The 72,089-nt window shown below is 37.7% G+C and overlaps 1 pseudogene; it reads left to right on the top strand.

Annotated features, from left to right (window-relative positions):
- Positions 1 to 20,598: 20,598 nt before the first annotated feature.
- Positions 20,599 to 51,403, top strand: LOC133290656 (uncharacterized; annotated as a pseudogene).
- Positions 51,404 to 72,089: the final 20,686 nt, after the last annotated feature.

The raw sequence follows: 72,089 nt of genomic DNA, 5'->3' as shown, positions 1-72,089 counted from the left end.
GCACTTGATATGGTCTCTTGGTAACCTAAGGATGCCTAATAAAATGAGACAGAAAATTTAGAAAAATAAATTGTAAAATAAGCCTACTAGGGCCGAACCTACATGGTGTAGGGGAGGTTTTTGACGTTTTTCGTATTTTGATAGAATTGTCGTGTATTGATGGTTTATACGTGGTTGTTGTAGGTTGTCGTATGTTGAATTGAACCCCGAACCGTGAGTCGGTGGATTGCCCTTGGTCCTGGACCAAGTGGGATTGAAGTAAGTGATTGGAACAATGCTTGTATAATTGGTAACTTGCATGTGTTCGTATGAGTTTTAAGTAATTGAGAATGTCCTCTGTGTAGGCATTTCTGTTGAGTAACGAGCTCGGAGAATATACTGCTTTGGAGATAAGTGGAGAGGCTTGTTAAGGTAACCTCTTGGTACTGGGGCTTGATCCCCTTGTGTGTTCCACCATGCCCGTTGAGGGTGATGGTAGGAAATGTATGTAAGTAATGTAGAATAACATGATCATGCATTTAGTATGTATGTTGGTACATAGGTACCGAGTCTTTGGCCAGTAGACAGTTTTCCTTCGGGCGTTTCAGACTTCAACTTGATAGGTCTCCGAGAGGGAGTTCCAGTTGACCTAGGGTCGTGGTGTGTGATCCGGATAGGAGCACACTAGGAAGTCTCGGGTGTATATGGATGGGAGGGGTACCTTGGTTGGGTGTTTTTGGAACACGCCTTGCATGAGACCCGTAGGCTTATATGCCGAGAGCCATTAGGCTGGGCGTTGCATGGTATTGGTAGCTACCATTCCAGCTTCGTCTTATTTTATATTCCTATTTCCCCAGTTTCTCTAAATCCGTTGTTATATCCCGTTTTTCAAGATGTTTTTTTATATTATTTATATACATCGAAGTGAGCTATTGGGCGGTGTTTTCTCCGGAACCTCTGGGTTACTGAGATATGTTCGTATATCTCACCCCGTCTTGGGGGCATTATTTCAAGAGGTAGCAGTGGTGCAGAAGCGGGGGGCAAGAAGCCCGTAGGATGATTAGCCGGAGTATCATTAGTATTTTGCATTTTGATGGCCATTGGGCCTGGGCTAGACTTATGGCATGAACACGTATATGTTGATAAGATGAGAGTTATAGTCATATGTGTTCATGTTATTTTTGCCTAAGTTTAGTTGTATTTGTATTGTGTCATTTGGAAGTTTTTTATTCATGTATTATTTGGAGATTTAAGTTGTAAGTGTAATATGTCATGTGAAGCCTTGTAAATTATGCATGAGTTGATGTAATTATGAAGTACTTGTAATATGATGGAAGGAGGGCCTTAGACCTATTTTAGGATTATGATCATGTGCATGATTAGCAAATGCATGCAATTGGACTTTGATGATTGAAACGTATTAAGTATTAATAAAGAAAGCAACGTGGTACGTATTATATAAGTAAGATAAACTGTGATGGGTTGTAAGTGCCCCAAGGCATTGTTGGTCCTTGTATGTGTCACCCAATGATTATTAGGTACATTTGAGGTCCTAGATTACATTAGCAAACTTGGGAAATTTAGCTAAAAACAAAGGAAACTCTGGCGAAATTTCTAGAAATTGACATAATTTAGGCAAACTTCGGGAGAGCATATCTCCCTCCACAGAGGTCCGATAGGGACGTGCCTTATGCCATTTTGAAGCTTACGATATTCTCTATCTTGTGGTAAAATTGGTAAAATTTTGGACTGAACAGCGGCCTGTAGAAGGCAGAGAGTGCAGACTGCCCATTTGCTCACTGCACATGTGGTAGTTCTGGACCGGTTTTGGGATATTTATTCTCGCTTCTTTTCTTGGTAAAATTAGGTATATGATATATCAAATTGAATATTGAGGTGTCTAGTTTGTTGTATAAAAATTTGAGGGCAATTGGTTGAGTAGATTTTTTGCAGTAATTCATGGAGTGAGGGATGTTTTGAGCTATTTTGGGGTTGGTTGGCAGTTTTGCTTGTCCAACTTCAAACGGCGATATCCGGAGCAAAAGAGCTCTAAATAACTCGTGTGATATCTTCCTAAAAAGGTAATTGAGTTTAGAATAACATACCAAAATATGGGAGGTTTGTAGAATGTATTTCATGCGCAGAAAATTAAAGACCGAACCATGTTCGGATAGGTAGAAAACGTAAAATTGAGAAATTAGCTAAGTGGGTTTATGGGAACCCCTTATTGACTTGTAGTAAGTAAAATAAGTTATAAAAGTAGCTTGAACAAGTATTCCGCGTGAGTTTACAGTTACGGTCACAGCTTTTAATTATTGCACTTTTCATTGTTTTAAATACTCGCGTAATAACGGAAAAAGTTTACTCGCATTTTTATAAATGAATTGCTGTGATTGTAACTGCGCTTAATATCATAATTAATGTTAACAATACCGGTGTACAACAGCCTGTTTCATTTTATGGTATCAGAGCAGTTTTGTTAGGGAAGTCTGATAATGTGTAACCGTGTTATGTGCTGCATAGTTGGATGTAGATTCTTATCGATTACTGCATATGCGATTCCTTAGTGTGGGTCTGATCAACCCATTCCTTTGTGTTACATGTGTGGTCATCGTAAGAAGCCTGCGTGGCAATCCTGGAGCACCGAATGTAAGTCCTTAGCCTGATGTTGTGGTTGCAGAGTTGACTGCTCCATGGACAAGAGATGGTGGTAATTAAAATATGAATATTAGAGAACTTAAGGGAAACATACTTAAATGTTTTGTCTGACCTTTATGGCGAAAGTTATAAAGCGGTATCATAAGTAAAAATTGTAAACAAGCCTATGGTGTGTACAGTATTAGCATAGGAGAAATTTGTAGTATTGAGGATAATAAATGTATAATTGAGATGGGTTTATAATATGAAGATAGTATTGGCAAAGTTCCTATGTTTAGCTGTAGAGTAGTAAAACAATTATGTATAGGTGGACTTGGTGAATGGACTCCATTAAGGTGAGTGACTTAGAACCTGATGGATTATTGAAAAATGTGAACAAGTATGCTTAGATATGAGTTTGAATATTTTATTTTTGATTAGAAGTTATAAGTCCCTGATAGAGGGTGTACGCTTGAATGGATTGGGATGGTTAAGGTAGAGGAACAAATGGAAGGTTTGATGTCTAATCCTAAGGGATTGGACCACTTGAAATCATTATGCCAGTGAAGTGGTAATTTGAGAGATATTGAATTATGGGAGTTAAATCCATAAGGAGGTAGTGTTGATTAAACAAAGGTGAGATGAATTAATTATGTATTATTATATAGGGAAGAAGTTGAGAGAATCACCATGGATGTCATAAGATAAATGTACAATGAAGGCACTATTGTGGTTAATGAACTTCGATTCAAATTGAAAGACTTGTCAATGATAAAATGGATAGGATGGTTGAATTGCATAATCATATGTAAGATAGTAATGAGAATTGTAAAGAAATTATGATCTAGTGATCTGTATATATATATATACTACTAATAGTAGTGCGCTTGTGAAATCATTCAGTATTTGATGTGGATTGATAGACGGAGTAGAGGTATTTTCAATGTATGAATATTCTACAACCACCAAAGGTGGAAGTGAGCAAGAAAATTGATGGGTTGCTCTACAATATTGAGTATAGGTTTATGTGAACCGTAGCAGATAATGGATTAGAACAGTGACAGGGTTTTGTGAGTTATTGTTGTACAACAATAGGGTGAGATGGTATGATTAGTGAATGAGCTAATGAACAACTTAAGGTGAAATTATGTTACTAATGTATTGAACTAAGGTGCATAGAGCGTGGAATTATTTAGTTAGCGAAAGAACTAATATGTAAAAATGAAAATAATAAGATTAGCTAATGAGCTGAGGTAATTGTCAGTGCAAGAACTGATGTATATTTATCAGTGTAAGGGCTGATGAACAATTATTAGTACAAGGACAGTTGGGTTTAGAAAACCCCTGTGTGATGGGAATTATATGTGGAAATATGATACATCTAAGAGATGTGAGAGGTGTACAAAACCTTGAGAAAAATTTTGAATTCATGGAATAGAGATTATGATATGAACCATATCAGGTGACTAGTCAAAATAAAAGAGTAAACGGTCTGTGAAAAGAATGATCAAGGAAGAATTAAGGGACTATACGTATATGTGATATGAGTATAATATTACTACTACTATGATTATGGGGGGCAACCCCATGTGGAGATACAAAAGACTTTTGCCGTTATATACGGGTATGATACATACACCAAATGGACTGGGTCCATATGTGATCTGGTGTGTACTGGGTACACGTTGGCTGTTAGATACAAATATGATATAAATATAAATTCCTCTGTACACTGGGTGCATGTTCTACGACTTGATAGTATGGATATCTCTGTGTGGCCTATGTGCCCGGAGTGTATAGCTATCTCCGTGCGGAATATGTTCCCGAAGACTATTATTATTTTATATGAGTAATATGAGACGAGGAAGTATCCCGCATTGATGAGACTGCTAGTATAGTAGAGGTGTTTTATATAAATGCACAAATAAGAAACATTTGGGGATGCTCCTAGCATAGGGGCAGCTGGTGGTAGGTTAACTATCACTGCGTGAGTCATAAGGGTAGATTCTCTTATCGGTGGGTCATTAACATCTGGGGCCCTTAGGACAGCAAGAGCTCAAGGGGTTTAACCTGGAGATATTTTACCCACTGTATTGGAAGGATTGTGTCGTGTAAAGAACGCAAGATATGATATCAGGTAAATTTAAGTGAACAGTAATATATCAAATGAGATATAAGATGTGAGGCGTCATGAGAAGGTATTTTGAGGTATGGTTATGAGCACTAGGGGATCTGTATATATGTGTACCAAGTGTGGTGATATGGATGTTGGATTTCACGGAAATTGTGAAGTGATCGAGGGGTCCGTACCCTATGAGAAAGGATAGCAATTTGTTAATGGGAAATACTACTATCATTTTACATGAGGTAGTTATCTCATTTTCTCTGACTTCGAAGATCTTTCTTTTTCTTTTTTGCTTTTAAATAGCGGGCCCTACTTGGATTCTCTCTGTAACATGAGAGAACTATTCTCATGTTACATGAGAGTAATATTACCCTTTGTTAATACTGATAATTGAGTAAATGTTTTGCTAGGAGGACTAGCGAGGAAAAAACGTGCAGTTAAGATGGTGGCCTGATGGCCTTTCATAAGAAGTTAGTTGTGATGAATTAAGTGAAGATGTCTAATAAGGATCAGTAACTTAAATTGTGGTGATTAAAGAAAGATTGATAACTCGATGGAGTGCTTTGGAGTACGGTAGTGATACATGCTAAGTGTGAGAGATAGGTCTTTTGAGATACAAATTATTGATAAAGTTTTGGAAAATTGTTAAGAATGAAAGTAACTCCATGTGATGGAACAAATATGTTTGGATATTGCCAATGTGATGAGACTTTTAAAGGAGGATTATGTTTTGAGTTGGACATCCATGATTAAATGTCAATGACTATGAGATTGAGGTACAAATAAGGGGAACATATGTTTGAATTACAACATTGACATCGAATGAAAAGATAAAAATGGTTAGTTAGTGAAACTATTAGGAATGAGGCCTTTAATACGGAAGCCATTGACAGAGGTTGTGTCTAGGCTCTAAGAGGGCTAAATTAATAGAGTTTAGAAGGTTAAGTGACGAATAGATTAACAGGGAGTGTAAATTATAAATATGATGTTGTAGATGGAAAGATTCATAAATGGAATTGTGGGTGACCTTGAAATGACTGACAGGGAGTATGAGTTGTTGTGAGGATTGTTAGCTTCGTATTCCAAAGGGAAAAATATAGTTGTGATTATCTAAGAGAGGTGGAGACATGTGACAAAGTAAAGTATGCAAATGTGAAATTTAATGTGAGATGGGATTATTGGGTACTGTAGAGTGCCATTGAGACTAGAAGGTATGTGCTCGTGTGAAAGCTAAGGCAACAGCAAAATGGTAAGATTGTAACATTATTGGAAAGGACCGGTATATTGGGGGTGGTGTTGAAACAGTAGGGACAACAAAAAGAGTAAGTACTATAGAAAGCGTGAGTTGGAAATATTCTAGGAATAATCAATAAATATACATGAGAACGATTAGAGTCTATTATGAATACGGTTAGAGGCTTTTGGGAACAACATTGGGTCAGAAAGATAGATAAAGATGAAAATGAAGTGAAATTAGACAGATAAGTTTGTAATATGGGTATATTATGACCTACAAATTAACGAAAATGCAACCGTAGTATATGGAAACAGTGAAAATATAGTGAATTAAGAGGTCAGATCCCCGAAATTGTCAAGACTTGTGAAGGATTGGGTAACGATGGATACCACAAAAACAAGGTTATGCCTGTGAAGAAAGTAAAATGGTAAAGATGCACCCCTGAGTAGGCTACTTGGGAACGGGAGGATGAGATTCTCCGGCTGTATCCTGAGTGCGGACAAGTATGATTTAATTTTGCGGACAAAATTCTAAAAGGAAGGATTAGTGAAAATCCTGAAAATTAGGCCAAAATACAAAGGAAGGGTAAAACGGTAACTAGCCAACACGCAACCCTAGGAAGATAAAAAATTGAGTAGAAGGTCTCAGATGATAAAAATAACCCTGGAAATATGTTCAGAACGAAAAATTGAGTGGTTAGACAAGTTTCAGAAAATTCAGTGAATAGTATTTTTACCGGGTAAAAATATTGCGGTACAGTTGCACCGTAAAGCGTGCCAATTGAGTTTTGAGCTCTAAGTTTTAAATATGAGTTATAAATGGTTTATAGAACTAGGGAATATGATTTCTGATAAAATTTGATGGAAATAAGTAAGTTTGGGGAAGCGTGCTAACGGCGCGCGCAATAGCTTAAAACAATATTTTTTCCTAACGACCGGAAAACTCAGGATTCATCTGATCAAGGATAATTAAAGGACAATGGTTAATGTTAAAAATTATTAGAGTTTCTAAATAGGTTGTGAATTCATGGACGTTTAGTGGAATCGGAGGGAAATTCGAATTAGTTTGAAATCGCGCGAGGTGGCGGTTGGGCCACCTCACTTAAGTGAACTTAGCCACATGGATCAACGCTATTCATCATCATCTAAAACCTCTTTTCTCTCTCCAAATTTCGTGCTCCCTTCATTTGAGTTTCAAATTTCTTTCCTTGCTAACTTCATCGATTCTTAACCGAATTGGACGATTCTTGTCTTGAAATTCAATGGAAATCATCACCCGAACCCGTTCCACCAATTAGTTTTCCTTGAAACCCTCTCTATTGTGAGAAAAAGGGCATATACAGCCACGAATTTTCTTGGAGTTTTGTGATTTTGGGGTTGATTTCTTAAGCCATTGCTTGTGGAGTTCTAGGAGGAGCCTTGTGACGTAATTCTGGGTAAGTTTCGACATCTCTCATGGATTAATTTGATGATTTATTTTTATGAACCCTAAAGAGGCTTTTGTTGATTGGTGTGTTTAGAGAGCTCAAATGGAAAATGTTTGTAGATGAATGTGTCTTCGAATGATGTGCAGTAGCCATAAATGCAATAAAAATTATTGATGAAAAATGTGAATTTTTAACTTAGAAAATTTTGAGGTTGTCATGACTTTGTGTTTTTGGATTGTTGTTAGAAGTGTGTTGGGAGTTGTTGTGTAGTTGTATGATGTTATAATAGGATTGTATGAGATGTGGAATAATGAAATTGGATTGAAATCCTCTTGGGAATTGCCTTGGTGCAATTCGACCATTTAAGGAAAAGTGAGGGATTTATGTTGAAAAATTATTTGGATGATGTGTTATGTAATTAAATGGTAATTAGATGGGTTGTGTGGTGGTTGGAAGGTTGGAGAACCAATGGAAAAATAGTTGAGGGTGTTGAGTGGTTCATTGGACCTAGAGCGAAATATTAGGCAAAATGACGTTTAAAAGACGTAAAATGAAAAGTGGCACTTGATATGGCCTCTTGGTAACCTAAGGATGCGTAATAAAATGAGAAAGAAAATTTAGAAAAATAAATTATAAAATAAGCCTACTAGGGCCGAACCTACATGGTGTAGGGGAGGTTTTTGATGTTTTTCGTATTTTGATAGAATTGCTGTGTATTGATGGTTCATACATGGTTTTTGTAGGTTGTCGTACGTTGATTTGAACCCCGAACCGTGAGCCGGTGGATTACCCTTGGTCCTGGACCAAGTGAGATTGAGGTAAGTGATTGGAACAATCTTGTATAATTGGTAACTTGCATGTGTTCGTATGAGTTTTAAGTAATTAGGAATATCCTCTGTGTAGGAATTTCTGTTGAGTAACGAGCTCGGAGAATATACTGCTTCGGAGCTAAGTGGAAAGGCTTATTAAGGTAACCTCTTGGTACTGGGGCTTGATCCCCTTGTGTATTCCACCATGCCCGTTGAGGGTGAAGGTAGGAAATGTATGTAAGTAATGTAGAAACATGATCATGCATTTAGTATGTATGTTGGTACATAGGTACTGAGTCTTTGGCCAGTAGACAGTTTTCCTTCGGGCGTTTCAGACTTCAACTTGATAGGTCTCCGAGAGGGAGTTCCAGTTGACCTAGGGTCGTGGTGTGTGATCCGGATAGGAGCACACTAGGAAGTCTCGGGTGTATATGGATGGGAGGGGTACCTTGGTTGGGTGTTTTTGGAACACGCCTTGCATGAGACCCGTAGGCTTATATGCCGAGAGCCATTAGGCTGGGCGTTGCATGGTATTGGTAGCTACCATTCCAGCTTCGTCTTATTTTATATTCCTATTTCCCCAGTTTCTCTAAATCCGTTGTTATATCCCGTTTTTCAAGATGTTTTTTTATATTATTTATATACATCGAAGTGAGCTATTGGGCGGTGTTTTCTCCGGAACCTCTGGGTTGCTGAGATATGTTCGTATATCTCACCCCGTCTTGGGGGCATTATTTCAGGAGGTAGCAGTGGTGCAGAAGCGGGGGGCAAGAAGCCCGTAGGATGATTAGCCGGAGTATCATTAGTATTTTGCATTTTGATGGCCATTGGGCCTGGGCTAGACTTATGGCATGAACACGTATATGTTGATAAGATGAGAGTTATAGTCATATGTGTTCATGTTATTTTTGCCTAAGTTTAGTTGTATTTGTATTGTGTCATTTGGAAGTTTTTTATTCATGTATTATTTGGAGATTTAAGTTGTAAGTGTAATATGTCATGTGAAGCCTTGTAAATTATGCATGAGTTGATGTAATTATGAAGTACTTGTAATATGATGGAAGGAGGGCCTTAGACCTATTTTAGGATTATGATCATGTGCATGATTAGAAAATGCATGCAATTGGACTTTGATGATTGAAACGTATTAAGTATTAATAAAGAAAGCAACGTGGTACGTATTATATAAGTAAGATAAACTGTGATGGGTTGTAAGTGCCCCAAGGCATTGTTGGTCCTTGTATGTGTCACCCAATGATTATTAGGTACATTTGAGGTCTTAGATCACATTGGCAAAATTGGGGATTTTTGTAAAAACAAAAGAAACTCTGGCGAAATTTCTAGAAATTTGCATAATTTAGGCGAACTTTTGGAGAGCATATCTACCTCCACATAGGTCCGATAGGGACGTGCCATACGCCTTTTTGAAGCTTGTGATGTCCTCTATGTTGGGGTAAAATTTGCTAAAAATCTTGGCTGGACGTCGGCCTGTAGAAGGCAGGGAACACAGACTGCCTATTTGCTTACTGCATATGTGGCAGTTCTGGACCGGGTTGGGAAATTTATTCCCGCTTCGTTTCTTGGTAAATTTAGGTGTATGATATATCAAATTGAATCTTGAGGTGTCTAGTTTTTTTTATAAAAATTTGAGAGCAATTGGTTGAGTGTATTTTCTGCAGTAATTCGTAGAGTGAGGGATGTTGAGAGCTATTTTGGGGTTGGTTGACAGTTTTGCTTGTCCAACTTCAAATGGCGATATCCGGAGCAAACGAGCTCTAAATAACTCGTGTGATAGCTTCCTAGAAATTTAATTGAGTGTAGAATAACATATCAAAATATGGGAGATTTGTAGAATGCAATTCATCCGCAGAAAAATGAAGACCGAACCATGTTCGGATAGGTAGAAAACGTAAAATTGAGAAATTAGCTAAGTGGGTTTATGGGAACCCCTTAGTGACTTGTAGTAAGTAAAATAAGTTATAAAAGTAGCTTAAACAAGTATTCCGCATGAGTTTACAGTTACAGTCACAACTTTTAATTATTACACTTTTCATTTTGTTTTAAATACTCACGTAATAACGGAAAAAGTTTACTCGCATTTTTATAAATGAATTGTTGTGATTGTAACTGTGCTTAATATCATAATTAATGTTAACAATACCAGTGTACAACGGGATGCGAAGAGTGCTTTTTGACTTTGAAATAGAAGTTGGCTACTGCTCCTGTGTTGACTCTTCCCGATCCCGGAAAGTGAGTTTGAATTATACTGTTATGCTTTCAAGAAAGGTCTGGGGAGTGTTCTAATTCAAGAAAGGAGAGTGGTTGCTTATGCATCTAAGCAGTTAAAGCCTCATGAGGAGAATTATCCGACTCACGACTTAGAGCTTGCTGCTATTGTTTTTGCATTGAAAATCTGGAGGCATTTTCTTCTATATGGGATGGAATTTGTTGTGTTTCAGTGATCATAAAAGCTTGAAATATTTGTTTTATTAGAAAGAGTTGAACCTGAGACAACGGAGATGGGTGGAATTCTTGAACGATTATGACTTTGAACTGAAATACCATTCGGGTAAAGCTAATGTGGTGACAGATGCTTTGAGCAAGAACTCTGTCAGTTTGTCTCATATAATGATGATGTGGGATAATGAAGTGATTGAACAGTTCAAGGATTTAAAGATAATGGATTTCTTTGCAGGTAGAAATTTTGATATTGAATTGACAAGGATTGAAAATGAATTACTTGAAAGGATTAAAGAGACTCAAATACAGAATGATACTGCTAAGTATTTGAAAGGTTAGAGAGACGTATCTTGGAATGAACAGGGATTATATTTATATCAGGGCAGGATTGTTGTGCCCAAGGTTTTGGCAAAGGAGGTTATGACAGAGGCCCATAAGGGTTAGTATGCTATTCACCCAGGTGCGACAAAAATATATTAAGATCTGAAAGTGAAATTCTGGTGGTCTAGAATGAAAAAGGATGTTGTGGAGTATATATATCAAAGTGTTTAGTTTGTCAGAAAGTTAAAATAAAACATCAGAAACCTGCTGGTTTACTTCAACCACTTGATATACCAAAGTGGAAATGGGAGAGCATCTCTATGAATTTTGTTGTTAGTCTGCCTCGGACTAAGGCTAGATACAATTTTATTTGGGTTATTGTGGATAGACTTACGAAGTCTGCACATTTTCTACCGGTGCGAGTGGATTTCTCTACGAAGAGATTGGCAAAGCTCTATGTGAATGAGATAGTACGGCTTCACGGGATTCCGGTTAGTATTATGAGTGATCGAGACCCTATATTTACTTCACACTTTTGGGAGCTTTCCAGTAGGATTTTGACACCCAGCTCAGACTGAGCACTGCGTATCACTCGCAGACTGATGGTTAGACTGAGAGGACCATACAGACACTTAAGGACATGTTGAGAGCTTTCACATTAGAGCAGGATACTGCTTGGGACAGATACTTGTCGTTGGTTGAATTCTCGTATAATAACAGCTTTCATTCCAGTCTGGGCATGGCACCGTATGAGGTATTGTATGGACAGAGATGTCAGACTTCTACTTGCTGGACTGAGGTAGGTGATAAAGAAAGATTTGGTCCGGATTTTGTGCAAGAAACTACTGTGCAGATTTAGTGGGAAGGATGCACCCCTGAGGAGGCTACTTGGGAACGGGAGGATGAGATTCTTCGGCTATATCCTGATTTAGCGGACAGGTACGGTTTAATTTTGCGGACAAAATTTCAAAAAAGAGGGGTGAATATAATACCTTGTAGTTTTAAAACCTATAATTATAGTTAAAATATGGATTAAAGGGTAGGATTAGTGAAAATCCCGAGTTCTGGGTCGAAATACGTAAAAAGGCTAAAACGATAATTTGACAAACACGTAACCCTAAGCAGTGAAATATTAGCAGAAGGTTTAAAATGAGAAAACTAATCCTGAAAATGGATTCATAATGAAAATTGAGTGGTTAGGCTAGTTTATGAAAAATTGATGAATAATGTTTTACCGGGTAAAAATACAACGATATAGTTGCACCGAAGAGCGTGCCGAATGAAATTTGAGCTCTAGGTTTAGAAATAAGTTGGAAAAGGTGCATAGTACTAAGATTTATAATTAGTGATGAAATCTGATTAGAATTAGGGTTTTGGAGAAACGTGCCCACAGTACACATAACAGCTAAAACTGTGATTTCACCGAATGACTGAAAAACTCCGTATTCATTTGCTCAAGGGAAATCGAAAGACTTTGGAGAATGTTGAAATTTGGAGTTTATAAATAGTCTAGGAATTTTTTTGAGATTGGTGGTTTAAGTGGGAGATTTGAATTAATTTGAATTGAGCGAGGTAGCTAGCGGGACCCACCCACTTAAGTGGACAAAGCGACTTGTGCCATGTCACTATTCATTCTCTCCTTCCCTCCTCCTTCTTTCTCCACACCAGCGGCCTACACCCCTTGGAAGGAAAAATTTCACTCTTTGATTTCTTAACCAAATCTCCATCAAAACACAACTTCCACTACATCAAACTTTAAGTAAACCATCATCCAAATATAACCATACCATCCTCAACCCTTGAACCCTCTATTTTTGGAGAAAATCCACACCCATTCCCATGAAAATTTGGAGAAAATTGGTGTTCTTGGAGTTGTTGCTCAAGTTATTGCTTAGGTATTACTTGGAGGAGTCCTAGGCCTTGATTGTGGGTAAGTTTCACCACTTATTATTGCATGAATTTTGTGATTTGATTTTGGTGACCTAGAGCATGTGTGGGAGAATTGATGTGGTTGGGGACCTCAAATTGAAATTGTGTATTAGATAAATGTGTCTTAGAATAATATTTTATGATGATTGAGCTCATAAAAATTATTGAGGAAAAGTTTTGTAACTTAGGCAAATTTATGATTGATGAGCATGACTTTGTAAATTTGGAATGTTGTGTGATTGGAAAATTGAGTTGTGGAGTAGTTGTATTGGTTAATTATATGTTGAATGAGGTGTTTAATGTGTGTAGTTGAATTGAAAATCTCTTGGTGTGTGCCTATGTAGATTTTGGCCATTTAGGTGTAAATGGGGCAAGTTGATGCAAAGTTGGTATAATTGATGTTGTGATTGTTTGAGCCAAGTTTAAATAGGTTTTGTAATTATGTAATGCATGGGATTTGGAAGCAAAATCATTGGATGATCCTAGGTGTTGATTTCGGCCTAAAAGGGAAAATTAAGGAAAATGAGGTTAAGTTAGGATTTAATTTGTGGACTTGAAATGGGGTTGTGATAGGCTAAGGAAGCCATTGGGATGATAGGATAAAATTAACAATATGGTTAGGTAATTAGGGCCTTAATGGCCGAACCCCATGTGTGGGTGTGAGGAAGTGATTATTTTGCATTTCAACTTGATGTACAAGCGAATTGATGATCCTATGTGTGATCGTTGTAGGTTGCCTCCCGCGGACGTGATCCTTGAGGATTGAGCTTGGTGGATTATCTTTGGTCCTTGACCAAAAGGATTTGGGCATTTCTGGTTGGACTAAGTTATGGTGTAACTTGCATTGAAGCTACCTAGCTTGGGCGCTTCAAGAAGATAATCTCTTGATACTGGGGTTAATCTTCGTGTGTGCTCCACAATGCCCATTGGGGTAGTGGTTGAAAGTTGTATGTTCAATAATGTGATTATAACATGTTCATGCATATATATGTCTATTGGGTACATAGAATATACTGTAACTCTGGCCAGTAGATAGATTATCGTATGGCGTTGGGGACTTCCACTGGATAGGTGTTCGTAGGGAGTTCCAATTGGCCTGGGACCGTTGAGATGTTATCCGTTGAGGAGCGCACTCTAGGAATGTCTCGGGTGTATTGGATGGGGGCGCCTTGAATGATGTTCCGGGAATACATTCTTGGATGAGAGCCTGTAGGCTATATGCCGAGGCCAATAGGCCGGATGTTGCATGGTTTTGGTTATGACCATTCCAGCTTCATCATATATCTTTCTCTTATGAGTCCCTATCTCTCTAAATCCTTTTCTATATCCCTATCTCTTTGTACATCCCTACTTCTCTAAATCTCTTGTTATATCCCTATATTGTTATGATTAATTGTTGTACATTTACATCTGAGTGAGCCATTGGGCGGAGTGATCCTCTCGAACCTTTGGATTACCGAGATATATTCATATATCTCACCCAGCGTTATGGGGCATTGTTTCATGTGATTGTAGCGGGACTGGAGCTATGGGCAAGAGGCCCACATGTTGAGCTTATGGAGTTGGTGATTGTTTTGCATTTTAGGCCACACTTGGCATAGCCTAGACTTAGAGCATGAACATTGTATATTGCATTAGTGAGATGTATCATACCTTAAGTATTAATGCTATATTTTGGCTATGATATGAAAAAGGAGACAACACCTAGTGATTCATTACAATTGCCAAATGGGTCAATCACAATATCAAGGGTCAAGAAGTTTAAAGAAGCTCTTAGTGGGTTGATCCAGCAAATGTGGGCTAAATCATGAAGGCATCAAGTCCAAATTTATTCATAATCAGAATGTAGTTAATGCCAACAATGCAAGGGAGGTTAAGTGGAATAATTAGCAATTTTCAATGTCATTAATGTTTTAGTGGGGCTGATAGCATTTTCAATGTTATTAATGCTTAGTGGGGTTGATTCACATTTCCAATGCCATTAATGTTTAGTGGGCTGATTAGAGTCTTTTCCTTTTTTCAAGTTGTCAATTTTAAATTAGTGTCTTTTCATTTGTTAGTTTTTTCCTATTCTTGGAGGGATGTTCCAAGTATAAAATAAAGGAGGATACAACTCTTGTAATCAAATCTTGAAGTTGTAATATTATAGAGAGGTTTCTTCTCTTTGGTTCTTATCTAGAACTCTGCACTTATCAAGAAGCTTATGCTTATGGCGTTCAAAATAGACTTATCACTCCCCTTCTTCTTTCTTGAGTGTGGCGTCTTTATCCTTCTTATACCTTTGGTTCTTATCTTCCATAGATAACGAGTAAAGGTTCTTTATTTCTTGTTTTAAATTTCTGACTGTAGAAACATTCCTAACTAAATTGGTCTTGGGTCTCATTATTCTTGGTGAGGTTCATATCATTTGGTATCAGAGCTAGTCTTCTAAATCATGTTTGATCTATTCTTACTTTATTGTTAACCTTTTTTTATTTCTATTTCATTCTCCTTCTAGTGTCAACTACTCCTATTGGTACTGTTAAAAAAAAGAATCTTAGTATCTTCTGAAGCAAAAAATAAAAAGATAAAAGATAAAAAAACATAATCTAGTATCTCCAGAAGCAAAAAAAAAAATCTGATCCAAATTCCTTGAGGTAAAACTTGTCTCTTTGAATTCTTTTCAGTTTTGTTCTCTTCTATTCCAGTATGTATTTCTCTTCTTACCTAATTACAATTATTAGTACTTACTTAATTTTATTGTCATCCCAACCTTTCTTTACTCCTAATTCTTGACTTAAAAAAATATTCTCTTGTTCTTCTTATCTCTTTGTATTACATCTTGTGATCTGTTTGGATTTCTTCAAGAAAACTTCAATTGAGTTCAGCTAAGAACTAAAAGAGGGAATTCAAAAGAGGGAAAAAAGGCAAGAGTGTGTGAGTTTATAAGAGGTTAAAAGCCAATTTTGAAACACGAGTGTAAGAGCTATTAATTGGGAGAGAAACACATGAGGGTGTGTTTGTGAGGATATTTTAACTTTTTTTGCAGATTAAAAAAAATGTCTCAAGAGATGCTCAAATTTCTAAAGATTTGAAATAATACTTTGAAGCCATGGCATAGAGATTTGAATGATTAAACTTCAGGTTCGATGAAATGCAAGATAGAATAGAAAGAGTTGAACAAAGGGAGCAACAACACAGAACTTCAGAACATCAAAATGAAGCTGAAACCAATTCTACGGTTGATATGAGGCAGAATGAGCGTCAAAATGAAGGAAGAAGAGTGGGTAATGAAGAAAGATGGAGTTGGTGTTTGATTATCATAAATACTCGAAATTAAAAAAGGTAAAATTGGCTGGCATAGAATATTCTGATTATGCTATTGTTTAGTGGGATCGATTTGTGTCAAACAGGAGGAGACATGGTGAAAGACCCATTGAAACATGGGAGAAAATGAAAGCTATCATGAGAAGGCGACTTATTCCAAGTCACTACCACAGGGACTTATTTCAGAAATTACAAAGTCTCACACAAGGTTCTAAAAGTGTTGAAGACTATTTCAAGGAGATCGAGACAGCCATGATTCGAGCTAATGTAGATGAAGATCATGAAGCTACTATGGCGAGATTTTTGCTTGGCTTAAATCGGGACATTGCAAATGTGGTAGAATTATAACATTATGTGGAGTTAGATGACATGGTGCGCATGGCCAAAAAGATAGAGAGAAAATTATAAGGGAAGGCTACCATATGTATGGGGCAGAATTCAACTTGATCTTCAAGACCAACATGGAATAAAAATGAAGAGAAGTCTCATTTCAAATCTTCAGTTGGTTCTTCTAAAACCAACCATGTTGTAAATACTTCCAACCAAGGTTAAACTGAATCTCAATCCTCTAGAAATAGAGACATAAAATGTTTTAAGTGTTTGGGAAGGGGTCATATTGCTTCTCAATATCCAAACAACAAATTCATGATTTTGAAAGATAATGGTTATATTGAAAGTGAAGGTGAATCTGATAATGAACCCATGCCTTCTTTAGAAGATGCAAGTGGTATTGAATTACTAGTTGAAAGAGCGTTTTTAGCGGCTAGAAGAGCTCTTAATGTTCAAGGTAAAGAAGATAAGGAGTTGCAACAAGAAAATATTTTTCATACTAGATGCAATGTAAAGAACAAGGTGTGTTCTATGATTATTGATGGAGGAAGTTAAATTTAGCAACTCTGGAGCATCGTAGACCATATAAACTATAATGGTTGAATGATTGTGGAGAAATTAAGGTGAACAAGCAAGTGGTAGTTCCATTTTCAATTGGAAAGTATAAGGATGAAGTGTTATGTGATGTTGTGCCAATGCAAGCTGGGCATATTCTCTTGGGGCGTCTATGGCAGTTTGATAGACGTGTAATGCATGATGGGTACACCAGTGGATACTCATTGGTTATGAATAAAAAAACCATTACTCTTGCTCCTTTAAGTCCAATGCAGTGTATGATGATCAAGTAAGGTCGGAAAAAGAAAGAGAGAATCATAGAGAAAAAAGGAGAATTTCTTTGTGAAAGTTGGTGAGATTAACAAAGCATTGATCCTAAAACAGCCTATGATTGAACTCTTGTATAAGGAGGCTTGCTTTAACACAAATGAAGTTGATTCTTCTTTGCCTAGTGCAATTGTTTCTGTTTTGCAAGATTTTAAGGATGTGTTCCCTGAAGAAATACCCGATGGTTTGCCACCAATAAAGGGTATAATTTACCAAATTGATTTCATACCAGGGACAACAATTCCAAATAGGCCAGCATATAGAACCAACCTCTAAGAAACAAAGGAGCTTCAAAGGCAAGTTAACGAGCTTATGCAAAAGGGGCATGTGCGTGAGAGCATGAGCCCATGAGATGTTCCAGTATTGCTTGTGTCTAAGAAAGATGGTTTCTTGGAGGACATTCGTTTACTGTCGTGCCATAAATAATATCACTGTAAAGTATAGACATCCCATTCCTATAATTGATGATTTTCTAGATGAGTTGCATAGTGCATTTGATTTTACTAAAATTGATCTTAGGAGTGGGATATCGTCAAATCAAAATATGGGTTGTATGAATGGTTGGTTATGCCATTTGGTTTAATTAATGCACCCAACACCTTTATGAGGTTGATGAATCATGTTTTGCGTGCATTCCTTGGAAATTTTGTGGTTGTATATTTTGATGACATTATGATTTATAGCAAAAACTTGAATGAGCATGTTGAGCATTTAAAACTTGTTTTGAATGTTTTGAGGAAGGAGAAGTGTTTTGCTAATATAAAAAAAAATGTTCTTTTTGTACTAACCAGCTTGTGTTCCTTAGTTTTGCTATTAGTTCTAAAGGGACAGAGATGGTTAATAGGACCTTATCTGCATTTTTAAGTTCTTTGATTCAAAAGAATTTCAAATCATGGGAAGAATGTTTGCCACATGCTGAATATGCATATAATAGGACAGACCATTCAACATCTAAGTTTTCACCATTTGAAATTCTGTATGAGTTTAATCCACTATCTCCTTGGATTTAACTCCTTTAGTAGTAAGTGAACATGTTAACTTAGATGGAAAGAAGAAGGATGAACTTGTTAAGCAGATTCATGAAAAAGCTCGGCAACACATCAAGAGGAAAACTGAACAATATGGTAATCAAGCCAATAAAGGGGGAAAGAAAGTAGTTTTTAAACTAGGAGATTGGGTTTGTTACATATGAGAAAGGAGAGATTTCCAGCCCAAAGACGTTCCAAATTGCTTCTAAGGGGTGATGGACCATTTCAAGTTATTGAGAGGATAAATGACAATGCCTACAAGCTTGACCTTCCAGGTGTGTACAATGTTAGTGCAACCTTTAATGTTTCTGATTTATCTCCTTTTGATGTAGGTGCAGAATTGAGGACAAATCCTTTTGAAGAGGGAGGAAATGATATGAAAAAAAAGACAACACCTAGTAATTCATTACAATTGCCAAATGGGCCAATCACAATATCAAGGGTCAAGAAGTTTAAAGAAGCCTTTAGTGGGTTGATCTAGCAAATGTGGGCTAAATCATGAAGGCATCAAGTCCAAATTTATTCATAATCAGAATGTAGTTAATGCCATCAATGCAAGGGAGGTTGAGTGGAATAATTAGCAATTTTCAATGTCATTAAAGTTTAGTGGGGCTAATAGCATTTTCAATGTTATTAATGCTTATTGGGGTTGATTCACATTCCCAATGTCATTAATGTTTAGTGGGCTGATTAGAGTCTTTTCCTTTTTTCAAGTTGTCAATTTTAATTTAGTGTCTTTTCATTTGTTAGTCTTTTCCTATTCTTGGAGGAATGTTCCAAGTATAAATAAGGAAGGATACAACTCTTGTAATCAGATTTTGAAGTTATAATATAATAGAGAGATTTTTTCTCTTTGGTTCTTACCTAGAACTCTGCACTTATCAAGAAGCTTATGCTTGTGGCGTTCAAAATAGACTTATCACTTCCCTTCTTCTTTCTTGAGTGTGGCGTCTTTATCCTTCTTATACCTTTGGTTCTTATCTTCCATAGATAACTAGTCAAGGTTCTTTATTTCTTGTTTAAAATTCCTGACTGTAGAAAAGGTCCTAACTAAATTGGTCTTCGGTCTCATTATTCTTGGTGAGGTTCAAATCATTTGGTATCAGAGCTAGTCTTCCAAATTGTATTTGATCTATTCTTACTTTATTGTTAACCTTTTTTTATGTCTATTTCATTCTCCTTCTTGTGTCAACTACTCCTATTGGTACTGTTAAAAAAAAAAGAATCTTAGTATCTTCTGAAGCAAAAATTAAAAAGAAAAAAAAGATAAAAGATAAAAAAACATAATCTTGTATCTCCAGAAGCAAAAAAAAAAAAAAAATCTGATCCAAATTCCTTGAGGTAAAACTTGTCTCTTTGAATTCTTTTCAGTTTTGTTCTCTTCTATTCCAGTATGTATTTCTCTTCTTACCCAATTATAATTATTAGTACTTAATTTTATTGTCATCCCAACCTTTATTTACTCCTAATTCTTGACTTAAAAAAATATTCTCTTGTTCTTCTTATTATCTCTTTGTATTACATCTTGCGATCTGTTTGGATTTCTTCAAGAAAACTTCAATTGAGTTCAGCTAAGAACTAAAAGAGGGGAAAAAAAAAGGCAAGAGTGTGTGAGCTTATAATAGGGTAAAAGCCAATTTTGAAACACGAGTGTAAGAGTTAATTGGGAGAGAAACACATGAGGGTGTGTTTGTGAGGATATTTTAACTTTTTTTTGCAGATTAAAAAAAAATGTCTCAAGAAGGTGATGCTCAAATTTCTAAAGATTTGAAATAATACTTTGAAGCCATGGCACAGAGATTTGAATGATTGAACTTCAGGTTCGATGAAATGCAAGATAGAATAGAAAGAGTTGAACAAAGGGAGCAACAACCCAGAACTTCAGAACATCAAAATGAAGCTGAAACCAATTCTACGGTTGATATGAGGCAGAATGAGCGTCAAAATGATGGAAGAAGAGTGCGTAATGAAGAAAGATGGAGTTGGTGTTTGATTGTCATAAATACTCGGAATTAAAAAAGGTAAAATTGGCTGCCATAGAATATTCTGATTACGCTATTGTTTAGTGGGATCGATTTGTGTCAAACAGGAGGAGACATGGTGAAAGACCCATTGAAACATGGGAGAAAATGAAAGCTATCATGAGAAGGCGACTTATTCCAAGTCACTACCACAGGGACTTATTTCAGAAATTACAAAGTCTCACACAAGGTTCTAAAAGTGTTGAAGACTATTTCAAGGAGATCGAGAGAGCCATGATTCGAGCCAATGTAGATGAAGATCATGAAGCTACTATGGCGAGATTTTTGCTTGGCTTAAATCGGGACATTGGAAATGTGGTAGAATTACAACATTTTGTGGAGTTAGATGACATGGTGCACACGGCCAAAAAGATAGAGAGACAATTATAAGGGAAGGCTACCATATGTATGGGGCAGAATTCAACTTGATCTTCAAGACCAACATGGAATAAAAATGAAAAGAAGTCTCATTTCAAATCTTCAGTTGGTTCTACTAAAACCAACCAAGTTGTAAATACTTCCAGCCAAGGTAAAACTGAATCTCAGTCCTCTAGAAATAGAGACATAAAATGTTTTAAGTGTTTGGGAAGGGGTCATATTGCTTCTCAATTCCCAAACAACAAATTCATGATTTTCAAAGATAATGGTTATATTTAAAGTGAAGGTGAATCTGATAATGAACTAATGGCTTCTTTAGAAGATGTAAGTGGTATTGAATTACTAGTTGAAAGAGAGCTTTTAGCGGCAAGAAGAGCTCTTAATGTTCAAGGTGAAGAAGATAAGGAGTTGCAACAAGAAAATATTTTGCATACTAGATGCAATGTAAAGAACAAGGTGTGTTCTATGATTATTGATGGAGGAAGTTGTACAAATGTTGCTAGTACTGGTTTGATGGAGAAGTTAAATTTAGCAACTCTGGAGCATCCTAGACCATATAAACTATAATGGTTGAATGATTGTGGAGAAATTAAGGTGAACAAGCAAGTGGTAGTTCCATTTTCAATTGGAAAGTATAAGGATGAGGTGTTATGTGATGTTGTGCCAATGCAAGCTGGGCATATTCTCTTAGGGCGTCTATGGCAGTTTGATAGACGTGTAATGCATGATGGGTACACCAGTGGATACTCATTGGTTATGAATAAAAAAACCATTACTCTTGCTCCTTTAAGTCCAATGCAGTGTATGAAGTAAGGTCAAAAAAAGAAAGAGAAAATCAGAGAGAAAAAAGGAGAATTTCTTTGTGAAAGTTGGTGAGATTAACAAAGCATTGATCTTAAAACAGCCTATGATTGAACTCTTGTATAAGGAGGCTTGCTTTAACACTAATGAAGTTGATTCTTCTTTGCCTAGTGCAATTGTTTCTGTTTTACAGGATTTTAAGGATGTGTTCCCTGAAGAAATACCCGATGGTTTGCCACCAATAAATGGTATAATTTACCAAATTGATTTCATACCAGGGACAACAATTCCAAATAGGCCAGCATATAGAACCAACCTCTAAGAAACAAAGGAGCTTCAAAGGCAAGTTAACGAGCTTATGCAAAAGGGGCATGTGCGTGAGAGCATGAGCCCATGTGCTGTTCCAGTATTGCTTGTGTCTAAGAAAGATGGTTCTTGGAGGACATGTGTTGACTGCTGTGCCATAAATAATATCACTATAAAGTATAGACATCCCATTCCTAGAATTGATGATTTGCTAGACGAGTTGCATAGTGCATTTGATTTTACTAAAATTGATCTTAGGATTGGGATATCGTCAAATCAAAATATGGGTTGTATGAATGGTTGGTTATGCCATTTGGTTTAACTAATGCACCCAACACCTTTATGAGGTTGATGAATCATGTTTTGCGTGCATTCCTTGGAAATTTTGTGGTTGTATATTTTGATGACATTATGATTTATAGCAAGAGTTATATCCTCCCTTGGAAATTGTGTGAAGACCTGTAGACGTATTTGAGTGGGGACTATCCAGAATGCCCTGCACATGGGGGCTGTCGGGCAACAGTTTTAGGAAAAAATTTCTCCCTCAGTTCTTGTCAAATTAGGCCCATGATATGTCAAATTGAAGCTTAAGGTGTCTAGTTTACTGAATAAAAATTTGAGAGTAATTGGTGGAGTAGTTTGTTAAGAATCGCAGATATAGTGAGTTATGTTTGGTGTCCTATTTGGGGTTAGCTGGCAGCTTTGCTTGTCCAACGTCAAACAGTGATAAACGGAGCAAATGAGAACTTTCTAGGCGTGTGATACCTTGTTGGAAAGGTAATTGAGTCCAAAATAATATACTAAAATATGAGAGGCTTGTAACCACTAAATCACGTTCAGTTATGTAAAAACCGTAAAAGTGATCATTATGCTAAGTGGGTTTATAGAAACCCCTTAGTGACTTGAGATAAGCATGGTATGATAGTTAAGAAATTGTTTTAATTATTCTGCGTTTAGATTTCAGTTATGATCACATCTTTTATCATTACGTCTTATTATTGTTTTTAAATATTTGCGTAATTGTTTTAAATAAACTGCTGTGATTGTAATTGCGCTTAATATCACAATCAATGTTAACAACACTGGTACATAACGGGCTATTACATTTTATTCTATCAGAGCAGTTTACTAGGGAACTCAGACTATGTCTGACTATATTTTGTGTTGCATAACTATATGTGAACTCTTTATGATTGATGTATATGTGATTCCTCAGTGTGGGTCTGATCAGCTCATTCCTTTGTGTTACATGTACAGTTATCATGAGGAGGATTTGTGGCGGCCGTGGGACACGAGGTTCAGATCCTCCACCGCCTGATCCGGTTACTACAGTTCTGAATGCTCTGCAGGCGGAGACGACAACTAATAGAAATATGACTGAGAAACTGATGAAAACAAATCAGGATATGATGCAGGCATTCTTGACAGAGATGAGGGCTCAGCATAGGAGGGGTGATTCTCCTCCTTACACGGCTACGATGACTCCTACACCTACGCCATCTTTTACACCCCAAGATATGAACCTCACCAAGAATAGTGAGACCCAAGACCAATTTAGTTAGGATCATTTCTACAATCAGGAATTTAAAACAAGAAATAAAGAACCTTGACCCGTTATGGAAGATAAGAAACAAAGGTATAAGAAGGATAAAGACGCTACACTCAAGAAAGAAGAAGGTGAGTGATAAGTCTGGTTTGAATGCCACAAGAACAAACTTCTAGATAAGAACCAAAGAGAAGAAACCTCCCTATTATATTATAACTTCAAAATCTGATTACAAGAGTTATATCCTCCCTTATTTATACTTGGAACATCCCTCTAAGAATAGAAAAAAACTTAGCAAATGAAAAGACACTAATTTAAAGTTGACAACTTGGAAAAGGAAAAGACTCTAATCAGCCCACTAAACATTAATAACATTGGAAATGTGAATCAACCCCACTAAGCATTACTAACATTGAAGAAAATGCTTTCAGCACCACTAAGCATTAATTGACATTGAAAATTGCTACTCATTCCACTCAATCTCCCTTGCATTGATGACATTGACTAAATTCTGATTATGAATAAATTTGGGTTTGATATCTTCATGATTAGCCCACATTTAGCAATTGATCTTGTGATCGGCCCATTTAGCAATTGCAATGGATTGCTAGATGATGTCTGCTTATTCATATCACCCCTTCCCTCTTCAAAAGGATTTGTCCTCAAATCTGCACCTACATTAAAAGGAGATAAATCAGAAACATTAAATGTTGCACTAACGTTGTACTCACCTAGAAGGTCAAGCTTGTAGGCATTATCATTTATCCTCTCAATCACTTGAAATGGTCCATCAGCCCTTGGAAGCAGTTTGGAACGTCTTTGGACTGGAAATCTTTCCTTTCTCAAAACATTCAAAACAAACTTTAAATACTCAACATGCTCACTCAAGTTTGTGCTATAAATGAGAATGTCATCAAAATATACAACCACAAATTTTCCAAGGAATGCACGCAAAACATATTTCATCAACCTCATAAAGGTGCTGGGTGCATTAGTTAATCCAAATGGCATAACCAACCATTCATACAACCCATATTTTGCTTTGAATGCAGTTTTCCGCTCATAACCTTCTTTCATTTGATTTGATGATAACCACTCCTAAGATCAATTTTAGTAAAAACACATGCACCATGCAACTCATCTAGCATATCATCAATTCTAGGAATGGGATGTCTATAATTTACAGTGATATTGTTGATGGCATGACAGTCAACGCACATCATCCAAGAACCATCTTTCTTAGGCACAAGCAATACTGGAACAACACATGGACTCGTGCTCTCATGCACATGCACCTTTTGCATAAGCTTATTAACTTGCAATTGGAGTTCCTTTGTTTCTTCAAGGTTGGTTCTATACGCTGGCCTATTTGGAATTGTTGCCCCTGATATGAAATCAATTTGGTGCTCTATACCCCTTACTGGTGGTAAACCATTGGGTATTTCTTCAGGGAACACATCCTCAAAATCCTGCAAGACATAAACAATTGCACTAAACAAAGAAGAATCAACTTTATTAGTGTTAAAGCAAGCCTCCTTATACAAGAGTACAATCATAGGCTGTTTTAGTACCAATGCTTTGTTAATCTCACCAACTTTCACAAAGAAGTTCTCCTTTTTTTCTATATTTTCTTTTCTCACTACCTGAAACTTGTTTTTCACTCTCTTTTTGTCTCTGATTTTCTCTTTCTTTTTTCTAGTCACTCTTTTTTCAACCTTAGTTTATCCTCATACACTTGCATTGGACTTAAAGGAGCATGAGTGATGGTTTTGTTATTTATAACCAATGAGTATCTATTAGTGTACCCATCATGCATCACACGTCTATCAAACTGCCATCGACGCCCTAAGAGAATTTGCCCAGCTTGCATTGGCACAACATCACATAACACCTCATCCTTATACTTTCCAATTGAAAATGGAACTACCACTTGCTTGTTCACCTTGATTTCTCCACAATCAATCAACCATTGTAGTTTATATGGTCTAGGATGCTTCTGAGTTTATAAATTTAACTTCTACACCAAAATAGTATACCAACATTTGTACAACTTCCTCCATCAATAATCATGGAACACACCTTGTCCTTTACATTGCATCTAGTATGAAAAATATTTTCTCGCTGCAACTCCTTATCATCTTTAACTTGCAGATTAAGAGCTCTTCTAGCCACTAAAAGCTCTCCTTCAACTGATAATTCAATATCACTTGCATCTTCTAAAGAAGACATGGATTCATTATCAGATTCACCTTCCCAAACACTTAAAACATTTTTGTCTCTATTTCTAGAGGATTGAGATTCAGTTTTACCTTGGCTGGAAGTGTTTACAACTTGGTTGGTTTTAGAGGAACCAACTGGAGGTTTGAAATGAGGCTTCTCTTCATTTTTATTCCATGTTGGTCTTGAATGAGAAGTTGACTTCTGCCCCATACGCAGGGTACCCTCCCTTTTGAGTTGCCTCTCCACCCCATATGCACCATGTCATCTAACTCCACATAATGTTGTAATCTACCACATTTGCAATGTCCCGATTTAAGCCAAGCAAAAATCTGGCCATAGTAGCTTCACGATCTTCGTCTACATTGGCTCGAATCATGGTTGTCTCCATCTCCGTGAAATAGTCTTCAACACTTTTATGACCTTGTGCGAGACTTTGTAATTTCTAAAACAAGTCCCTATGGTAGTGACTTGGAATAAATCGCCTTCTCATGACAACTTTCATTTCCTCCCATGTTTCAATGGATCTTTCACTGTGTCTCCTCCTGTTTGACACAAATTGATCCCACCAAACAATAGCATAATCAGAAAATTCTATGGCAGCCAATTTTACCTTTTTCAACTCAGAGTAGTTATGACAATCAAACACCAACACCATCTTTCTTTCCCACTCCAAGTAAGCTTCTGGATCATTTCTTCCTTGGAAAGATGGAATCTTCATATTGATACTTCCTACCTTATTATCAACCCTTTCTTCATTACGCACTCTTCTTCCTTCATTTCGACGTTCATTCTGCCTCATATCATCAACTGTAGAATTGGCGTCATTTTCATTTTGATGTTCTGAAGTTCTCAGTTGTGGCTCCCTTTGTTCAACTCTTTCTATTCTATCTTGCATTTCATCAAACCTGAAGTTCAATCTTTCAAATCTCTGTGTCATGGCTTCAAAGTAGAATTTGAAATCTTTAGGAATTTGAGCATTGTAACAGCCCGCTGTACACCGGTATTGTTAACATTAATTATGATATTAAGCGCAGTTACAATCACAGCAATTCATTTATAAAAATGCGAGTAAACTTTTTCCGTTTATTACGCGAGCATTTAAAACAATAAAAAACGTAATAATTAAAAGTTGTGACCGTAACAGTAAAATATTTGCGGAATAATTATTTAAACTAATTTTATAACTTATTTTACTTCCCATAAGTCACTAAAGGGTTCCCATAAACCCACTTAGCATAGTTTTCACTTTTACGTTTTCTACTCTTCCGAACATGGTTCGGTCTTTAATTTTCTGCGGATAAACCAAATTTTACAAGCCTCCCATATTTTGATATGTGATTCTAAACTCAATTATCTTTCTAGGAAGCTATCACACGAGTTATTTAGAGCTCCTTTGCTCCGGATATTGTCGTTTGAAGCTGGACAAGCAAAACTACCAACCAACCCCAAAACAGCTCTAAACATCCATCACTCCACGAATTACTGCAGCAAATCCACTCAACCAACTGCTCTCAAATTTTTATACAACAAACTAGACAAAGCAAGCTTCAATTTGATATATCATACACCTAATTTGACAAAGGAACGAAGCAGGAATTAATTTCCCAAAACCGTTCCAGAACTCCCACATGTGCAGTAAGCAAATGGGCATTCTGCGTTCCCTGCCATCTACAGGCCGACATCCAACATAGATTTTTACTAAATTCTACCACAAGATAGAGGACATCTCAAGCTTCAAAATGGCATATGGAAAGTCCCTATCAGAATTATGTGGAGGGAGATATGCTCTCCCGAAGATCGCCTAAATTATGCCAATTTCTAGAAATTTTGCCAGAGTTTCCTTTGTTTTTACAAAAATCTCCAAATTTTCCAATGTGATCTAAGACCTCAAATGTACCTAATACTCATTGGGTGGCACACTCAAAGACCAACAACGCCTTAGGGCACTTACAACCCATCACAGTTTATATTAATTATACAATACGCATCACATTGCTTTCTTTATTAATACTTAACACGTTTCAATCATTAAAGTCCAATTGCATGCATTTGCTAATCATACACATAATCATAATCCTAAAATAGGCCTATTGTCTTTTCATCAAATTACATATGCTTCGCATTACACAAGATCCAAATACAATATTTACAATTATTTAAATTACATCATGATTCATAAGTCTCCAAATGCAACATAATAATAAACCTCCAAATGTCATAATCCATTTTTATCTAGACTTAGGAAAAATAGCATGAACAAATATGACCATGAATCTCCTCCTAACAACATATACAATGTTCATGCCCTAAGTCTAGCCTAGGCCCAATGGCCATCAAAATGTAAAATATATAAAATACTCCATCTAGTCATCCTACGGGCTTCTTGCCCGTCGCTGCTGCACCACTGCTACCTCCTGAAATAAAGCCCCCAAGACGGGGTGAGATATACGAATATACCTTGGTAACCCAGAGGTTCTGGAGAACACTCCGCCCAATGTCTCACTTCGATGCATATAAGTAACATAAAATAACATCTTGAAAACTGGATATAGCAAGGGATTTAGAGAAACTGAGGAACATAGGGATACAAAATACGACGAAGCTGGAATGGTCGATGCCAATACCATGCAACGTCCTGCCTAATGGCTCGGCATATAAGCCTACAGGTCTCAACCAAGGCGTGTTCCTAGAACAACAAACCGAGGCACCCTCCATCCATATACACCCGAGACTTCCTAGTGTGCTCCTATCCGGATCGCACACCACGACCCTAGGTCAACTGGAACTCCCTCTCGGAGACCTATCCAGTGGAAGTCCGCAACGCCTGAAGGTAAACTGTCTACTGGCCAGAGACTCGGTACATACTATGTACCAACATACATACTAAATGCATGATCATGTTATTCTACATTACTTACATACACTTCCTACCATCACACCCAACGGGCATGGTGGAACACACAAGGGGATCAAGCCCCAGTACCAAGAGGTTACCTGTATAGTCCTCTTCACTTAGCTCCCAGTAATATACTCTCCGAGCTCGTTATACAGCAGAAATGCCTACACAGAGGACATTCCCAATTACTTAAAATTCATACAAACACATGCAAGTTACCAATGTACAAGCATGGTTCCAATTACTCACCTCAATCCCACTTGGTCCGGGACCAAGGGCAATCCACCGAACTCACGGTTTGGGGTTCAATCAACGTATGACAACCTACAACAACCATGTACGAATCATCAATGCACGGCAATTCTATCAAAGTACGAAAATGTCAAAAAAACTCACCTACACAAGGTAGGTTCGGCCTACATAGTCTTTTTTACATTTTATTTTTCTAAATTTTCTTTCTCATTTTCTTAGGCATCCTTAGGTTACCAAAAGGCCATATTAAGTGCCACTTTTCATTTTACGTCTTTCAAACGTCGTTTTGCCTAATATTTTTCTCTAGGTTCCTTTGCAATTCTCAACACCATCAATTATTTTCCATTGGTTCACCAACCTTCCAACCACCACCCAACCCCTTTAATTACCATTTAACACATAATACATCATCCAAGCAATGTCAACAAAATCAAATCCCTAATTTTCCCTAAATGGCCGAATTGCATCACATGCCACACCAATGACCATTCAATTAAATTTAGCAATGTAATACACCCTATCATCCCATTATTAACTCATATGCACCTCCAATAATCCAATTACACAATCCTAACAATAATCTCAAACACAAAGTCATGACATCCTCTAAATTTTCTAAGATAAAAATCATATTTTTCACCAATAATTTTTATTGCATTTAAGACTACTACACATCATTCTAAGACACATTCATGTACAAACATTTTCCATTTGAGCTCTCTAACAACACAAAATCATCAAATCCCCCTTTAGGGTTCATGAAACAAATCCAAAGATTAAACAATTAAATGCAAGGAAACTTACTCAAAAGCTTGGTACAAGGCTACTCCTAGATATACTAAACCATTGGAGCATCTAACAACTCCAAGAACACAAATCTCCAACAATGAGCCGTGTAAGAACCCGCACCGCTAATTAAGGAAATTAATTAGATAATTATGAGATAATTCCATAATTGACCCTAATAATTATTATGAGGTTTTAATAATTATAGTAAGTGAGTAATAATGCTGACAGTCGCTTTTCTGACGAAAAGTGCAGATACTGGTTCTGCTACTCGGTATAAATGCGTACTGATGAAGTATCCCGAAAAATTATAATAAGTGCATGAATATTCCTAGAATAATATATAGGACATGTAAAACAAGTTTCAAGTTAAAATAACGAGAACTAGTGCCAGAACTGATACTAGCTATGGAGAAGCGCGTACCGAAAAGGTGCTGCGAAAAATAAAATAAAAATATGTCAAATCTTAGAAAAATGAGTAGGTTTTGAATTTCAAGTTTGAGATTAAAATGATAAGCGTAGCTTTTAATGCTAATACTGTGTGTTTAAGACTTGTGGGCTTTAAATACTCACTCTTTGGCACAAAACCCTAGGTCCTTGTGTTGTGCTACATGGGCTGAGAGGCTGACTAGAAATTGTGTAACACCCTATTCTAAGAGCCGTGGTGTTATCATTGCTTACACTTATGCGCTATTTAGGGAGCTTACTGGCAGCGGAATAAATTCCGTTTCGATTACTACTAAGTAGATGGTTACTTAAGTGTCTTATGGAGACGGTGACTTATGTTACATAGAGGCTTGATCTTAATCTAAGTCCTATAATTTGAAACCTTTAAGATTCATTATGGAAACGTTCCTTGCTTAGGTTCCTGTTCCACTCATCGTTATGTCTGAGTAAGAGTAAGGTTCCTTACACTATACCAAATCATGATTTAGATGAAATTCTAAAAACAACTAAGCTTAATCATAATAACCTCAAAGTAAAATAGTTAGGTACAGTCATCCAAAATAAGTACTACTACTCAATGTCTAGAGATCCATCCAAAAGCTCATAATATCCTAACATCTCATCCAAAACGAAATACATAGCGTACACATATAACTTGTTACGAACTAATTTAGTACAGTCATCCGACAATAAACGTAATGCATCTTTCTTTACTTCCAGGCGTACTAGTCGCTTGCCATCCCTTACCCACATCTTCATTCTTGGCTTTTACCTGAAAGGGATTCCCCAAGAGGGGTGAGATTGGGGGTCTCAGTAAGGACTCACAGTTGGAGCAACCTCCAAACCATGATGCTTACTCCTGCAACTGTCATATAATAACATATACAATAATAGAATGGGAGAAACATTGAAACATAGTTTGGAAAATAATCATGCTTTCATTTCATCATACCAATCCTGCCATGGCAATTACTCTCCATGGTCTTACGAACGAATACCCAGGGTCCTCGTCAGGTTGCCTCTGTGGTATTAGTGCACAGGCCATCATAATACAACTTGCATGAACAAAACATTAGTTCCAAACAACCAAACATATCACTGTAATGTATCACATAATAGATTGCAGCCAAACCAACACTTTAACATAAAGGGGCGGCAACCATAGGGAAACCACTACAACAACCGTAAATCACTTACAAAATAGTCTTGTCTTATCACTTCCCAAGAGTTCAAAGGTGGTTCTGGTCCTTTCTTGTTCCTTTGGTTCGGCCTAATAACATAACAATCCTTAGTACATAGTTCTAACATTAAAGATCTAAACTTAATATTCCTCTTGACATAGGTTCGGCCCTTTTAGATGAAATGCCTTAGGAGATGATTTTCACTAGTTGTTCTCATGCATAGGTCCTATACATTTCGGCCATATATCATGGTGCTAGGAAAACATTCACAAATTTCCTTTCTAGGCTTATTAGGGTTCGGCCATTTAGAGGGTGCATACCTAGGGATAATTTTGATAACATGTTCATGGGTTTAATACTCATCAAGTTCAGCGATTTAGGGTTAATGCCATTAGGAGATGATTTTCAAAAAAATGCTTTCATACATGTGATTCTAAAACTATTACTTCAACACTTTCCATGTTACTTTAAAGAAAATATTGAATATCTAATAGGATACATTTAGATTCGGCCATTTGGGATTAGGATGCTTAGCAAATGTTTTGAATATTTCGAGGGAGCATGCATACCATTTTAGGTTCGGCCATTTAGAGATAATATACTTAGGAGGTGATTTCAAGGATGATAGATGCATGCATGGCTTTATTAGTCCAAGATCTAGTCATGTAAATTAGTTGAGGTTCATTTCTACTAGCTTGAAGAGATGAAGGGGTTCATAAGATGTTACCTTGATGGTGATGTCTAAAAGGCAACCTTAGTCAACACTTCACACTTGATCTTCAAGGAGCCTAAGATTGAGAGTTGCTTCCAACAACTTCTTGATCTCTCTCTACGTGGGTGGAGACAAGGAAGTTGGAGAGCTTGGAACAATGTTGAGGTAACCCTAGACCTTCTAGCTTGGTGTGGCCGAGGCTTAGGGCAAGGAAAGATGTAGTGTTTGAGTGTTTTGCTTGCTTGGCTTGTTTGGGAGGGAGGTGGCCGAAGCCAAGGTGTGAGGAGGAGGAGAATCCCTAGTCTTGTGTTTGAGTCTTCACGGCCCTGGGGGAAAAGGGTAAGCTCTTTGCCTATTCTTTTATTCTAGTCTTATCATCATTTGCTTAGGGGTTTAGGTTAGGTGTACTTGAGTATGACTTGTGAGTGTGAAGGAAGCTACTTATAACACCTCGTAAATTTGAATATGAAATTATATGCTATAATGTGGGTTAAAAGAGAAGGATTAGTGAAAATCCAGAAATTAAGGCCAAACTGTGTGAAAAGGGCAAAATGGTAAATTACCAAACACGTATCCCTAGGCATGAAAAATTGAGTAGGAGATCTCAAATGATAAAAATAATGCCGGAAATGAATTCAGGATGAAAAATCGAGTGGATAGGCAAGTTTCAAAAATTTTAATGAATAGTGATTTTCCCGGTGTAAAAATACTGCGGTATAATTGTACCGATAAGCGTGAAATTTTATCAGTATTTTTAGAAAACAAAAATATGTCATGAACCCGAAAAATATGTAGGTTATGAATTTGTGGTTGAAATTAGTGATTGATTAAAGTTAAATCGCGTGTGGGACCCACCTAGGGATTGGAGTGACTTAAGTGGCTCATGACCCACTTTTTCTCTCATTTTCTCTCTCCTCCCTCTCTTCTCCTCTCCCGTGAGCGTCTCCATGGATGAAGCTTTGGAGTTTTTTTTTGATTTTCCAAACTTGAAACCTAGCCACTAAATCAATAGAGTTCCAACATCAAAGTTGTTTGCATTGAGGTTGTGAGTATGTGTCCCTTCTTGAGAGAGTCTTGAAAGTGAGTGTGTGATGAGATCTTCCATGGTGAAGGGGTGGCGGTTTTGTGGATTTTGAGGGCCATTGATGGTGCTTTGGCTTGAATGGAGGCTTGATTATCACTCCTTGGACCATTTGCAAGCTATTGGTGGTAAGAATTCTTGTTCCCCTTGAAGTTTCATGGTAATCATAGAAATGGGTTTGGGTTTTGATGATGTATGTTGAATGGGGGTAGTTAGGAACCTTTAATGGTGTTGTCCCTTTGTAATTTATTGCTTGTGATGATGTATAGTGATGATTCATGCAATAAAATTTATAGTGATGTTGGATTTTTTAACTTAGTGAAATTGGTGAAAATTGATGAAAATGTGGGATGTGAACATAAATTGCAATGGTTGAGAATGATTGATTGTGTGTTGGTATATGTAAATAATAGGATTATATGATGAGTATAAGTGTTGAATTGGATTGAGAACCTTGTTGGATGGTTCCTTGTAATTTTCGAACCATGTAGTGGGAAGGAAGAATTGAAGTGAAAATATGGTTTTAATCAATGGTTGATACATGGTTAGATGATGTAAAAATAATATAGTTGATGCTATATGATCGTGATTGGTGTTTAAATGAATGGTAGGTTGGTGTGATGTAGTGAAATTGAAAGGAGGAATGTGGGATGTGTTGTGTGTGTGAGATTTCAACCATGTTGAAGGAAATAAGGAAAATGATGTGAAAATGTGGTATAACCAATGAGAGATGCCTTAATGCATAAATGGTGATTTAGTTTAATGACTAAAATGGTTTAAGTAATTGGATTAAATGTAGTTGGCCATTAGGCCTAAGTTGTTTTGTTGAGAATTATTGTATTTTGAAAGTGAATTGGTTGTCTTGAAATTGTATTGATGATCATGTTGATTGATCATTATAGGTTTCCTCTCTCAGACTCAATAGAGGAGAATTAAGCTTGGAGCTTACGTTGTGGAGCATTGGCTTCAGTGTTGAGGTAAACCTTTGGAACTTGGGTGTTATTCCCTCGTGTGTTCCACCACACCTAGTGGAAGGTTGTGGTTGGATTTGATGCCTTTGATTATGTATAAATGTATGTTCATGCATTATTGACATGATTGTGTGTCAAGCTTGGAGCATGTTGTGTGATATAATTGTGATCTCTGGCCAGTAGATGTGTGTTGGTTTGGACTTCCGCTGGAGATATCCTTTGGGGATTCCGGTCGGGTTGTTGTCGTGGGGCCGACTCTGGGAGCAGTACCAGGATGATCCAAACGTGGGACTTCCGCTGGATAGGGCTCATGAGGAGTTCCAGTTGGGTTTTGCCATGGGGTCGTCTCAACCATGGGAGAGGCACCAGGAAGATTCCGGGAGTTATATGATGGGGTCCTTTAAGGGAATCCTGATGTGGATGTCCTTGGATTTGTGCCCAGTTGTTGTTGTGTGATATTTGTATGTTATGCATTTTATATGATGATCATTGTATGCACATTGAGTGAGCCATGGGGTGGAGTGATCCTCTAGTACCCTTGGTTTACTGAGATATATTTGTACATCTCACCCCGCGTTTGGGGACATCATTTCAGGTCTTGCTGAGCATGGTGGATCTCCGGGCAAGAGGCCCGCTTAGTGGAGGAGTAGAGCGTGAGGTGCATTTGGAGAGCATGACATATTGAAGGATTCCATTTGATGTACATAGCATAGTATTCAATATTTGGACTTAGGTTATGAACTTGTTGCATGTGGATATTGCCATGCTCTTGTATATTTATGACTATATGTTAAGTCATTTAAAATTGATGAATAGTTATGCCTCTTGTTATTTTGTATTTTGAGTGAGCATGAGACTTGTCCATGGCCACATAATTGTATTTTGAGGCATTGGAAGACTTGAGTTGTAAATAGACCATTGGTTGTGTAAAATGGCTATGATATTGCAAATGGTTGTAATGGATGCATTCATAATAAATATGCATGATGGAAGGGCCTACATTAGGACATGTGTAAAATGTATATGAAGTAGCAATGTGTTAAGAGTAAGTTAGACCACTCATTTTGGGTCTTAAAAGCTGTCATCTGTCATTTTTGCTGCATAGTAATCGATTACTTTTCACTGGTAATCGATTACCTGCAACAGGGAACGAAAAATTGAGCTTCTGTCTTCAAAGTAATCGATTACCAGAGCATTGGTAATGGATTACCTAGTTCAGTAATCGATTACCAATATCTGGTAATCGATTACCAGAAAACAGGGGAGCCCAATTTGAGGTTCTGACTTCTACAGTAACCTTGGGTAATCGATTACCTCAAGGATGGTAATCGATTACCACTGTGTTAAATTTTAAAAATGTGTTTTCTAAAAGCTAAAATGAATGGTATTGCTTAGAGAGATTATAATTGGTATGTTTTATGCTTCCGCGAGTTTTGCATTTACAATTATGGCGTTGTTTTAATTGATTACGGAAATGGTTAATGTTTAAAGAAAGGAAAGTAATAAAAGAAAAAGTTTACCCGTAATTTAATTAACTCAATTACTGTGATTGTAACTGTGCTTAATACCATATGCAATGATAACATTACCGGTACGTAACGGGCTGTTACACTACTCACATGCATTGGTGGGTGTATGGTGCTTGAGTGTGGAGTGTGAGAAGTCTTCCTTTGCCTTAGTTGAGAGGAATGGCCGAACATGCAAGGGAGGAGAGGTGATGGCTCTTGCAACCTCATAGGGTGACCATTGCACGTGTTCCACTTGGCATTTTGACTTGGTCTTGGTTAGAGGTTTGAGTGAAAGAAATCCCTTACTTGACTTGGTGAGTGTGGCCGAAACATGTGAGTAGAAGGAAGTAATTTTCTATTCTTTTATTCCATTTTTTTATGACATAAGCACAAGATTTTAGGGAAGTTGGAGTGTGATTTGAAGTGAGGTTTTCTTTGTTATCCTTGTAGATGGTTTGGCCGAATATGTGAGGAGAGAAGAAGATGTGATCATGTGACTCTCTCTTGGTGGCCGTGTAGGGTGTGCATAGGAAGAAGGGAAGACCTTGGTCTTTGGAATGTGTCATGCATGGCTTGGAGTGTGGAAGAAGCAATCTTCCTTTTCTCATTATGTTTGCGTCCTCCAAGGTGGGTATGGAAAGGAGAGTTGCTTTTGGAGAAAGGAAATCACATGCATGGTTAAGGCTTGGAGTGTGGAAGAAGCAATCCCCCTTCTTTCTTCTTGTTTGCGTCGTCCAATGTAGGATGGGAAAGGAGAGTTACTTTTGGTTAAAAGGAATTCACATGCATTGGTTAGGGTTGGAGTGTATCTTACACAATCTCCTACTTCATCCTTTCTTTCCTTATGTAGCGCTTAGGGAGTGTAGAAAGCAACTCCTTTCCCCTTTTCTTCTTGTCAAGGCCGAGGTTGACATGTGAGGGAGGTGGGATTAATTCAAATTTTCCAATTATGTTATGACACCTCATCAAGGGTTGGTCTTTGGATTTGGGTTGGTTTGGTGGGTGTTTTCGGCCCATTAGGTTGCTAGAGGTTGGATCATTAGTAATTGGGCTTAGGTTTGGTATAAGTGGTGTGGGCTTGGATCTTTGTGTGTATACTATTTGGGCCATGTCTTATTCAATTACTAAAATGGGCTTGCATTGCTTTGAGCTTAAATCCTTTCTTAATTGGTCTTGACTTATTCATATTCTTAAGTAGGTTGGGCTATGACATTGTTTGGGCTTTAAACCATATTGAGCTTAAGTTATTACTTATCTTAGTTAGAATGGGTTCAAGGTCGTTCTAGCTCAAGACTAACTAAGGATAATTGTTTACTGAATATGGGATTTTCCCTTTGATTCCATTTCATTAGGCTAATTCCGAGTACATGATTTTTGGGTTATTACAATTTGCACTGTTCCATTGCCACCCTCTTCTTCCTCCTTTCTCCACCAAAGACTCCACTTTGTTCATGAAAACCTTCATCCATCATGGTGTAGGCTTGTTACACATATAGGGAGTATGGAGAGAGTTCCTTTTGTGAGCCTTTTTAGACTGTTTCTGTGCATTCAAGGGGCTGAGTCTCTGTTTTGGGTTGAGGGTTGCCTTGTTCTTGGTTTGTTGAGCTTCAAGGAGCCACCTTTGAGTGTAAAGGTCCATCCTTGTGTGGTATTTTCGTTTGTCTTGAGAAGTCAGTAGCTTGGTGCTGTTTTGAGTGCTCTTAGCCACTCTCATTTTCGGAGTTTTGGACATTGGAAGGTGATCACCCTTGTGTATTTTGATGTTTTAGCTTGTTTAAGCAATTAAAAATTGTAACTTGAACCATTTGATAAAATGAATGTGTTTCTGGGTTCATAACATGTTAATAAACATCTGTTTAAGGATTTCTTGGACTCCAGATCGAGTTTGGATCATTGGAGGTCGATTTTACCTTAAAAACTGAGTTTTCTGCATTCTGTCGAAGAAGTATTCGAATACTTCCTGGAAAAAGGCAGTAATCGAATACTTCGCGAGACAACAGCGACGTAGTTTAGTAAAATTGCGATATCTCGAGCTTAAGAGCTCTAAATTGAGTAAGATTTAGACTTATGTGATGCTAACACATAGCGCTACAACCCTGTAAATTTTCAGATCCATTGGATAAGTGGATTTCTTTCAGTGTACGTTTAAAGTCGAGACCTTATTATTGGAAATTCAGCTTGTTGTAGGAACTTTGCAAAAATCATAACTGGAGTTATACAACTCCGATTGAGGGATAAAATATGTCGTTGAAAAGCTTGAGATGTCTAGTTTAACATATTAAAATCTTAGAGTTTTTGGTAAAGAGTTGCAACTGTAGTTTTAAGCTGGTAGTCGAATACTCCTTGTAGGAGTATTGGAATACTTTTCTGGGAAGAAAAGTATTCGGATACCTTTGCAGAAGTATTCGAATACAGTGAGGTTTGGTATTCGGATACTGTGTTATTCAGATACTGGGGGGAAAAGTATTCGGATACTCGGTAGTATTCGAATACTTAAATGAAAGTAATCGAATACTTTCTGGAGAGCTGGAGTATTCGAATACTACTCGTGGAGTATTCGAATACCTCCTGCAGAAACAACATGAAATGACTTAAAATTAGATGAAAAGCCTTAATCACTTAGTGTAATCTTGAGTAATGATTATTGATGATTAATTATTGCTTAAACAAATTGTGATTGTGCTGTTTGGGGGCCTTGAGCTTGTGTGGACTCTTGGTTTGGATAGCTAGCTTACAAGGTAAGCTTTCGTGTCCTCGGTTTAGCCATTGTTTGGTTCCACCATTTCCCATGGGGGGGATGGTTGTATGCATGATGTGTTTTCATGTACCATTTTCTTGAAATTCTATGGAGCTGTTAAGTGCAATTGCTTATGATATGTATGTAGTGTTACGCCTACAGGAGGCCAGGAGCGATCCTGTGGGTGGGTGCAGCGAATGGCTAGTACTGTGTGGGTTTATGGATTCCTACACTTCTCTGATCAGTAGAATAGTTAACACACATGTCATGATTATATGTTGCATTGCACTATTTTGGAAATTATATTGTTAAACTGCTTTTGAACTTATATTGCACATGTAAGTGAGCTTGGGGTGGAAGATCCTTGAGGACCCCTTGTCTTACTGAGATTTCTTTTTAGAGATCTCATTCCACGTTTGGGGCACCATTTCAGGTTCTGGTAATGCTGGCGTTGAGACTTCAAGCGGCAGGAGGCAAGAGCTTAGTTGATTTATAAGTTGTTATGCTGATTATATTGGATGCTGGATTATGTCTGCTGCTATTTGTTGATTAGCTATGATTATGTTGTTGATGTTGAGACTTTGTTGCCTTATTTGGTGAGCACGGGGATTGTCCATGCCGTATTGATTTGACTATATCTTGGTTTAGATTCGAGTTGTAATAATGTATCAGGATTATGTCCGGACTACGTGTTGTAGTTCCGTGATTTTAGATACTCACTGCTATTATTATATCGAGGTTTTTCAGTTAGATGTCTTTGCAATATTCATACAGGCGATGTTTTTATGAAAATGATTAAGTAATCAACTTGACTAAGTATAATGACGTCATAATTGAAAAGAAAAAGATATTCCGCATTTTTTAAATTAAGCGTGGCTTAATACGATGACATGTTAACAAACCGAGTTAACACAGGGTGTTACAAGTGGTATCAGAGCAGGGCCTCTCATCTAGTACGGTGTGGTTCGAGGACGAACCAGGCGGAAGCTGGTGGGCATGTAACATCCCGAGTGCTGACAATTGTATGGTTAGTGGAAGAGCTAATGTACAATTGAATGTATGGTTAGTGGAAGAGCTAGACTACTATCAGCGGGAGGGGTACATGAATGAATCGAATAACACCGGAAAGAGAGGGATTCCAGAGATTGTGCAGGTATAGGACAACACAACTAAGGATAGTTTATAAAAATTAATTGGTACTACCTATACTAACAAGATGCATCTACTTTTCGGTAGCCTAGATCGGAAGAACTCCACAGTTAAGCGTGCTTGACTTGGAGCAATTCAAGGATGGGTGACCTCCTGGGAAGTTTTTCCGGGAAGTGTGCGAGTGATGACAAAGCACGCTGAAAATTCTCGTGTTAGTGTGTGGGGATAGTCGTTGATGCTTGCAAGTGGCCGGGCGTTACAAGCCGCCTCCTTAGGGGAGGAATATCTCAAATTCTAATGGTTTTCAAGGTTCAAGGGTACCACCAATGGGTTTAGGAGGTGATTTCCAATGAGATTCAAGTCAAGGTTTGATGGTTTTGGTGCTTGGATGAGTGAGTTATGGAAGAATTAAAAGGGGAAGTGGAGAGGGATTTTGGGAGGGGTAGGCCGCGGGTTTGCTTGGAGGGAGGGAGAGAGAAGGTGATGAATAGTGGGGACTTAGGTGGCTTAAGTGACTTTCAAGTGAGGTGGGCCCCACCGCCACCTCACGCGTTTTCAAACTTATTTGAATTTTCCCTCCGATTCCACTAAACGTCCATAATTTCACAACCTATTTAGAAACTCTAATTTTTAACATTAACCATTGTCCTTTAATTACCCTTGATCAGATGAATCCGGAGTTTTCCGGTCGTTCGGAGAAAATGTTGTTTTAAGCTGTTGCGCGCGTCGTTGGTACGCTTCTCCAAACTTACTTATTTCCATCCAATTTTATTAGAAATCATATTCCCTAGTTCTATAAACCATTTATAACTTGTATTCAAAACCTAGAGCTTAAAACTCAAAACTCAATCGGCACACTTTACGGTGCAACTGTACCGCAGTATTTTTACCTGATAAAAATACTATTCACTGAATTTTCTGAAACTTGCCTAACCACTCAATTTTTTGTTCTGAATCCATTTTCAGGGTTATTTTTATCATCTGAGACCTTCTACTCAATTTTTATCTTTCTAGGGTTGCGTGTTGGCTAATTACCGTTTTGCCATTTCTTTGTATTTGGCCTAATTTTCAGGATTTTCACTAGTCCTTCTCTTTAATCCTTATTTAATATTTTAATATTTAATTTAGAATTGCGAGGTTTTATAAGCATCACCCTCTTGAGACATTTTTTTCCTGCAAAAATAAAAGTTTGAATATCCTCACAAACACACCATCACGTGTTTCTCTCCCAATCAATAGCTCTTACTCTCGTGTTTCAAAATTAGGCTTTTATCCTCCTCTTATAAGCTCACACACTCTTGCCTTTTCCCCTTATTTTGAATTCCCTCTTTTAGTTCTTAGCTGAACTCAATTGAAGTTTTCTTGAAGAAATCCAAACAGATCGCAAGATGTAATACAAAGAGACAAGAAGAACAAGAGAATTTTTTTTTGATGTCAAGAATTAGGGGTATAGAAAGGTTGGAATGACAATAAATTTAAGCAATAACTGAAATAAGTAAGAAGGGACACACTGGAATAGAAAAGAACAAAACTGAAAAGAATTCAAAGAGATAAGTTTTACTTCAAGGAATTTGGATCATATTTTTTTTGTTTTTTTCTTCTTCCTTTTTTTTTTGCTTTTGAAGATACTAGATTTTTTTTTTTTGCTTCTGCAGATATTAAGATTTTTTTTCCTTCTTTTTTTTGAACAATACCAATCGGAGTAGTTAACACAAGAAGGAGAATAAAATAGAAAAAAGGTTAACAATAAAATAAGGATAGATCAAACCTGATTTAGAAGACTAGCTTTGATACCAAATGATATGAACCTCACCAAGAATAGTGAGACCCAGGACCAATTTAGTTAGAATCATTTCTACAATCAAGAATTTAAAACAAGAAATAAAGAACCTTGACCCGTTATCTATGGAAGATAAGAACCAAAGGTATAAGAAAGATAAAGACGCCACACTCAAGAAAGAAGAAGGTGAGTGATAAGTCTGGTTTGAACGCCACAAAAACAAGTTTCTTGATAAGTTCAGAAATCTATATAAGAACCAAAGAGAAGAAACCTCTCAATTATATTATAGCTTCAAAATCTGATTACAAGAGTTATTTCCTCCATTATTCATACTTGGAACATCCCTCCAAGAATAGGAAAAGACTAGCAAATGAAAAGACACTAATTTAAAGTTGACAACTTGGAAAAAGGAAAAGACTCTAATCATCCCACTAAACATTAATGACATTGGAAATGTGAATCAACCCCACTAAGCATTAATAACATTGAAAATGCTATCATCCCCTCTAAGCATTTAATTGATATTGAAAATTGCTACTCATTTCACTCAACCTCCTTTGCACTAATGACATTAACTAAATTCTGATCATGAATAAATTTGGGTTTGATATCTTCATGATTAGCCCACATTTGCTGGATCAACCCACTAAGAGCTTCTTTAAACTTCTTGGCCCTTGATCTTGTTATTGGCCCATTTGGCAATTGCAATGGATCACTAGGTGTTGTCTCCTTATTCATATCACCCTAACAGGGGGAGAGTGTGGCTAGTCACCCTGGGTATTACCATGACTCTGCACAAGTTACACAAATTATGAGTTGATCAGGCCCATGCATTGTGATCACATATGCATCATCCTAATAACACTCAACGGAGCAAACACACAAGACATACACAACCAAGCATCCTAGTTATTGCAATACATACAGGCTTTTCCCTTGAACCATTGCTCTGATACCATAAAATGTAACACCTCGTGTTAACCCGGTTTGTTAACATGTCATCGTATTAAGCCACACTTAATTAAAATTGCGGAATATCTTTTTCTTTTCAATTATGACGTCATTATACTTAGCCAAGTTGAATTACTTAATTCATATCCAAAACATTGCCTATATGTAAATGCAAAAGACAGACATCTATACTGAAATAACCTCATAACATAATTAAGATCATTAACTGAGTCTCTAGTCACGACACTACTACACGTAAGCCGGACAACCCTAATAGTTTATACAACCCAAATCTAATCAACAACAAAAACCAATGTGGCATGGACAATCCCCATGCTCACCAAATAAGGCAACAAGGCCCAACAACAGTCTCAACAATAACAGCATAATCGTAAAGATAACATAACAGCATCCAGCATATAATCATAACAGCAGACATCTAACTCAGCTACGGCCTCCTGCCGCTAGAGGTCTTAACCCCTGCATTACCTGGACTTGAAATGTGTGCCCCAAATGTGGGGTGAGATCTCTAAAAAGAAATCTCAGTAAGACAAGGGGTCCTCAAGGACTTTTCCGCCCTAAGCTCATTTACAAGTATAATATAAGTAGAAAACCACTAATTTCAATGCATGTTCATGTTAAGGCATATATATCATGACAGTATAATCTCTTGCTCAACGAGCTAAATACTATAACTCATTAATCATGTGATGTATGTAAATGCGGTTCGACTGGCCAGGGAACAGAATAGGGATTATGCACGCCTGCGATCCATCTAAACATAAGAGCCGCAGTCTTATGCCTTACACACCAGAGTCGCTGTCTGATCGTGTGAGTGACAACATCACTTTCATACACTACATGTCTTACACACCAAAGTCGCTGTCTGATTGTGCAAGTAGTCAACAATTAATTTAATCCATCACAGGCATATATCAATGCATATTTCATCTTTCATAAAAGCATACCATGCATATAAACCACCCTCCCATGGAGGTCGGTGGAACAAACAACAGACTAATCCGAGGACACGAAAGCTTACCTTTCAAGCTAGCTATCCAAACCAAGAATCCACACAAGATCAAAGTCCTAACACAACAGAATCACAATCTGATTTGGACCAGCAGTCATATCAATAAACATAGCTCATAAGCATAAACATAAAGACAACGTTTCTCTTATACGTTTTACATCTTAAGGCTTCTCACAAAGCCACATGCCCTTAATCACTTAGATTCTGACTTAGTTAAGTTATTACAGAAGTCCAACTTCATCAATCTAGGGTCCACAAACCCCCCAATAGCCTACTGTATGAACAGTGCAGCCACTGTTCTTTGAAATCCCAGAATATCCGGATATTCGTCGGGGGCATATCCGGATATCAATATCCGGATACACATATCCGGATATTTCGTGACAGACAGAAGCTTCTACATTCGCGAAGATATCCCTCCAAGGTACCATTTCTAACACTTTAAAACGTCAAAGCATGCATTTTAAATCTGTTTTAGGTCCACATACCAGTTGGTTACTTGTTTAACCCATTAACATGCAAAGACATCACCTTTAAACCATTAAAACTCATGATGAAGGTTAGGTAACTCACCCCAAAGCTTAAAACAGAGAAAGGAGTGCTCTTGGAGCTCACCAACAGCTCCCCAAGACTGACTATACACAGAGCACGAAATGACACCTCCAAGGTTGGTTCTTTCTCACCAAAGGTCACCACTTGGACCTCAAAATGCCATGACCATGGCTCCCAACTCTCAAACTTCAAACTCAGCCCATAACCCAAACACACAGAGGCCAAAGACAGCAAAAGGAACACTCTTCCACCCTCACAAGGATCACTCAAACAATGCACAAGTGTTTAGATGAAGGAACTAGCATCAAAGAACTTTGGCTCCAAAGAGGTGAAGGAAGGTACAAGCACCAAGCACCAAGCACCATCTGACCAGCCCCTCAAGAGTCACGTATGATAGTGTATGGCCTAGGGTTTAGTGTCCAACTATTGTATTTATAGTCACTTAACCATTAAACACACAGTATTAACTTTAATTGTTACGCTTAGCATTTTAATCTCAAACTTTGGATTCTTAACCTACTCAATTTTACAAGAATTATCATATTTTTATTTTATTTTTCGGAGCACCTTTCCGGTACGCGCTTTTCATAGCCAGTATCAGTTTCTGGCACCAGTTCTCATTATTTTAACTTGAAACTCGTTTTACAAGTCCTATATATTATTCTAGGAATTATCATGCACTTATTATAATTTTCTGGGATACTTTTTCGGTACGCATTTATACCGACTAGCAGAACCGGTATCTGCATTTTTCATCCGAAAAGCGTTTTTCAGCATTCTTAATCACTTAGTACATTTATTTAAGCCTCAAGATAATTATTAGGGGCAATTATGGAATTATTTCCTAATTCACATTATTAATTAATTAACTTCCTTAATTAACGGTGCGGGTTCTTACAGTAGGCATTTCTGGTTGGACCAAGTTCAGTTGTATCTTGCATTGGAGGTACCTAGAGAGGGAGCTTCAGTAAGGTAATCTCTTGGTACTCGGGTTAATCCCTGTGTGTGCTCCCCCATGCCCTTTGGGGGTAGTGGTTGGAGGTTGTATGTCAAGAATGTAGTTATAACATGCTCATGAATTTATATATATATTTGGTACATAGGATGTACCGTATCTCTGGCCAGTAGATAGTTGCCTTCGGGCGTTACAGACTTCCACTGGATAGGTCTCTGTGAAGGAGTTTCAGTTGACCTGGGGTCATAGAGCTGTTATTCGTTAAGGAGCACTCTAGGAATGTCTCGGGTGTATTGGTGGTGGGTGCCTTGGTTGATGTTTTGGAAACACATCCTTGGATGAGAGCCCATAGGCTATATGCCGAGGCCAATAGGCTGGATGTTGCGTGGTTTTGGCTATGACCATTCCAGCTTCATCGTATGTTTACTCCCTATGCATCCCTACTTCACTAAATTCCTTGCTTTATCCCTCTTTGGTTGTTATGATTCGTTGTTGATATTATATCTGCGTGAGCCATTGGGCGGAGTGAGCTCCAGAACCTCTGGGTTACTGAGATATATTTGTATATCTCACCTCGTGTTTGGGGCATTATTTCAGGTAGTTGTAGGGACTAGAGCCATGGGCAGGACGCCCACATGATGAGCACTTGGAGTTAGAGGACTTTTTGCATTTTGAGGCCACTTTTGACATAGGCTAGACTTAGGGCATGAACATTGCATACTGCCTTAGGATTATGCATCTTGTCATATTTGTGCATGCCATATTTTGCCTAAGTCTAGTTGATGATTCATTATGTTGTCTTTTGAGGATTTATTTGTATTTATGCTTATCATTTGGGAGAATTGTAAATTGCAAATTATGGACCTTGTGTAATATTTAAAGTATGTATTGGATGAATGGGAAATAGGTCTTTTTTAGGTTGTGATTATGTGTTATGGTAAGAATGCATGAAATTGGATATTGTGATTGAAATGATATGTGTTTTGACAAAGTAAGTAATGAATTGTAAATTGAGGAAAATAATGCAAATGGTTATGGGTTGTAAGAGCATCAAGGCATTGTTGGTCCTTGAGTGCCACCCTTCTCTATTAGGTACCCTTGAGGCATAATAACATACTTTTCATAAAGTGGGATAGGTTGAATAAACAAAGGAGATGTCGTCGAAATTTCTATTAAAATGGCAGATTTGAGGTTAACTTTGGGAGAACATATCTCCCTCCACAAAATTCTAATAGGGACGTGCCTCACATTATTTTGAAGCTTGAGATGTTAACTATGTTGTGTCAAAATTTGGTAGCAATTAAAGCTGTGCGCAGACCTGTAGACGAATTTGAGTGAGGACTATCCAGAATGCCCTACAAATGGGGGCTGTCGGGTGGCAGTTTTGGGAATATTATTTCTCCCTTAATTCTTGGTCAAATTAAGCCTATGATATATCAAATTGAAGCTTAAGGTGTCTAGTTTACTTTATAAAAAATTGAGAGAAATTGGTGAAGTAGTTTGTTCAGAATCGCAGATATGGTGAGTTATGTTTGGTGTCATGGGGGTTGGCTGACAGCTTTGCTTGTCCAACTTCAAACGGTGATAACCGGAGCAAATGAGAACTTTATGGGGCAAGTGATACTTTGTTGAAAATTTAATTGAGTCTAATATAACATACTAAAATATGAGAGGCTTTTAACCACTAAATCACGCTCAGTGTCCAAAATACTGAACCATGTTCAGTTATGTAAAAACCGTAAAAGTGAGAATTATGCTAAGTGCGTTTATGGGAACCCCTTAGTGACTTAAGATAAGCATGGTATGATAGTTATGATCACAGCTTTTATCATTATGTCTTATTATTGTTTTAAACATTTGCGTAATGAAAGGAAAAAAGTTTACTTGCATTTTTAAAGGAACTGTTATGATTGTAACTGCGCTTAATATCATAATCAATGTTAACAACACCAGTACAGAATGGGCTGTTACAATTCTTCTTTGCACAGTGCAATTGTTTCTGTTTTGCAGGATTTTAAGGATGTGTTGCAGAAGAAATTAAGTGAAGTACTCCAGACACAAAGTATGGAAAGGTGTCTATAACTTCCCCCCCGGGACCTACCCCCCAACCTAGAGTAGCTAGATGGGGAAGTAAAATTAAGCCCTGTTCATACATGGGCTTCTCGGGTACGAAATGAGCCACTTCAAATAGGTTCATTGCCCCAGCCCAGAATACTATTAATCCGGCATAGGCTTTGTTTGGGAGTTTGGAGGGGAAGGGAAGGAAGGGGATCCAAGGGGGAGGGAGGGGAAGGAAGAGGAGGAAATTGGAGGGTTTCTCCTTCCCTTGTTTGGGAGTAAAAAAAAAGGGATGGGAGGATAATGGAGGGTCAATGAGATATTTTTACCATTTTACCCTTTTTTTAGAATTAATTTAATTATTATACTTTACAAATTAAATTAAATTAAATTAAATTTAAAATTTCTAAAAAAATTATTTATGTACTTTTCACAACACCAAAAAAGATTATATTTTTGATGAAATTTCTACGTTGCAAACGAGGAATCGTCGGAATACTTTTCGTCGAAAAGCGACGGAATTTTTCCACCGATGAAAATTTTTACAAAAATAATCAAAAGTTTTGTTGAAAATGATTTCCTCCATCAGATGCTTTAAACATAAAAGAATTCTTTCAAACATTTTGACGGAACATTTTTCGTTCAAAATTTCGATGGAAATGTGTTCTGATGAAAATTTTGACAGAAATTGTTTTGTTAGAAATTTTGAGGGAAATGTTTCATTCAAACTTTCAACGAAATTTAGATTTTGTAAAGAATTTTGACAGAATATTTTTTCCGTCAAAATATTTTCCGTCAAAAATTTTTACGAAATAATTTTTTGTTGAAATTTTTTGACTGAAATGTGTTCCGTTGAAAATTTTGATTGAAATATTTTTTATCAAAAAATTTGACGGAAATATTTTTTGTCGAAAATTTTCGTGGGAAATATATTTCGTTAAAAATTTCGACAAAATTTTTTTTGCCAAAAATTTTAACGAAAATATTTCCGTCGAAAACTTTCGGTCAAATTTAAATTGTGTTAAGAATTTTGATGACATTTTTTTCGTCAACAATTTTCGATAGAAATGTGTTTCGTTAAAAATTTTGATGGAAATATTTTTCGTCAAAAATTTCGATGAATATCTTTTTTTGTGAAATATTTTGGAAAACTTTAGATTGCGTAAAGAATTTTAACAAAAAAAAAAATTCATCAAATTTTTTTACATAAATAACTTTTGTCACAAATTTTGATGGAAATATTTTTCGCAAAATTTCGATGGAAATATTTTCCGTAAAAATTTTTGACGTAATTGTTTTACGTCGAAACTTTTTGATGGAAATGTGTTTTATCAAAATTTTGGACGAAAATATTTTCGTTAAAAGTTTCGACAGAATTTAGATTCTATCAATAATTTTGACTGGATTTTTTTTTTCGTACAAAATTTATGTTAGTGATTGTGGCAAAATCTGGTTCCGTCTCTAATTTTGTCTTTAGTTTTGACGAAATTTTTTTGACGTATATGATTTTCATCAAAAATTTCATCACTAACTTTTATGAAATATTTTTCGTCAATAAATTCTGTCGGTATTTGAGACTTTTCTAATAATATCGCATTTAAAAATGATTCACAATTATGTAGTTTTAACATTTTAATGCTAAGGGTAAAAAAATAATTTTTAACAGTTTTCCCCTCAAACCCTCCAAATTGGGGGAACTTTAATTTTAAGAAGAATGAAGGTTTTGGAGGGTTTAGTAAAATTCTTCAAACTCTTCCCCTCCTTTTTTTAAACTCACAAACAAGGGAAGGGCTTTCTAAAACCCTCCATTCCCTTTCCTTCCCCTCCTAAAACCAACTCCCAAACAAAGCCTCGAAATACCTGATGGTTTACCACCAATAAGAGGTATAGAGCACCAAATTGATTTCATATCAGGGGCAACAATTCCAAATAAGACAGTATTTAGAAAGAGACAAAGGAGCTCCAAAAGCAAGTTAATGAGCTTATGCAAAAGGGGACATGTGCGCGAGATCTTGAGTCCATATTTTGTTCCAATATTGCTTGTTCCTAAGAAAGATGGTTCTTAGAAGATGTGCGTTGACTGTCGTGCCATCAACAATATCACTGTAAGGTATAGGCATCCTATTCCTAGAATTGATGATATGCTAGATGAGTTGTATGGTGCATGTGTTTTTACTAAAATTGATCTTAGGAATGGATATCATCATCAAATTAGAATGAAAGAAGGTGATCAGTGGAAAACTGCATTCAAAATAAAATATGGGTTGTATGAATGGTTGGTTTTGCCATTTGGTTTAACTAAAGCACCCAACACCTTTATGAGGTTGATGAATAATCTTTTGCATGCATTCCTTAGAAAATTTGTGGTTGTATATTTTGATGACATTCTGATTTATAGCACAAACTTGAATGAGCTTGTTGAGCATTTAAAACTTGATTTGAATGTTTTGAGGAAGGAGAAGTTGTTTGCTAATCTAAAAAAATGTTCTTTTTGTACTAACAAGCATGTGTTCCTTGATTTTTCTGTTAAGTCTAAAAAGGGATAGAGGTGGATGAAGAAAAGGTAAAGGCAATTCGAGATTGGCCTAGTCCTACTTGGGTGAGTGAAGTTCAAAGTTTTCATGGGCAGACTAGTTTTTATAAACGGTTTGTGAAGAACTTTAGCTGCCTAGCGACACCATTGGCTGAGGTTATTAAGAAAATGTGGGTTTTAAGTAGGGTGATGAACAAGAAAACACATTTAATCTGATTAAGGAAAAATTAACTAATGCTTCTTTGCTTGCTTTGCCTAACTTTAATAATACTTTTGAAATTGAGTGTGATGCCTCAGGAATAGGTATTGGAGCTGTTCTAATGCAAGAAGGACATCTCATTGCTTTCTTTAGTGAAAAGTAAGTGAAGTTGCTTTACATTATCTTACGTATGGCAAGGAGTTGTATGCACTGTCAGGGCTTTTAAATCATGGCAATATCTTTGGCCTTAGGAGTTTGTGATTCACACAGATCGTGAATCCTTAAAGTATTTGAGGGGCCAACACAAGCTGAACAAGAGACATGCCAAATGGGTGGAATTCATTGAAACATTTCCTTATGTGATTAAGTACAAGAAGGGTAAGGAAAATGTTGTGGTCGATGCATTATCTTGAAGCTATGCTCTACTTTTCACTTTAACTGCAAGATTGCTTGGATTTGAGTACATTAAGGACTTGTATGCTGATGATCTTGACTTTGGTAATGTATTCAAAGCATGTGAGAAAACTGCATTTGGAAAGTTCTTTAGACATGAGGGATATTTGTTTAGGGAGAAACAATTGTGTGTGCCTAAAAGTTCATTGCGTGAATTGCTTGTTAAAGAAGCTCATGTGGGAGGTTTGATGGGGCATTTTGGAATGTATAAAACCTTAGATGTTCTGCATGAACATTTCTTTTGGCCTCATATGAAACGTGATGTGGAGAGAGTCTGTGAGGGATGCATTAATTGTAAACAAGCTAAATCTAAAGTTAAGCCTCATGGGTTGTATACTCCTTTGCCTATACCTAATGAACCTTGGGTAGATATATCCATGGATTTTGTTTTAGGATTGCCTAGGTCAAAAGGGGGTAAGGATTCAGTGTTTGTGGTTGTTGATAGATTTTCAAAAATGGCACATTTCATTCCATGTCATAAATCCAATGATGCATTATATATCTCTGACTTTTTTTTCAAAGAAATTGTAAGATTGCATGGTATTTGCAAAAGTATTGTTTCTGATCGAGATTCAAAGTTCTAAGTTATTTTTGGAAAACTTTGTGGGGGTAAACTAGGAACAAAAATTTTGTTTTCTACTACTTGTCACCCACAAATAGATAGGCAAACGGAGGTGGTTAATTGGACCTTATATGCATTGTTGCATTCTTTGATTCAAAAGAATTTGAAATCATGGGAAGAATGATTGCCATATGCTGAATTTACATATAATAGGACAGTCCATTCAGCATCTAAGTTTTCACCCTTTGAAATTATGTATGGGTTTTAATCCATTATCTCCTTTATCAGTAAGTGAACATGTTAACATAGATGGAAAGAAGAAGGCTAAACTTGTTAAGCAAATTCATGAAAAAGCTCAGCAACACATCGAGAGGAAAACTGAACAATATGTCAACCAAGCCAATAAAGAGAGCAAGAAAATAGATTTTGAACCAGAAGATTGGGTTTGGCTACATATGAGAAAGGAAAGATTTACAGTCCAAAGACGTTCGAAACTGCTTCCGAGGGGTGATGGACCATTTCAAGCGATTGAGAGGATAAATGACAATGCCTACAAGCTTGACCTTCCAGGTGAGTAGAATGTTAGTGCAACCTTTAATGTTTATGATTTATCTCCTTATGATGTAGGTGCAGATTTGAGGACAAATCCTTTTGAAGAAGGAGGAAATGATATGAAAAAGGAGACAACACCTAGTGATCCATTACAATTGCCAAATGGACCAATCACAAGGTCAAGAGCCAAGAAGTTTAAAGAAGCTCTTAGTGTGTTGATTCACAAAATGTGGGCTAATCAAGAAGACATCAAGTCCAAATTAAATCATAATCAGAATTTAGTTAATTCCATCAATGCAAGGGAGGTTGAGTGAAATAATTAGCAATTTTCAATGTCATTAATGTTTAGTGGGCTGATTAGATTCTTTACCTTTTTCCAAGTTGTCAACTTTAAACTAGTGTCTTTTTATTTGTTAGTCTTGTCCTATTCTTGGGGGGATGTTCCAAGTATAAATAAGGGAGGATACAACTCTTGTAATCAGACTTTGAAGTTATAATATCAACAGAGAGGTTTTTTCTCTTTGGTTCTTATCAAGAACTCTGAACTTATCAAGAAGCTTGTTCTTATGGCGTTTAAAGCAGACTTATCACTCATCTTCTTCTTTTTTAGTGTGGTGTCTTTATCCTTCTCTATACCCTTGGTTCTTATCTTCTCTATATATGGGACAAGGTTCTTTACTTCTTATTTAAATTTTTGAATTTAGAAATGATCCTAACTAATTGCTTTTGGGTCTCACTATTCTTGGTGAGGTTCATACTCACTAGCATGTTTCAAAAGTCTCAAGTTTCAGCAATTCAAGTTTAACCGATAGCTTGTGAGCATTATGGAGGCAACCGTGCTAGTAACAAATGTGATGCCCTCGGAGGAGAAGAGTCAGCTCAAGAAAATTGAGATTTGTATGATCAGAAAGCTCAAAACAATCCTCTAAGAAATCAGAGCAACACTTATGGTTACAAGTCACAATAGTGGTTGCAATCTGCCTCCACCGAGCAATCCTTTTGAGCTAGAGAAAGCATTATTGTAATTGACTAAGACTACCAATGACCATCATATGCAAAGCATTGATGCATTGATCTAAGAGACAAGATCATTCTTCAAGAATCAAGATGCATCTATAAGAAACTTAGAGAGTTAAATGAGGAAACTTTCAAGACAACTAGCTGAGAGAAGTCAAGGCACCTTTCCTAGCGACTCTGTGGTTAACCCATGGAAACATTGCAAGGCAATCACTACTAGGAGTGAAAAAGTGATTCAACCGCAAGAAAAATCAAGAGTGGTGCAGAAAAAGGTTGATGACAAAATTAGAAATGAAGAGGAACAAGAAAAAGAGGAAGTTGAAATTTCTACAAGCAAAGATGAACAAGTTCAAGAAGACAAGGGAGAAGCAAAGGAGAAATCCCCTGCAGTTCAAAAGAAGCAATAGGATTTCACACCTTATGCAAAAGCTCTGTACCCCATGAGGCTCAAGCAACAAGCTCAAAAGCAACAATATACCAAGTTCTTGATGTTTTTAAGAAACTTCAAATTAATACTCCTATTGCTGAAGATTTAGCTAATATGCCTCACTGTGCTAAGTTTATGAAAGATTTATTGTCTAAAAATTATAAGTTGCAGGAATTTGAGATAATGGCTCTCACAGAGTAGTGTAGCGCCATTATTCAGAAAAAGATTCCACCAAATCTCAAAGATCCTGGAAGTTTCAACATTCCAATTGCGATAAGAAACATCAATGTTGGTCGAGCATTATGCGATCTCGGAGCAAGCATAAACTTAATGTCATTGTCAGTGATGAAATCTTTAGGAATTCAAGAATTGAAGCCCACCATGGTCTCATTGCAACTTGCAAATCAATCTTTATAGAGGCCAGATGGTGTCATTGAAGGCGTTCTTGTCAAAATTGACAAGTTCATATTCCCTGCTAATTTCATAGTCTTACACATGGAAAGAGAAGGTGACATACCTCTTCTTTTTGGAAGACCTTTCCTAGCTACAACCAGAGCATTAATTGATGTGAAGAAAGAAAAGTTGGAATGGAGGATGAACTACAAAATTAAACACGCAAATAACAAGAGTGATTGGTTCAGAGTTGAGGTGCTCAATGAAGGTAGTCCTGAAAAGATTTCTGATGATCAAATTCTAGAAGAAAAGATGCATGCTATTGATGAAATTTCTCAACAAGAAAATTCTTTCAATGGAAGTTCTAAAGAAAAAGGATACAGACATACCTATTGGAGCACCAAGGTAGAGTTGAAAGAGCTACTTTATACTCTAAAATATGCATTCTTAAGAGATGAAGATATTTATCCTGTAATCATCAACAAGGAACTATCCACGGCTGAGGAAAGAAAATTATTGAAGGTGTTCAAGGATCATAAGACTGCTATTGGGTGGTCAATATTAGATTTAAAAGGTATTAATCCTTCATTATGCACTCACAAGATCTTTACAGAAGATTATGTAAAGCCGGTGTGAGACAACCTCAGAGATGACTCATGTAACACCCCGTGTATACCTGGTTTGTTAACCTATCATCGTATTAAGCTGCGCTTAATTAAAAATGCGGAATATCTTTTTTATTTTCAATTATGACGTTATTATACTTAGCCAAGTTGATTACTTAATCAATTTCATAAAATATCGCCTATATGTAAATTGCAAAAAGACATCTAACTGGAATACCTCAATATATAGATAATCTAAGTCACAGTATTACAACACGTAATCCGGACAATATCCTGATACATTATTATAACTCCAAATAAAACAAGACATAATCAAGTCTAAGTGGCATGGACAATCCCCATGCTCACCAAATCAACAGCATAACCAACAAAGTCTCAACATATAAATCTATAAATTGAAGCTAAAAGCATAAGACAGTAAATAGGATCCGACATCCAATCATAACAGCATATCAGCATAAGCAGCATAAACATGCAACATCTATCAGCTAAGCTTTGGCCTCCTGCCACTAGAGGTCTCAACCCCCGCATTACCTGAACCTGAAATAAGCATTCCCCAAACGTGGGGTGAGATCTCTAAACCAGAAATCTCAGTAAGACAAGGGGTCCTCAAGGATCTTCCACCCCAAGGTCACTTACATGTGCAATATAAGTTCCAAAAGCAGTAATTCAACATAAGTTCCAAAACTCAATGCAGTGCAACAGATATTCATGCCATGTGTGTCAATACTATTCTACTGGCCAGAGAAATGCAGAAATACGTCTATACCTACATGTAGTACAAGGAACACCGTTTGCACCTAACCCACAGCCTCACCATCTTGTATGTACCACATACTCAGGCTTACCGTATAGGTGGAACACCACATGCATATCATAAAGGCACTAGCATATAACAGCTCAATAGCATTTCCAAAACATCAAAAGTATGTAACACAGCATGCATATAACCATACCCCCATGGGACATGGTGGAACCACAACATGGCTAAACCGAGGACACGAAAGCTTACCTCTTAAGCTAACTATCCAATCCAAAAGTCCACGCTAGCTCAAGGTCACCAAATAGCACAATCACAGTCTGTTTATACCAGAATTATCATCAATACTCATGCTCTATAATTTCATGGCAAAAGGAATACGTTTTCTTTCTCATTTTCGCTTACTGCAGGCTTTTCTCAAAGCCTTAAGCATTAAACTACGTTTACTCTTTTTAAAACTTTAATTGCATCTCTTTACCAAAAAATCTAAGATTTTAATATGTTAAAATAGACATCTCCAGCTTTACAACGACATATTATACGCCTCAATCAAAGTTGTATAACTCCGGTTATGATTTACGCGGGGTGACTGCTGCAAACGGAATTTCCAGCAACCAAAACGCGACTTAAAATTGACACTGCAATCAAAACACTGATCCAGTGGCTACTAAATTTTACATAGTTGTAGCCCTATATGTTAGCTTCACATAGGTTCAAACAGCACTCAATTTGGGAGATATGTAGCTCAAGATATCGATTTTTTACTAAAACAGGTTTGTTGATGTCCCGACCAAAATATCTGGATATTTCCAACTGAATATTCAGATATCAATATCCGGATATTTCCAACCAAATATCCGGATATTTCGCGTCAGAATGCATATTTTGCATTTTCGCGAGATATCTTTCAAAGGGATCCATTTTTACCAATTACAGAAGCTTAAGCATGCAATTCTAGGTGTGTTTAAGCTTACCCACCCTTAGGTTATTAGCTTTAGCTTGTTAGATGCATTAAGGATTGATTTTTAAGCATAAAAACTCAAGTTCAAGGGTGGTGATCATACCACAAGCTCAAAACAAAGAATGAAGGTGCTCTTGGAGCTCTCCCTTCAGCTCCAAAGGTGCAGACACCAAGGTGAACGAAAATGATGCACAAGGTAGCTCTTTTACTCAACAAGAAAGCTCCTTGGAGCTTCAAAACACCAAATAAAAGGCCACACCCCACAAGAGCATAGAACACAGCCCCTAGACTCCCAACACAGCAGTCCCACACTCAGAAGATGGTTCCTTTTTCCTCACCCATCACACACCCAAGTGTTTGCAAGGTTAAAGAGAAGAAAAATCAAGAGAAAATGGTGGTTTTGGTCACAAATGGTGAAGGAATGCAATAGAACAGTGATAACCACTCAGCCTCCAACTGTTCCCACGTAGAAAACTGACATGCCTAGGGTTTTGAGCCAACACAAGAGTATATATAGTGGTTTAAGTCATAAACGCACAGTATTAACTTTAATTGCTACGCTTAGCATTTTAATCCCTAACTTTGGATTCTTAACCTACTCAATTTTACAAGAATTATCATATTTTTATTTTATTTTTCGGAGCACCTTTCCGATACGAGCTTTTCATAGCCAGTATCAGTTTCTGGCACCAGTTCTCATTATTTTAACTTGAAACTCGTTTTACAAGTCCTATATAATATTCTACGAATATTCATGCACTTATTATAATTTTTCGGGATACTTTTTCGGTACACATTTATATCGACTAGCAGAACCGGTATCTGCGCTTTTCGTCAGAAAAGCGACTTTCAACATTATTACTCACTTACTATAATTATTAAAGCCTCATAATAATTATTAGGGTCAGTTATGGAATTATTTCCTAATTTCACATAATTAATTAATTAACTTCCTTAATTAACGGTGCGGTTTCTTACAACTCAACCCAACTCTGAAAGAGGTTGTCCGAAAATAAGTAGTGAAACTTCTAGATGCTGGTATAATCTACCCAATCTCAGACACTGCATGGGTAAGTCCAGTTCAGACCGTGCCAAAGAAAGGTGGAGTGACAGTGGTGCAGAATAAAAACAATGAGTTAATTACCACAAGAACCATAACTGGATAGAGGATGTGTGTGGAATAAATAAGACTAAATGATGCTACAAGGAAAGATAATTTTCCACTTCCCTTCATCGACCAAATGCTTGAGAGGTTATCCAGATATGCTTACTATTGATTTTTGGATGGATACTCCAGCTACAATCAAATTATAGAGGTCCCAAAAGATCCAGAGAAGACAACCTTCACTTGTCCATTCGGAGCCTTTGCTTACCGCCAGATGTCATTTGGTCTTTGTAATGCACCAGCCAATTTTCAAAGGTGCATGTTTTCCATCTTTTCTGATATGATAGAAAAATATTTAGAGGTATTTATGGATGATTTTTCTGTGTTTGGTTCTTGTTTTGATACATGTTTAGCTAATCTATCTACTGTTTTAAAGTGCTGTCAAGAAATAACTTAGTTTTGAATTGGAAAAAATGTCATTTTATGGTGAAAGATGGCATAGTCTTAGGTCATAAAATTTATGAAAAAGGGATTGAAGATGATAAAGCAAAGTTAATATTAATTGAAAAACTTGCCCCTTCCATTAATGTTAACAATGTTCGAAGCTTTCTTGGCCATGCAGTTTTTTACCGTAGATTCATTAAGGATTTCTCCAAGATTTCCAAGCCACTGAGCAAACTCTTGGTAAAGGACACTGATTTTATTTTTGATGACTCTTGCCTAATTGCTTTCAATATCTTGAAGTAAAAGCTTACCACCGCACCAGTTTTGACGACACCGGATTGGAGTCTTTAATTTGAACTTATGTGCGATGCTACTACAATTGGAGCAGTTCTTGGACAGCGTAAGAAGAAGCTTCTAACATTTACTATGCTAGTAAAATTTTAAACGAGGCACAAATTAATTATGCCACAATTGAAGAAAAGATGCTAGTAATAGTTTATGCATTGGATAAGATTATATCTTACTTAATTTGTTCCAAAATTATTGAATTTACTGACCATGCTTCCTTGATGTATCTAATGACTAAGCAGGATGCAAAGCCACACTTGTTGCGTTGGATGCTTTTATTTCAGGAATTTGATCTAGAAATCTGGTTTAAGAAAGGAGTGGAGAACCTCGTAGCTGATCAATTATCCAGAATTTAGGCCAAAGAGTTACAAGATGGACCTGAGGTTGAGATCAAGTATGCTTTTCCATATGAGCAAGTGATGGAAATTATCTTAGGACCATGGTTTGTAGACTTTGCCAATTACAAGGTTGTTGGAGCATTTCTAGAAGATCTCACCTGGCAGCAAAAAAAGAAGTTCGTTCACGATGCAAAGAGGTATTTGTGGGATAATCCCTTCCTCTATTTCATATGTCTAGATGGAGTTCTTAGAAGATGTGTAGCCGATTATGAGATGTCAAAAATATTGTTGCATTGTCATAGATCAGATTATGGAGGACATTTTGTTGGGAATAGGACTGCGCAGAAAGTTTTACAAAGTGGATTATACTGGCCCACTTTATTCAAAGATGCGCGGGAGTTTGTAGAGAAATGTGATAGATGCCAGAGGATAGGGAATATCTCCAAAAGAGATGAAATGCCTCTGAATTGTATGTTGGAAGTTGAAGTGTTTGACGTATGGGGGAATTGATTTCATGGGACCTTTCCCTAAGTCTTACTCAAACCAATACAGTTGTAGATTACATATCAAAGTGGGTGGAAGCGGTTGCTCTGCCTACAAATTATGCAAAAGTGGTAGTGTCATTCTTGCGGAAGAACATCTTCACCAAATTTAGAGTACCAAGAGCATCATCGGCGATTGGGGATCTCAATTTTGCAACAAGCAGTTTGAAAGCTTGCTCACGAAGTATGGAGTTACACACAAGGTGGCTACACCTTATCATCCTCAGATAAGCGGGCAAGTGGAAATCTCAAATCGAGAACTGATGCGAATCTTATATGATGCACTTTGGGCATACAGGACAGCCTTCAAGACCCTATAGGTATGTCACCTTTTCAACTAGTATATGGTAAGTCTTGTCATCTCCTTGTTAAATTAGAGCATAAGGCCAAGTGGGCAACAAAATTTTTGAATTTCGATTTGAAAAATACTAATGAGAAAAGATTGTTGCAAATACATTAGCTTGATGAGTTCAGGTTAGCTGCTTATGAGAATGCCAGAATTTACAAGGAAAAGACAAAGACGTGGCATGATAAGAAGATCATTCCAAAGGACTTTAAGCCAGGACAACAAGTACCGTTATACAATTCTCGTCTGAGGTTGTTACCAGGTAAGCTCAAATTCCGCTGCTATGGACCCGTTGTCATTAAAAAGGTCCCCTATGGTACTGTAGAAATTTCTCCATTGACACTAAACAGGGACAAAATATCTGTCCCATTAGCTTCACCAAATAACTAAGTTATTCACGTCAGGCTCGAGACGCAAAACAAGCACTAATCGGGTGGCAACCCAATGAATTTTAGTTATTTTCTTTATTTTAATTCAGTTTACTTTGTTATAGGTGTTTTAATTTTCAATTTTTTTTTAGATAGATGGTGTTTGCATGTATTAGTCCAGGACATTCAAGCAACAAGTATGAAGAAATTTCAAATCTTTGTGAAGTCCAAGTGTGGCGCAACTAGCGCCAAGGAATATTTCAGTCGTGGGTTTGCCGCATTGAAAGCACTATCTTGGCGCTGACATTGCCAAGATATTAAAATGCCTCCGTTTTGTCGCGTTAATTGTGCAGTAATGGCGATATCAGCGCCATAATGGAAATATAACAATTTCACATATTTGAAATGTATTTTTATAATTAAATTATGGGTTAGAGGGTGTGTTTTGTGAAAATTCTAAGTTTTAGGTCAAAATACTACACACAGAGTAAATCAATTAATTGACAAATACGTAACCTTGATATGTGAAATGGTAAAATTAGACTTTATTTGAGAAAAATAATACTGAAAATGGATTTAGAATGAAATTTGGAGGGAATAGACAAGTTTCTAAAAAATCGATGAATAGTGATTTTTACCAGATAAAATACTACGGAGTAATTCCGTAGGGTAACCCAGAAACAAGATTACTGCTCTAGGATTGAATATATGTTGAAAGAGATATTTAGAATCAAGAAAAATGATTAGTGGAATTATTCAAGGAATTTTTATGGTTTTTGGTAAAATGTGCCGACAATGCACAATTAGGTGTAAAATAGCAATTTCACAAAATTACCGGAAAACTCTATATTCTTATGTTAAAGTAGATTTAATGGACTTTGGTGAATGTTGAATTTTTGATTTAATAGATGATTCATGAATTAATGGGCGATTAGTGTGTTAAATGAGGGAGTTAATTGGAAAACCAACCAAGTGGAATCCACCTCACTTAAGTCATCTAAAGCCACATGTGTTAGATACATCATCTCTCCCACCACCCGTCCTCTCCAAAACCCGCAGCCTACACACAAGGATAGGGCAAGTTTTTATTTTGTATTTCCTCCACCATTTGGTAGAAGACCTTACGGAATCAACCCACACCTCTATTCCCCTTGAAAACCACTGCATCAAGAGAAATCCCTCCATTAAAGTAGCGAAAATTTGAAGAAGGTGGAGGCATTGTTGGTTTTTTGCTTGATTGGTTGCTTGGAAGACATTCATTGGAGGCTTAATAGTTGATTTGTGGTAAGTTTCTAAACTTTCTCTTGGATTTTCTTACAGGTCCAAATTTGTGACCTAGGCATGTGTATATGTTGGTTGTGGTAGTTATAGGCCTTGGATGGCCATATGACTTCGATGAATATTGCTTAGAATGATATCTTGTGTAGGAAAGTGCAATAAAATTTTAAGGCTTTTGGAAATTTTAATTTAGGCATATTTTGAGAGAAAGTGTTGTGGCTTGAAAGTGTGATGTGTTTTAAGGCAAATTTTAACTTATATATGTAATACAAATTAACTCTTTATCAAAATAATATATTGATATAATCAAACGACAAGTTGAAGAGCAAATTTCAAAGCCAACTCAATTTATAAAAATCAGAAGTCCTCATTTTTACTAAAGTAACACAAGCGTTCAAGGGGAAATCAGACAGAACCGTAACATACACAGGCTCCCCACTTGAAAATATAATAATAAATGTTATAATTTATATATTAAGTTGTGTTAGTCCCACTTCACGTAAATTTGGCTCGAGCTCATGTATCTTATAATTATAAATACAAACCTTGTGATCATACTGGCACACAACTTACTCAACTTCGAGTTAATACCAAAGCTTACGTTTTAGGAAGGCAAAGTAATTACAACCAAAGCTCATAGTTTGTGTAGATCCAAAAAATCCAAATGTAATATTTGTAAATGCCTAGTAGTTGAATCAATATTTTAGATTTAAAATAAACCTTTACTTACTTTCCATTACGCATGCATCACAAAGTTTATCATTTTGAAATTTGACCTTAGGTAAGTGATATGCCTCCAGCATACTATGTTTAAAAGGTCAAAATAAATAAGGAATTAATCTAAATGGATTCAAAGAGGCATATAATTGTGATAAAGATTGAAAATCCATTCTCAGGCTTACTTTTACTAAAAGTCTTGTATTTTGTTGAAAAATTTACACTGAAAAGAGACTAAATCACAAGAGTAAAAGAAACAGAGTTCTGCCCAGCCACGCCTGAAGCGCCAAGTTTGCGCTACCAGTGCCAATGATACTAAAAAGCCACAGTTTCACCGTGCCACTAGCGCCAGTAATTTGAATTTTAGTGGTGCGAACGTGGCGCTATTAGTGCCGAGGTATAATTAAGCTTCTGTTACTGGCGCACCAGCGCAGACACTCATGACCTGTTAAGTGAAGCTTCAAATTTTATCTAGAAAGCATATCTTGGAGGAGATTTTGGGCAGATTCTTTATATATAAAAGGAAAACAAAGCCTTATTTGATGAGGCGGGGCTGGAGCAATTTAGAGAGCAGAGAGATTTGGAGAATTGTAATTTTTGAGGAGAGAGGACTTGAAGATTGAAGCAACTGTAGACGACTATGTTCTTCTTCTTTTCATCTACATGACTTCATTTATTTTCTTTTATTTCTTTATTTTCTTTATTTATTTTAATTTCTAGATTTAATTGCTGGGGACAGCAACCTTTGATATCTGGGAATGGTTGCGTGCGAGGCACTGATTAGTCAAGTCATATATAACACCTTGTATTTCTAAAAAAATATTTATATATTAAACTGTGGATTAAAGGGTAAGATTAGGGAAATCCTGAATTTAGAACCAAAGTACGTAAAAAGGGTAAAATGGTAATTCGCCAAACACGTAACCCTAGGAAAGAAAAATTAAGTAGGAAGTCTCAAATGAGAAAACTGACCCTGAAAATAGATTCAGAATGAAAAATTGAGTTGTTAGGCAAGTTTCTGGAAATTTGATTAATAGTGTTTTTACCGGGTAAAAATACTGCGGTACAGTTGCACCATAAAGCGTGCCGAATGAATTTTGAGCTCTAGGTTTGGAAATAAGTTATAAATGGTACATAGGACTTGGAAATATGATTTCTGGTAAAAATTGATGGAAATTAGGGTTTTTGGGGAAGCGTATCCACAACCCGCATAACAGCTTAAAACTGTGATTTCTGTTATCAAAAAAAAAAAAAAAAAAAACTGTGATTTCTCCGAACGACCGAAAAACTACGGATTCATCTGACCAAAGGCAATTAAAGGACAATGGTTAATGTTAAAAGTTGGAGTTTCTAAATATTTTATGAATTTATGGACGTTTAGTGGAATAAGTGGGAGGTTTGAATTAATTTGAATCGCGTGAGGTGGCGGTGGGACCCACCCCACTAATGTTATAACATGACACTTGTACCAAGACCACTATTCACTCATCTCCCTCCCTCTTCTCTCTCCAAAGCCGCGACCTTCACCATTGTTGGGGAATTTTTGGTTTGAATTTTGAGTCAACCAAAACACCATCAAATCTCCACCGAAACGCAACTTCCACTACATCAAACTTTAAGTAAAGGATATTCTAAACACAACTAGGGTTGGCAAAACTAGCCAACCCAGCTCGACCCGGCCCAACCCGCATTCAACCCGAAAAAATGAGTCGTGTTAGGGTTGGCTAAAAAAAAAATGAGCCAGAAAACTTAACCCAACCAGTCCTGAGCCGGGTTAGGGTTGGCTAAAAAAAAGCTCGCGAGCTGGCTCGAAAAAATGGCTTGCGGGTTAGCTCAAGAAATTGCTTGCGGGTTAGCTCAAAAAATGGGTTTTTGTGGAGCTAGTCTCATTTGTTTCTTTTCCTTTTCCTCTTTAGATGTATCCTATACTCGTTATTATTTATCTGGTATTTGGAAGAGTCTTCTTATTATCAGTACTTGAAATTTGAGTGCTTATAATTTTAGCTTCTATATTTTACATATTTTTGGAGCAGGGAAAAAGAAATTGAAAAGTACTCTATGCAGAAGAGCCCTTCATTCACTAAAAATGACCGTTGGCAGAAAGTCAAGAAGACGATAACAAAATCATCTGATTAAAATTAAGTTATCAGGATGCTCTCCTTTTCATTTTCTTCAGGATTGAAACTTGTTCTATCTTGGAGACAGAGATGTCTAGCCCAATAGGCTGGTATGTTGATATCGGATCTAGTGCCCTCTCTAAGGAATCTATAAAGGAGATACCCTTGAGTCAAGCAGATCACTGTGCACAGTAAACAAACAACAGCTTTGCCAAAGGAGGGGAGTGTGAGCGCACAGTGACAGCATAACAGTCAGAGAGAGCGTAACGTACCTTTAGGCTTTACCTTTTATTTATAGAAGTTACCTGTGGGTAGAATGACGTGGGCCTTTAGTACCTTTGATGAGGGCCTAGGCCTTTCTGCTATGCCGTCGTATTAGGATTAGTATCCTTTATTGATATTATCCGTAATTATACTTGATTTGAATCTTGGATTGCCCCTTATTGGGCCTGTCATTCAATGGGCCCTTTATACGGGTCCATAACAGTTGTCCCTCAGCCAGGCTACCTGGGCGTTCGGGTTGCCGGGGTGAACCTCCTTGCATTTTGCTTCAGGTTTTTTGTTGAGCTGAGAGCGTTTGAGTTTTTGTAACCTCTTTGCATACGTGTTCCTTATATCTCAGGATTTTCAACTGGGGTCTTCATTGCCCCTTATCTCGGCTAGTTGAGCATAAACCAGGGAAAATATTTCACGTATTCCCATACCGAGTTAGGGATGAACTTGAGTAGTTGGAATCCAACTGACGAGCTGTCCCCAAGTATCATTCCTTACGCACAAGTCCTGAGCTTGTAGCTTTCTTCTGGAACCGGGAATGATTTTCCCTGGTCACATACGGGGACAGGTTATGCATGAACCCGTCAAGATACTCTACAAGTGTAATCGGGTAACGAATGTGCTTGAGTAGTTGGCATCCAACTAGCGAGTTTCCCCCAAGCATCATTCGTATAACCCGGCTAAAAGTCGTCGTATACACGTGTCTTCAGTCTCACGCGCCAACTTATCAGCAGTACTCATTTCATTCTGACACGTGTTGCTAGCCGCGTGTGGTAGCGTACTGCAGCCATTTTTTTGCCATTTTCGCATTTCGTGCGCATTTATTAGGAGTGTCGTTTCAGGCATCTAATCATTGCTTTTTAGGTGCAATGACGTTGGTGCCCCTGACTCTTGCCATCCACGACTGTTGCGGTTACCACTCACGAGTGAAATGACTTTGGTGCCCCTGTCTCTTCCCATTCGTAACCGCAGTAGTTACACTGGTGCCTATATAAGTACACATTTTTTCCCCTTTTTTCATTCTTTACTTTTCTTATCTTGGAGAAGTTTTTGCCCTAAATTCTTTGAGCTGTAAGATCTGCAAGTGTTTTTCTGCGTATTTTGCAAGTTTGTCTTCTTCGTCTTCTTCACTCAGGTACTATCACTTTCCTTTATACTTGCCCCATCTTCTTCCTGAATAATATACATTTGGCTGTCTGCATTTTAGACGTTTGCCATTTCTATTTTTGGTTTGTCATTCTTCATACCTTATTCTGGCAAATTGTTTGCTATGCCAATGCTCAGTGTTTCTAGAGTGTCGCACATCGCTTCATTTCTGGCAATTTAGTGTGTGTCACACTTTGTTTGTCATTTTTCCTTTGTTCCTTTAAAACTTAGTGTCATTTGGAACTTTTAACCAAAATGAGAGGGAAAAAACCTCCTTCTTCAGTTCTGCGTTGTGAGGGGAAGGAGGAGGAGGATTCGGATTTTTTGAAAGAGATTCCCCCTGGTGCTCGTTTTTGGCTGTGGGGGATTCCAAGAACTGAAGAGGAAGAACGTGAAGCCATGCTTCGTGGTTACCGCGATGGTAGATCCAGAGGAGATCCGGGTTGTCTAACAGAGAATTAGGGCAAAGTCGGGGTAGAGTTTCGTCCACCCAGGGTAGGAGTCATCTTTCTGTGAGCAGACATATTCCCCAGCATCTTTCCCAAACCGGTTCTAAGCCCTCCAGTAGTTCACTTGTAGCAAACTCTGGTCTTCCATTAGTCAACCGGGATACCCAACAGTATTTTTGTATCCAGAAAACTATTCCGTGTTACTCTTGTGTCTTTCTAAGTTCCAAAGTCATTGAAGAAGGATGTGACTCTTTGGCCGAGTCTACGTTGGCTAGCTGCCAGCATGGAGATGTTTCGGGATCTACCTCGGCATCTGGTGAGACAGATGACCCAATCACCATCTCCGAGAAGTCGACTTCTTCGTCTTCTAGTGATTCTTCATCTAGTAGCATTTTTGATTCAGGTATGCCCATTCTGCCCTTCTGATTAAGCTCTTTTATTGTTTTAGGTATTTATGGCATCTCCCATCCCAGAGGTTGTAGAGGAGTCAGGTTCTGCCGAATAATGTTCTGATTCTCCTCCAGCCTCCTTATTATCCTAGTTTCCCTGGGTAACTCAACTCCATGTCCGAGATGAGTATGGATGATGTGGATGGTCTCCCCGTTGAGAAGTTGGAAAACTTTGACACAGGCCCTCCACATGGAGACGAACCAGTTTGTTCTGGGGGAAGTTCTGATGAACCTTAATTCTTCTTTTTCTACCGAGATATTGTAACTCAACTCGGCATCAAGTTTCCTTTCACCGAGTTTGAGATGGACATCTTAAATCATCTTCACATAGCTCCCAGTCAACTTCACCCCAATGCTTGGGTTTTTGTTAAGGCGTTCGAGCAATTTTGCGCATACCTCGCCCTTCCACCTTCTGTTTGTGTTTTCTTTTATTTCTTCATGCCTCTTTCAGTCAAATGTGGTATTTCCTAAGCTTTTAGAATGTCTGCTCCAGATCTCGGACATGGTTCGTTAAGTCAAATGACTTAACGATAATATCATCAATGTACACTTCTACATTCTTGCCCAGTTGATCCTCAAACACCTTGTTCATCATCCTCTGGTACGTAGCCCTAGAGTTTTTTAGCTCAAACGACATCACGTTGTAGCAGTAATTGGCCTTTTCAGCAATAAAGGCAGTTTTCTCCTGATCTTGAGGATACATCGGGATCTGGTTATAACCCGAATAGGAACCCATGAAGGATAGCAATTGGAATCCAGTCGAGTTATCCACTAGCTGGTCTATGTTGGGCATAGGGTAAGAATCCTTCGGGCACACTTTGTTTAGATCTGTGTAATTAGTGCAGACTCTCCATTTTTCGTTGGGTTTTTTCACCATGGCAACATTGGAAAGCCAAGTCGTATATTGTATCTCACGAATAAACCCGGCATCCAGCAACTCCTTCACGCGTTCCTCCAGAACATGTCTTCTTTCTGGGCCCAGCTTCTGATCCAGGATAAATCGCCAACTTGTGGCAGCAAAATGTTGGATCTATGCCAGGAATCTCTGATGACTTCCATGCAAATACATTCGTGTTGCTTTTGAGGAGCCCGGTTAATTCTTCCTTGATACGGGAATCTATGCTCTTACCAATTCGGGTAAATTGACCAGGTTCTTTTCCCAGCATAAGGTCTTCTAACTCCCCATCTGGTTCTGGCCTGGGAATCACTTCTTCTCTCATATCCAGTTCAACCACATTGACGAGTTTTCCTGAATGATGAGGAATTGCCTTCTTGCGGCTATATCCCCCGGACGTATCCGGGGAGGACTCAAATGTCCGCCTTCATTCTCTTTGACTGTTTCAAAATAACATTCTCTGGATTCTTTTTGGTCATCATTGATGGTAATGATTTCATTCTTGCTGCTTACCATCTTTATCTTTTGATGCTTTGTGGAGACCAGCATGTCCCATTTGTGTATGGTTGGTCTCCCCAGAATGATGTTTTATTTTGACGGGAAGTCGGCCACTATGAATCTCACTCGTTCTGATTTGAATGCTTCTTTCGTTCCCAGGGTTAACCTGAGATCTATATAGCCTTTAGGAGGTGCATTTTCTCCATTAAAAGCTATCAATGTTGTCTTGCAGGGTTTGAGGTCTTCTCATCAAGGTTCATCTTTTTGAAGGCACCCCATAGTATAATGTCGGCACTGCTTCCTTCTTCTATGAAGATTTTTTTAACCCGATAATTCACCAGGGTTCCGGTGATGACCAGCCCGTCTACATGCCCTGGCAAAACACCTTGCATATCTTCCTTTGTGAAATAGAGCAGAGGGGGACCTGGTTTGCTGGGGTCCTCCTTAAATTTAGGACGATCCAAGTTTGAAATCACTTCTTTTAGATACTTTCGCCTAGCACTTATAGTGTCTCCTCCTCCTCCAAGAGCTCCACTGATCACGTTACAATCAAATTCGGCTTCTGGTAATTCATCGTTATTGGAATCATCTTTCTAGTTCCTTTCCTCTTTCTTTTTCTTCTCAGGGACCGTACTCTTGCTCCTCTTCCGGTTTCCAGACTTTCTTTTGTTGTTTTTGGCACCCTGAGTTTTGATCACATACTGGTGTAGTTTCCCCTCTCTAATAAATTTTTCCGCAGCATCTCGGAGATCCCAACATTGATCAGTGTTGTGACCCGGTCCATCATCGAAGGCACAACAATACTTGGACTTATCCAAACCTCTTTTATCAAATATGGGCCGAGGTATGTCTACTTTCTTCATCTCCGTCATTGCCACTTCCCTCCAAATTTGAGAGCGTGAGGCATTCAACTGTGAATACTTCTCATATCTTCCAACCCGGTCTCTATCATCCAGGATCCTGCTTCTGGAGTCTTTCTTTTTATTATCGGGTCGTTCCTTTTCTCTTGGGGCCGAGCTCCTCCTTCTTGGGCTTGCTCTTTTACCTTCCTCTAATAGTGCATTTGCTATCTCCATTTGTTCAATTTACAAGTATTTCTTGGAACGAGTTCTGAACTCCTCCAACGTCCTCAAAGGGTCTTTGTAGACCGACCTGGCTAGTCTACATGATCCATCCAGGCCAGCCACTATGAGGTGGACATGGACATTCTCTTGTAAACCCAGCACCTGCAAGGCCGCATCTTTAAACCTGTTAAGATACCTCTGGAGAGTTTCTTCGGGTTGTTTTCGTATCTTTCCCAGGGCGAACTCAGATTTTGGATGTTTTTTGCTTGTTGCAAAATTCAGTAGAAATTTGTCTCCAAACTCCTCGAAGGAACTAATAGAGTTGGCAGGTAGGGTTGAGAACCATGCTTGCGCTGCCCCAGTCAGAGTTATGGCAAACATCCGAGATATAAGAGGCTTATCAATTCCTCGGATATACATCTCTGTATCAAATGCATCTATGTAGACCTGTGGGTCCTTCCATCGTATTTCGGCAAGTGTGCCGAATCAAAATCTTCCGAGAAAAGAGCATTCAATATTTCACCAGTAAAAGGGCTGTTGTAGTACTGCCCCCTACTGTACTTTCTCTTGTAACCACCGGGTTCCACGCGTCCTCTGATGGTTTGGGCATCTCGGTTGGGATGTGTACCATCTCGGTTTCTCTGCCCGTTCGCTCTTGCCGAAGCATTCTGGGCCAAAGTTTGTGCATTGGCATTCTGTTCACCCATTTTGGTGTTCTATGGGTTTGGACCCAACATACTCCCAAGATTGGGCCTTACATTGTTTCTCGGGCTCGTACCCGATGTAATCCCAGGATTGGGCATACCTTGGTTTTCTACCTCGGTAACCCGGTTTTGATGATCCGAGTTATGGTTCCCTTCTCGGCCATTAGCATCTCTGCCTGGGGCCTCTCTCACTCCAAGCCCTGCCATCCCTATTAAGGGTTGCTCCAACTCCTGCATCCTCCTGGTATTTTCTTCCTGCATTCTGTGGAAATCTCGCCGCTGGAGGTTGTTACGATTCTCCATCTCCTCCATTCGCCGTAAGACTACAGTGACCGCGTTTTGAGCAAGCCTGGAATCATGATCCATAGGTTGGGCAACGTGAGCAGTGACACGGGCTGTCGAACTCGTGCAAATTAAAAATTAATTCTTTAGGGTTCAGAAAATTTTTGTAGTAAAGTGCAAACCCTAAGTCGTCTCTCAAGGAAATTGTTTGGGTAAAAATCGCTTATGATGACAAAAAATAAAAGGGGGGTTTGTTTTGATTTCAGTTTGATAATTTAAAAAGGCAGAATATAAATTTGGAATAAAAATTCGTAATTAAAAATAACCAACCTAAGGTTTGGGTTCCATGGACGTCTTTCCTCGGATAAGAGGATATCAGAATTGTGATTGATTTGTCAATCGAATCAGAATCCTTATTTCCAATTGACAACCCTCTCTAAGCGATCGCTTAGCATTTGATCAAAGACGATGCTTCTACTCATATACAATCGCAGAGTATCAGCCCGCTTGATTTAAGGTCATAGGGTCAATCAAATTAATCATCAAATCTGATGATTAATCCCTTTCCATAATCGCAATCGCGAACCTCAGATTGAATATCTACGATCGCACGATATCAATCTGAGTTGGGAGGGGAAACAAAACTGATTTGAAATAAACGCAGATCCTCAAGACTAATCAATGGAATCCATTACCCTTAGGTTGATTAAAAGGTTCTTAGCCTCGCATGGCTAAGGTAAAAAATAATTCAAAAAATAAGAAGAAGAAGAAGAACGCAATTGAATAAAAACTCAGAGAGAACTTCTCTGTTGTAAAAACTGCCTCTCAAGGGTTTCCTAGAGTCCCCTTTAAATAGCCGTCACGCAGGACGGCTAGGGTTTCATCGCTTCAGCCCAAACATAAAACTTGGCTTTGGGCCACTTAAATAATTGGGTTTTAATTTAAATTACAAGCCCAATAGTCAAACAAAACTTCAGCAAAATGCGTCCAACTTGGCGTCAGAAATAGACCAGCTTCCAGTCCGAATTGGGCTTCGAGCTCTTCATAATAATTGTAGCTCTCTGTGTTATCTGAAAAACCCAACAAGAACGGAGTCAATCTGACAACTATGGACCGAGATATGGCCAAAATACAGAAGTAACGTAAAGCTGAAAAATTCTGACGAAAATAAATTAAACCCAATCAAAAACTAAAAACCTAAATTAACTCTAACAATCATTATTTTATTCAAATAAATCCTAAAAATAATAATCAAGAGTAACAAATAAGTGTAACAAAATATGTGTTATCAAGCAGCATCAGTATCCCCCAAAAGTTGGGGAGGATTATTCAGAGCTGGAGCCGCAACTCGGTCGCGGGGTGCTGGGGTGGAGGTTGTGTCTGATATATTCGTAATTATACTTGATTTGAATCTTGGATTGCCCCTTATTGGGCCTGTCATTCAATGGGCCTTTTATACTAGTCCATAACAAAACTCTAGATAAATTCTTTCGCCATGACACAGTTGAAGAGATTGTTGATTCTTTGGTGAGATTTGCATCTCTGTTTATACTGAAGAGATTTGGTGAGACTCGTCGGTGTGGGTGGGGGTGATGAGTATGTCCGCGTGACGTGAGTGGGTGTAGGACTGTGGGTATTGACTCTTTTTTGTTATATTTTATTTTTTTATTTAAAAAAAAGGTAACCCGCGAGCCAACCCGTTTAACCCGCGGGTTGGCTCTTTTTTTCAAGCTGGATCGGGTCGGGTTGGCAGCTCATTTTTGCCAACCCAACTCGGCTCATTTTTTGCGGGTTGCGAGCCAACTCGACGGGTTGGCTCATTTTTGCCACCCCTAAACCCAACCATGGTAATTTTAAGGCTTGAAACTTAGTGATTTGGGAGAAAAAGCCCACCCATATTCGCGGCCAAGTGAAGGTTTACGAGGTTATTTGATCAAGCCATTGCTTGGATAACTTGGAGGAGTCCTAGGCCTTGCTTGTGGATAAGTTTCAACACATTTCATTGGTTGAATCATTAGATTTGAATTTCGTGACCTAGGGTTGGTATGCTTGAATTGATATAATTAGAGAGCTCAAATTGAAAATGTGTATTAGATAAAAGTGGCTTAGAAGGATGTTTTATAGTGATTGAACTTATAAAAATTATTGAGGAAATACTTTGTGAAATGACTTGATTGTAGGATTGGGTAATTGAGTTATGGATCAATTGTATGAGTTAAGTATAGGATTGTATGATGCGTGGAAGTGTGAAATTGGATTAAATACCCCTAGGTATGTAGTCGTGAACATTTCGGCCATTTAGGGAAAATTAGGGGGAAATGGTGCTATGATGGTATTACATGAAATTAAGGACTTGAAACGATGTCGTGATAAGCTTAGGAAGCTAGTAGAACCTTGTAATGAAATTAAGAAAATGGTTTGGTAATTTGGGTCATTTGGCTGAACCTATACATGTTGGGGGGGGTGGACTTTGGTGCTTTGTAATTTTGGTTGGTTGCACCTTGTGTTGATGATCCTTGTGTGGTCATTGTAGGTTGCCTCCCACGGACTTAAACTTGTAGCATTGAGCTTGGTGGGTTGCCTTTGGTCCTTGACCAAAAGGATTGTGGTAAGTTGTTATGAAAATATGCATGAATACTTGAATAAGCATGTATATGTTTTAGTTGATTGTAATTGAAATGGAAATGACCTATGTGTAGGCATTTCTTGTTGGACCAAGCTTGGTGGCATATTGAATTGGAGCTACCAAGAGAGGGAGCTTCTATCAGGTAATCCCTTGGTACTGCAGTGTATTCCCCGTGTGTGCTCCACCATGCCCTTGGGGGTAGTGGTTGGAGGTTGATGTTAATAATGTATTATAACATGCCCATGCATTTATGTATGTATGTACATAGGATGTACCGTGTCTCTGGCCAATAGATTGTTGCCTTCGAGCGTTACGGACTTTCACTGGATAGGTCTCCGTGAGGGAGTTCCAATTGACCTAGGATCATGAGGTGTTATCCGTTGAGGAGCACTCTAGGAATGTCTCGGGTGTATATGGATGGAGGGTACCTTGGTTGATGTTTTGGGAACACTTCCTTGGATGAGAAACCGTAGGCTATATGCCGATGCCAATAGGCTGGATGTTGCGTGGGTTTGACATTGACGATTCCAGCTTCATCGTATTTTTACTCCCTATGTTTCCCTACTTCACTAAATCCCTTGCTTTATCCCTCTTTGGTTGTTGTGAAATATTGTTGATGTATATCTGAGTGAGCCATTAGGCGGAGTAATTCCAGAACCTCTGGGTTACTGAGATATATTCGTATATCTCACCCCGTTTTGGGGACTTTATTTCAGGTAGTAGCATTGGGGCAGAAGCTTCGGGCAAGAGGCCCGTAGGATGAGCATGTTGACATAGAGCTTATTTTGCCTTTTGAGGTCACTTGGCCTAGGCTAGACTTAGGGCAT

This window comes from Gastrolobium bilobum, unplaced genomic scaffold (assembly GCF_033153095.1).
Source record: "Gastrolobium bilobum isolate Gb01-03AN ecotype WA unplaced genomic scaffold, APGP_CSIRO_Gbil_v1 utg50562, whole genome shotgun sequence".
NCBI lineage: Eukaryota > Viridiplantae > Streptophyta > Magnoliopsida > Fabales > Fabaceae > Gastrolobium > Gastrolobium bilobum.
Note: the sequence above shows the minus strand (reverse complement) of the source record. Positions and strands in the feature narration are given on the sequence as shown.